Here is a 72,089-nt window from a genome sequence, read left to right on the forward strand (position 1 = left end):
ATTGGAGTGTCTGAAAGGGTGCTGCCCTCTTCATAAACAAGTAAAAGAGTCCATTTAATTTCCATTGGGGCGCATCAATAGGCGCTAGCTAGCGCAGTATCAGGAAAACCCTACTTTTAGGGTTCAGTTTAATATGCTATTTAATTAAGTACACTTTTGCCGTCTAGAAACGTAGCTTAGACAAGGACGTGGCGTCCCCAAAACACTACAACAAACTTTAGTTATTTCAACCCTCTTCTATCCAGGGTTTACTAAAATCTGTCAATATAATTTATAAATACAAATACAGTAGGCTATATTACTTCACTTTATTTCAAAAGTTATTTAATCCCTCAAAATAAGTTAAAATACCCTTGAAATAAATGTGAAAAAAAAAAAAAAAAAAAACACGTCAGTTTTTTCAGCCCACACCCCTTGATAAAAAATTTCAATTTTTTCAGCCATTGAAAAAAGCCCACAACAAAATTTTCATCCCTGGAAAAAGCCCAACAAAATTTAAAAATATAGCCCAAACGTAACCAACAAACACAGAGCCATTTTCACTCTTTCGCTGAAGCCTGAAACTGAGAGAGCATAGAAATCTCACAGAGCGCATGGAAATCTCATAGAGCTCGTCGATCATCGATTAGGTACGTAATCGCACAGCTCCGATTAGGTACGATCTCGGTTTTGTGACTCTTCCTCTCTCTTGGCGTTGTGTTTCTCAGCTCCGGTTAGGTACGAATCACAAACCCTAATTTCGTCTTTCATTTTTTTTTTTTTTTTTTGGTTTACCCACACTTTTTCATCGATTTCCCCATGATTTTCGTTTCACATTTCTCAGAAAATTGAGCTCATCATCGATTTCCCTATTTCTATTTCTAATTGATCATTCGCTTTAGAATCTCACTGTAACGTAATCGTTTTCCTCAGGTTGTAGCACAGAAGGAAGCTGAAATCACTGAGAAGGATTCGCTTCTTCTGGTAATCATCATCAAAATTCCGATTTTCTGTCTTTCAACTTCAATTATGGACAATCGCATTTGAATTTCTTTAGCAGAAATTTACATCTGAGCAAATTTTCCTTGTTTATGTGATCAGATTCAATTTTCTTTTAGAAAATCCATAGAATTATTTTTTGTTACTTCATACTCTGTTTCGAGTACTCCATGTAAAATTTGGTTAAAACAAATGGAAATTATTTCTCATTTAATTTTTTGCTAGATCTTAGAGATTTAAGATCGAGAAATTTATTGGTTGTGTTATGCTAATTGAAATTTGAAACAAACGAGGAATCTACTCCAAATTGCTATATTCAATATTAGTTACATCAGAGGCCTGTATATCAGAGAAATTTAGTAAGCTTCTTGTATTTTTCAGTTGTCATGTGTATGTGTGTGCAGTTTTTGTGTTTAATGTGTGGTGTGTGTGATTGTTGTAGTCGGTTGACTGAGGGTGAGGTTGGTTGGGTGTTGCCATGGGATTATGGGAATGTTAGGTTCATGGGTCTCAACTTTGGGTTGTGGAAATTGAGAGGGAGATTACTGATAGTGGAGGTTAGTGGTAAGGGGATGAACCTAGGGGGGTTTATTTGTCTTGGTTGGGTACATCCACAGCATGAATTGGGTTTATTTGTCTTTCAAAGTGAATTATTGGTTTGGTTTTATAAAATTTTGAGTGTGATTTGACTGTAATGGAAATTTGATGGTGGGTTTAGTTCTTTTTAAATTAAATGCATACCTAGCGCGAACCCTGTTCTCTGAGCTGATGTTGCAATTAGAGTGATGCTGCCTTCTAAAGTGATGTGGAAAGATTGTATAAATACTGTTAACTGCTACACGAAATGCAACTCACTTATAATAATTTCTCGAACAAAATGGATTTTTTTTAAATCTTCATGGGGCATCCTAGTATCCTACCCTTCTTTCTTTTATTGTTTTTTAGTTTTGTTCACTCTTTTGGCAGTTGACTAAATTCTATTATTTCTTCTTTTGCAGCTTACTTGGACCTGCTACAACTTCTATCAGTTAACACCAACAAAATTGGCCGGGGAGAATTATTTCTTTCATTCTGGGCAGGTGAGTTATCCCTATTCTTGTCATATACAATGTTTTTGTCTATGTGTGTATGTCTTACACTACATCCATAAATACCTGTTTTAGGACATGACTGTGGGCTTCTACATAAGTAAATGAATGCACTTTGGATGTTTGTTGTTAGAATCCCCTTGATCTCCCATTATTTGATATTTACTTATACTATTATGAATGCCTTAGTGGTTGGACAAACAAATTGTTTACTCTATTGCTTCAATTGTTGAATGATGCGCTTTCTAAAGTTATTGTAGAATTGCCAGATTCATTATATGAGGCAAAGAAGATGATTCGGGATTTGGGTCTTGATTATGTGAAGATAGATGCTTGTAGAAATAATTGTATGTTGTATTGGAAGGAAAATTCCAACAAAAGTGAGTGTCAAGTTTGTGGCCTCTCAAGATGGAAACCAAGTGAAGGGAGTTATTCGTGAAGATGTCCCCACTTGTGAAATTCATAGCATATCATTTCAACAATTGTGAATGATATGCTTTAGGCATTGAAATCAAATAATATTTGCTGGTATTGTCAAATTTCGAGTACTTTAGGCTTTGACACTAATTGCTAATTTGGGCCTTGGTTTGGAAGTGTGTTTTTTGTCCATTGCTTTGGAAGGTGAATCTCAAGCAGAAGCCTATGCTGAACAAAAGTGATTATATGAATCACTATCTAGAGTTTTTACTTTTTATGGTAGCCTTATATTACATTTCCTTCTAAATCATCAAGGACTATGACTTTGTCATGCAGGGTGGTTAGGATAAGTTGGATGTGTGAAGTAAATCTGGAAGCGGTTCTTCTTGCATTGTGCTCAAAGCAATACAGCCAAGCATAAGTGCCTATGTCTTGTTTGCAGCTTAATTTGGTTGCAAACTAGAGTAAAAGACTCTGGATATTCTGATTATTTTTAAATTTCATCACCAATGAAACAAGTTCTAACACTTTTCTTTTGTTTTCTATGAATCAGGGGTTTTTGAGAAAACCAGCAACTACTACAGAACATCTGCACCTGAGTTGAAAGAGAAAAGAGCAAAGCCATTGGAAGAGTGGATGAACATAGAAAGCAGTTTTGGTGAGCTTGATGATATTAGTTTAGTCCAAGCTAAGCTGCCAAAAAAGCTGAAAAAGAGGAGGCAGATGCTGTCTGAGATATAATTGTGTTCCATTACATTTTGTAAGCTTTCCTTGTTTGCCTTTGCTAACAAGTTTATATTGGCAGATATGAGAAATACATTGACTACATGTTCCCAGAGGAAACTCAGACGACTAATCTTAGAATATTGGAAGCTGCACATAGGTGGAAGAAGCAAAAGATTTCTGATAAAGACTAGCATGGTAACGTGCTTTTGTAGAATTGAAGCTTTTGGTGTAAATACATAATTGCTTTTTTAATGTTAATTGGGTGAAAATGAAGTAGCCTTGACAGTTAGTAGGGCAATAAGTTTTGCTAGAGAACTTTGCATTTCTAAGGTAGAGTTCGAAGGAGATAGTCAGAGAGTTGTCACAGCTATCAACAACCAGGCGCCATCAAAAACCATGGTTTGGTCATGTTATTGAAGAGATTTGGATGTTGTAAGAGATTTTTCATAAATATAGCTTCAAACATGTAAAAAGAGAGGGCAACCAGCTTGCTCATTCCCTTGGCTAGAACATTGATGGGCATTTTTTTTCTTCTTCTTTCTTTTATGCTCTTATGAGAATGATTTCTACCGAATTTTGAATATGCTATGAAATAATTGTATGTTCATAGCACATCATTTCAACAATTGTGAATTTTTGTGTATGTGTGTGTATATATATATATATATATATATATATTTGTGCATGATTGTGGTTTTTTTTTTTTAATAAAATAAAATCTTATTTTGAGGGTCAAGAGACCCCTTAAACTAGCGACCCATATAGAAGATATCTAGATACCCTTTCTATGCATTCGTATAGTCATAATATGCATGCATGGATGGAGGATAGTCCATCACTATTATTTGATTAAACACAAAATAATCCTAAGAAACTTTAAAAAAGAAATAAGAGAATAAGAGCTTTTCTATGAGAGAGAGAGAGAGAGAGAGAGAATAAGAGTTTTCAAGCAAAATGACTTTTATTCTTGATCTTCTGATGCATTTTTGGGTGTCCAATTGTCCATGCATGTGTCTCCTTGATTTATTTTTCTTCAAAATTTTGGTGGGATGTTTGTAAATCTAATGTACACTTAAAAAAATTGTTCATTATTTCTTTTTGAATGTTGTCAAATGGCTGGTAAAATTAAAAGATCAACAATCTAACAACTCGTTTATAGAATGGTTTTACTTGTACCTATACTTTTTTATTTCTATAACTATAACACCATGATGAGTCTTTTCAATCATAAGTATTTTCAAATATAGGTTTTGCAACAAAAAGAAATATGATTTTTTAAAGGACTATTGGTTTTTGTACATTGAAAAGGAAATTATTGTGAATTTACCATAAAATCAATCATTGATTATTTTCAAGATTTAAAAGCACACTAAATTATGTTTTGGTAAATGACTGGTTTAAAACGCATTGTGAAGTAACTATCTTGTGTCTTTTCTTTTGATTACACATGATACTAGTTTTATTTTAGTAGAATATTTAGTCTAGAATTTAAAAAAAAAAAAAAAAAAAATGGTTCATTTATTTCCCCTCAAAATTGAAATCCTAGTTCCATCTTTGATTAGGAAACCAAAAAAAAATACTAATATTGCAAGAATTAGATTATCATTACCAGATTGATTATGGGCATGAACCAGAAGAATATGTGGCAAACAGCCAAGGACTGGAGAGATGAAATGTTTGAACCTCCCCATGACTTTCCTTATTGGAACATAGCTGAGGACATGTTTCTGCCATCTTATATATACGTACTTATATATAGCCTTTATAGTTAAAATCATGGTTTTAAAAACTGGTACAGTGAAAGAATCAAAAAATGACCTAATTACTGGTTTTCTGGTCGGACCGTGGTCTGACCGATGGTCGAACCAGTGACGTAATAAATAATTTAATTATTATTTATTTAAATTATATAAAAAAATTAATAATTTTTTAATATACTAAAACTAACAAACCAATAGTAATAAATATGCTTCCTTCACAAACCTACACGTATATAACATTTTTTATAGAATTTAACATAATAACATTACAAAAAAAAAAATTAAACAAATATCAACTAAGTTTTAAGGTTCATTTGATAACGCAATACATGATGAAGCAGAGCACAGAGCACAGAAGATGGACCGAGAGGGTGAGACTGAGAAAAAAAAAACTAGATTTCAGAATTTCAGAATCAAGTAATCAAAAATCAAAAGCAAAGGAAAAAGGTGAAGTTCCATACCTAATGATTGATGAAGCCACTGAAGCAGAGAGGGCGAGACCGAGAGAAAGGAAGGAAAAAAAATCCAGAAGCAGATCGTGATCGTGAGGATGAGAAGCAAATCAGAGGCCGTGAGAAGGGAAATTTTTTTTTGAGAGATTCAGAGGCGTGGCCGCGTGACTGTGTGAGCTTGAGAGTTGAGTGAGGTGTGAGAGTCTCATCGTGAGAGTGAGACAAAGGCGTGAGATAGAGATTAGAGAGGCGTGAGAGTTTGAATAGGTGTTTAGGTTAGTTTTTAGGTTTCCTTTGTACAAAACAACGTAGTGTAGGCTAAGAATAAGTAAAAGACACGGTGTAGTTTAAGTGGACAACCCAACCGGCCCTTAACCAGTTCGACCCTAGCGGTTCTTGGTTTTCCAATTTAACCGGTCAGTTTTCAAATTTTTTCGGTTTTTGATGGATTTTCGGTTTTTACTCATAATCGAATTGGATTGAAGGCCGGTTCCTAGTTGAACCGGCCGAACCGACCGATCTGGTCTGGTTTTTAAAACCATGGTTAAAATAGAAAAGAATAGTTTAACTACATAGTCAGCTGTCTTTATTGGGTGGATTCTTTTGCAAATCCACAACTCATCAAATTAGAAAATATACAGACACAATCAATTTTATGCCACAAGTTTTACTACAGTTCTATTACGATGGACAATAAGTAGTAAAAAAATAATAATTATTATAAGTTCATGTGAAAATGATTATTTACCATCACAATCACATATATTATTTAATAGACACATGTCGTTGTCATGTGTTGTATATGCAGGATAATTAGAGTAAATATTTTTTTTTATGAAAAAAAAAATTATTTTAACTCTAAGTCAAAGCCATTCCAAATAAAAATAAATAAAACCTCCATGTCAATGACAAAAAAAGGTCACACAGTTTTTAACCCTACTGCACGTATTGAAATAGAGTAGTGCTTATTAGTTATTACACTCTATGTTGCACAAGAATTTACATACACGTAATAAACCAACTAAACTAATGACTTAAAATAATAATTTTCAATTTTAAAATTGTGACTTCCAACCATGATTTCAATTGGTATTAAATAGAGTAGTGCTTATTAGTTATTACACACCATGTTGCACACGAATTTACATACATGAAATAGACCAACTAAACTAATGACTTAAAATTATGATTTTCAACTTTAAAATTGTAACTTCACGCCGTGATTTCAATTGGTATTAAAGTGTGTGTAAATATGTGTGAGACAGATTATATATAATAGCTTTTTCATAAAATTGTCAATTAATAAATTTTTGCTACCGTCATCTAGAATCTAGACCCTTGAAATATTCCATACACTGCACAACCGTTAGTGTGTGACAGGGTGATGCTCTCTACAAAAACAATAATATTAATGTCAATCATGCATGGCGGGCGGTGGCGCGCAGCATGTTTTGCTAAATAAAATAATATTTAAAAAAAAAAAAAAAGCGCTGGTACGGCTCATTGTGCTGATAGTTTATCTCGGATATTCATAGGTAAATTCTTATAATAATTATCAAATCCGGCTTATTCACAAAAGTCTTATCAAATTGTTTGGCAGACTTGACATTCATTGCGCCATGTATTTGTAAGGATCCAGTTAATGTGTGTCCTTAGGGCACATATTAAGCTATTCATTTTTGAAAATAAATTTTCAAAAATTGAAAAAGTTGTTAATACTTTTTCAATTCCCAAGAAAAAATTTTCCAAAAATGAAAATTATTGTGTGCCCTTAGGGCACACATTAGAAAAATCCTATTTGTAAATGATATACTACAAAAAGGTATACTTTGACTCAATCAAAATGAAAAAAAAAAAAAAATTGTACATTTTCATTTTGTGTCAAGAAGTCCTAACAACACAATATATCTTTAATACGATGATCACTCTATAAGTATAAGTCTTTTTTTTTTAGAAACTACATCGCGAAACTTTTATTAACTGTGGCTATGAAAATCAGCCTAAAGTACATCTGCAATCTCTAGTGGTACATTTTCCATCCAGACTTGTAATGAAGAAAAAGAAATTGCTTGCCTCGCAAGCGAGTGAGCTACAGTATTACAATGTCTCCTTACATGAGAATAAGAAATAATGAAGAACTGAGAGGCCAAGTACTGTATATCTTTGACAATGTGACCAAAATGCGAAAGACAGTGAGAATTTGATTTTAGAGCATTCATGAGTATCAATGAGTCACCCTCCAACACTCCCTTGTTGAGGCCAGTTTCCAAAGCTAACTCCATTGCACGCCTTATTGCTAATGCCTCAACTTCGATGGCTATATTAGGCAGGGGATTCGCTGTGCCAAGGACACCATCACTCACCCCTCACTGTCACTAATTACCACCCCTATTCCAACCTGGTTCTCAGCCTTAAAAAGTGCCCCATCAAAGTTAATTTTGTACTGTTGGTGCGTTGAGGGCTGCCACTGGGTTGGAGGTCTTCCACCAGGTTTCACATCTGCAAAATTATGCAGCAAAAAATCATGTAACCTGCTGCGAGCTTGCTGCGCAAGGTTTGGGAGAGTTACGCCACTTTTTCCTACCCTCATGTCGTTTCTTCTCTTCCATACAGCCCACACTACCATGGCAAACAAGTCTGAGTCCCTATTCTCTACCAAAACACATCCCATGAGATCAACAAAACTCGTCGTTTGCCGTAGATTGCGCTAATTCCATGCATGTACTGAAGTCCAAACTTCCTCCAATTTCGGGTAGAGATAGAGAGCATGAAGGGTGTCTTCATGTTGCGTTTAACAGTGATCACAATGGTCCTCGTTTAGAACCTTTCTTTTGACGAAGTTCTGCTTTGTGGGGAGGGAGTTTTTTGAAGCTTGCCAAACTAAATTCTTCACTGTGCTTGGTACATTGAGACTCCATATCCCTTTCCACAGTGGCTTGAGCATCAAAGGTTCGGATTGACCCGGTTGTTGGTTATGGAACTCTGCTTGCAAAAAGCAGTAACCCGTCTTGACAATGTAGGCACCATTAGCACTGTGAGGCCAAATTAATTCATTGGATTACTCAGTAAGGCAGAGGGGAATGCTTTTCACCATCTCTGCTTCAAAGTCCAGCAATGTTTCATCAATTAAATCCATCCTCTAGCATCTTCCATCTTCATCTATCAACCTGTTGACTTTCGCTTCAGCCAGCTCGTGTACCTGTGGAGAAAAAACCAGTGGTGAATGCTTTTGGGGCAGCCACCTATCCCCCCAAATATGAATTGACTTCCCGTCTCCAATTCTCCAAATTGCTCCATGCTTAATCACATCTCTCCCCTTTATAATGCTCTTCCATTAATAGGATGCCGAGCTTGGACAAGTGGCTTCCATGATCGAACAATGTGGGAAAAATCTTGCTTTAAAAATCCGGTAAAATAGTGTGGATTTATCATGTAGGAGTTGCCAAGTATGTTTAGCGAGCAATGCATCATTGAAACGTAACAAATCCTTGAAACCCATCCCTCCTTGCTCCTTTGAATTACATAGCTCTTCCCACCTTACCCAATGCACCTTTCTACTATCTCCTCGCTGCGTCCAAAAGAATCTTCGAATGAGATCTTCAATGTCATGGCAAAGAGTAATCGGTAGCTTGAAACATGACATAGTGTATGTAGGTAGTGCTTAAGCCACTGCTTTAATTAAAATTTCTCTCCCGACTTGTGATAGGAGTTTGCCTTCTCATCCTTGAAACTTTTTCCACACTCTTTGCTTAATATTATCAAAACTCTCATTCTTTTTTCACCCTATGAAACTTGGTAATTTGAAATACTTCTCGTATTGTTTGACCACGGGTACTCCAAAGGCCTCCTGAATTGAAGCGTGCATCTGTTGGGAAGTGGACTTACAAAAACATAGAGTTATTTTATCTCTATTTATTTGTTGCCCAGATGCTTGCTCATAAGTGGCTAAGATCTCCAAAAGCTTCTCACACTCATTTAGTTTTGCCCTGCAAAAAATAAGGTTGTCATCTACAAAAAGAAGATGTGTTAGTTTTGGTGCACTTCGACAAATAGAAACACCCCTTATATCTCCATTCTCCTCTACTTTTCTCAATAAACCATGGAACCCTTCCGTGCATAATAAGAATAAATATGGAGAGAAAGGATCTCCTCGGGACAGTGCCCTCGTGGGTGTGATGTGACCATGTGGCTCCCAATTAATCAAGACAAAATAAGTAGCTTTTGAAATACATTGCATCATCAGATTTACCCAAGTGTCTCCAAAACCCATCTTCTTCATCAGTTTCTCCATATACAACCACTCCACCCTATCATTTGCCTTGCTCAAGTCTAATTTAAGTGCCATATACCCCGTCTCCCCCGAACTATGGTTTCTCATATAATGGAGGGTTTCGAAAGCCACCATAATATTATCAGAAATCAACTTGTCCTTCACAAAAGCACTTTGTTGTTCCGACACTAAGTGGGGTAGATCTTTCTTCAATCTGTTAGCCAACATTTTTGAAAAAATTCTATACAATACATTGCTGAGACAAATAGGGCGATATTGTGAAATATATTCAGGATTATTAACTTTAGGGATCAAAGTTATAAATGAATGACACAAAGATGGAGGGAGATTACCCAAATTTAGGAAATATAGAATATCATCAACCACATTGCTGCCTACCAAGGACCAATAATGTTGGTAAAAAATGGGTGGCATTCCATCCGATCCGGGTGATTTCAAAGGAGCCATCTTCTTAAGGGCGGTCTCTACTTCATCTGCTTTAAACTCAGCCAACAAATCATTGCTCATCTCAATTGTTACAACCCGAGGTATTTGTACCAAAATCTCATCAAAGTTCTTTGAGCTTTGGGAAGTAAAAAGAGCTTGATAAAACTCTAGAACTATGTCCTCCACTTGGCTAGGATTAGTGCACCATTGGCCATTATTATTATACAGCCCCTTAATGTAATTTTTCCTCCTTCTCTGTGAAGCTTTGCTATGAAAAAACCTCGTGTCCCTATCTCCAACTTTCATCCATTGCACCTTTGCCCACTACCCCCACATCTGTGATTCTTTATCGAGGAGTTTATTAATTTCTTTCTCCAACTTTTTCATCAAAGTCACCGACCCCCCACTGCATGCTAGCCTTTTGGCCTGGGCAAGTTTTTTTTTTCTTTTGTTCTAGCTCTCTTCTCACATTTCGGAAGCATGTCTAGCTCCACTTGGTCAAACTTTTCCCACACTTGTCAAAAAAAATTTTATCACTTTCTCACCTCTCAGATTAGCCCCTACCTACTGCCATACCGCTTCAATTGTTGCCCCACACCCTGGTTCACTCATCCACATCTGCTCAAACTGAAAAGGCCTCTGTTGCTTTCATTCCATCCCATCTGCATTAATTAACAAAGGCTTATGGTCCGAAGTAGTAACATCAATATGATGAACTTGTGTATCCGGAAACAAAGAAGACCACTCATTGGTTGCCATTGCCCTATCCAATCTCTCCCATACTGTGAAATTATCAAAATGCTTATGCCAAGTGAACTTTGATCCCACAAAACCAAGATCAATAAATCCACATTCATCCAAGATATCTCTAAATGCTTGCATCTGATTATGAGGTCGGGTTCTTCCACCCAATTTCTCCAATTGCTTTGTAACTTCATTAAAATCTCATGCACATAACCAAGGTGCTTGACTTCGTGTTCTCAAATTTCTCAACCATGCCCAAGCTTCATGTCTAAGTTGTGTATCCGGTTCTCCGTAAAAACCTATGAATCTCCACTCCCCTTCCTTGTTTTTGCAAATTGTGGCATCAATTTGGTTCTTCAAAAAAGTCTATATTGTTAAATCAAACTCCTCTTTCCAGTACATCACCAAACCCCCTGATTTGTTTCTCCTAGTTGCAATAAATCTATGCTTAAAGTTCAAACAATCTTGAATTAAAATTATCCTAGTTTCATCTACCCATGTCTCGGCTAAAAATACAACGAATGGTTCTTTTGCCCACACTAATTCTGTAAGCTGATTTTCTGTACGTTGGTTCCCAAGCCCCTGACAATTCCAACATAAAAGAATCATTGGTTCTAGCAAGGCTGGGAACCAGCCTCCGCCAATATCACATTATCACCTTTGCCAACTCGAGAAACAGTCTTCTTCTTTTTCTATAACTCCGGCTGACCCCCATAGGATGAGCACACCTTTTTGAACCCACTACATCTGCCATAATGACATCCATGCCTGTGATGGACCTAGCGTAACATTTCCAAGTAGCTTGAATCCTTGTGTCATGTTTGAAGTATCAGGTAGAACAGATAGTGGTACACGGGGACAACCATGTGATGTTACACGTGATTGAGTGGACTTCAGAAAAATCTCATTAATTGTCCTTGATTCCAAATTATTTTCCTTGCCCATGGGAGAGTCTGATTCTAAATGAAACTGTGTTGCCGCATCAAATCTCCTCAAATCTCGATTTATGTCCTCTAATTTCTCTTCGAACAGCTCAGCAAATAAACTTCCCATGTTCTGATCCGTATTAATAGCATTGACTTCCCCCAAAATGTTTTGATCCATGTGGAAAGGACTTGAGTCCATCGAATTTGCCTCCTAGAAATCAGGGAATTTAATTCCTTCCTAATTTGGCGTCTCACTACCCTGACCTGATCTGATAATCTCCGGCGCTGGACCTCCTCTTAGGATCACCACTTGCGATTTTGCAGGCGGCTTTGGGGTGGATGTTGTAGTTGGACCAGCAGATTTAGTTTTATAAAAACCAGGAATAGAAACTGAATTTCTTTTTTATCGCACAAAAGGTGCTACTCTGATCCATGCACCATATTGTTGAGCCTCAAATGGTAGCGTGCCACCATTCTCAATCCACAACTCACAGTCTCGGTTGTCATGTATGAGGCTATCACACCAATAACACAAGTTTGGCAGCTGCTCATATTTGAAAGAGACCCAAAGTTCCTTACCATTCTCCAAAGAAAGCACTCGGCCTCTGCATAAAGGTTTTGAAATGTCCACCTTAACCTATACATGAATAAAACCATCGCCCATAATTTCCCCCTCCTCTGTGTTCTTGTCCAACAAACCAGCAGCACCACAAATTTTTTCAACTATAGCCCTTGTTCAAAAGCGGACTGGTAATTTGTGTACCTGAATCCAAAAAGTAACCATATTAAAATCAATATCCAAAACATCAACCTCTTTATCATACCAATGTAAAACCATAAGGTGCTTATCAAAGCTCCATGGTTCTGTATTAAGGACTCACTCCATGTCATTTTGGTTATCAAAAGTAAAGAGCACCATATGATCACTCTCTTTAGTCACCCTAAATTTGTTTTTCATTCTCCATATGGGTGTGAAAGTTTTGGCAATAGCCTCCACATTCAAGGCCCTCTTAGTAAGAAACTTTGCAACAAGGACGAAATCTGAAACTGCTTCTTCCTCTGTAATGCTAACATGAGAACCTTCCATGTCTGAGAGAGTAAGACAACTCTAAGATTTTGCTAACTCCTCCATTAATCTGAAACTAGAAAAAACTGGAAAGAAAAACTAAAGAACAAAAAAATGTGTTTCCCCACCCTGTAAGAAAGGAAAAACCACAAAACCTTGAAGGTAAACTTGTTACCTCAAGGTACAAACACACCTTCACGAGAAGGGACGGCTATTCTATGACCTAGGAGAAGATGGAGAGGAGCCACCTTTCACTAGCGAAGAGAAACTACTCCATAAGTAAAAGTACTTGTGGGGTGTGGGGGGTAAAGGTCAGTGTTCAAGTTTTCAGGAGGGAGCTTCACACACATATACACTTAAATTAGACCAATGTATATTTTTTATCTTGTATAAAAAAATAAAAAATAAAAAAATTCTAACCTTGCATCTGTTTATTCTCATTAATATATTTACTCCACAAAACTTTTTGCCAACTAAGATTGCAAATTTTTTTTGTTGATTTACTGTAAAACCTAGTTTTATTTATTTATTTATTTATTTATTTTATATATTCAATTTTCAAAAGAACAAAGTTTAATTAAAAAATTGGTTATAGTCTAAAATTACAACCTTACTCAATATCTTTTTATTGGAAGTGAATTTTGATAAATTCACCATTAGATTATATCTTCTTTATAATTCCTCTATACTTGCAAAAATTTTATAAAATTAAAGATTAATAGCTATATCATCAATAAATTGTTTAAATTACAAGTTTTTGTAATTTAAAATTATGCATAAAGTATAAGCTTATAGATCATATAGTAAATAATATTCGATTGACACAAAATTTTATTAATGTATTAAGAGCGTAAAGAACATACGATTCAACGGTTATGTTTCAAAATATGTAGTAATATTTATTTTATTGAGTAAGATTGTAGTTTTAGGTTACAACTAATTTTGTAACTAAACTTTGTCCTTTCCAAAATACCTTATATCATATTATTTATTTTACACAACAATTCATTAAAAAATTAAATTTTCTTGGTTTCTTTAATTGTTTTTCTTTCTTCATATACGTAAAGTTGTAATTTACAACTATTTTATGTTGGCTTTAATTTTGTGCCAAATTTGATTGTAATTTCTTCAATCATATTTTCCCCGTATTAATGTGGTTTTAATTGTAAGGGATAAGTGTGAGAGAGTGTGAAAACTTAAGCTTAAAAGGATGAATAAGTGGATTTTGCGAGTGTCTCACAAGAAGCTTACCCGCGAAATAGCCACGTGTAAAGCACATGACTGGAAGGCGAAGAGTCATGCCAACCTGGAGGATTACGCAAGTGTCTCGTAGGTAAGGTTTTCCTGCAAAATACTTGCGAAACATTTTGTTTGGCAAAATTTCATGTTTTGTTTTACCAAGTCTTTACCCACACTATATATACCCTCATTACCCACATATTGTAAGGAGTGATTTTTAGAGAAAAAAACCCTAGAAAATACACTTGAGAGTTCGAGATTGTTAAACCCATAATCATCCATACATTTCCTTGTGGTTTTCCTCTACTTTTACCTCTCCATCTCTAAATCCTTGTGAGGTTGATAGCCCAAACACTTACCACACCCAATTTGAGCGTCAAGTGAGGTTTTGGTGCTGCTAGGAAGTATTGGAATGAGTCATTCATTGGCGGATGCAATCGGGCTGAATTGCGGGATTCGAGAAAGGTAGAGAAGACAAGGTTCCAAGAAGCCAGTTGGTAGCAGAAGCTTGGAGGGCTCAAGTACATTGGGTAGACTAGGCTTGGAGGGTCTTTTGTTATTCGTGTACTCCAACTTTATTCTCTAGTGGATCGATTACCGCTTGGAAGGCGGTGAAAAGGTTTTTCACTGAGTTCTTCTATTTCCTCTTTGATAACACGTCTCAGTGTTATCTTGTGTTTGCATCTTTCTTCCCTACTCTTAAGCTTTACTTTATATTGTTGATAATGGATAAATATGGCTTTGTGTAGTGTTATCGGTTGTTTGTGCTCATTTACCCTTATTCCCCACTTAGTCTAAGTTAGAGTAAAAACAATCTAACCGTAATTTTATTTTGGGGGTCTAAACAAATCCGAGCTTTCAATATATAACAACCACCTTCCACTCTCTTTCTTCATTCTTGAGATATGTAAAAAAAAGAATTAAAAAAATCAATACAAAATTAATAGTATCAGCATAAATTTCCACAATTTTTATAGCAAACTTGTAAAGGTACACAATTCTACATTCACTAATGTGAGTCATTTTTAGGTAATAATTGTAAAATCTATTACACACCCATTGATGTGAGTGCTCTAACATGACTAATTTGAAGTTTTCTTTTTAAGGTTAATTTGAAATTAGGAGTTTTGTAATTTAATAGCATTATTCAATTTTCTTACAAAGGAGAATTTGGATTCAAAACCCCCCACATTGTTATAAACTTGGGAAAAAATAGTACTACTTCTTTGATTTGTTAAAACTTAAAATTAATTTCACCAACAAGAGCAAGAATTGTTCCTTATAAAAAATAAAAAAATAAAAAACTAGAGTAGCCATACAAAACAATTGTACGAATTCTATAAATCAATTGTTTAAATTCAAGTTTTTGTAGTTTAAAATAATTCATAAAAGATGAGTTTATGGATTGCATGGTAAATAGCATTTGATTCACATGAAAATTGGCATGCAAGTTAAGAACATATAGAACATGTAATTCAACGGTTGGATTTTCAAAATATTAATTTAATAATAAGTTATTGGGTGGTATAACATTGCTTAGAGTTACACCAAGTGTAACTTGAACCCATCTTATATATATATATATATATATATATATGTTGGGTTGGGTTCAAGTTACAACTGGTGTAACTCTTTAAAGTTACACCTGATGTAACTCTTTAGTGTTACACATTTTCTAAACTATTAGATTTAAGTATATCCAACGGTTAAAAAAAGACGCATCAATACTGAGTTTAGGATCTCATTTATTATCCCTTATTTATGACATTTCATGCTTATCTCTAAACCCAAAAAAAAGGTATACGAATTTCTCTCTCTCATACATATTTGTGCAATCTTTTCTCCCTATATTGTTTTTGGTTTTTGACACAGTTAAGGACATAAAAATGGATTGGCGAAATATAAAACATAAAGGGTATAATAGAAGTTGAAGTAGTACCACCACCGCACACCCTTGGTGCGATGGTCACTTTACAAGTATAAGTGCTTATAAAGTGTGGGAGGCAAAAGCCAAGATTCAAGTAATCAAGAGGGAGTTTTACACACATATACACTTATGGTCTGTTTGGATGTTTAAAAAAGGAGGGGGAGAAGAGTAAAGGGAGGGAGAATAATTCAATTACCTTGTTTGGAAGTTTTTTCAGGAAGGAGGGGAGGCGTTTCAACTACCTCTAACCCCTCATTTTTAATTCCCCCAAATTGGAGAAATTTGGAGGGAGAGTAGAGTACATAAATTATTGACCAAATAAATTACCTAATTTACCCTTATTATAATAACAAAATTAAAATGTTTTGTAACGTAAAAAAAAAAAAAAAAAAAAAAAAAAAAAAAAAAAAAAAAAAAAAAAAAAAACTGTAACTCATAAATTTCTCTTAAGCTCTCTCAGCTCTGTAACCCACAAATTTTTTGTCCTCACACACACTCTGTCCCTTTGTTCACAAAATTGAACACACCGTATTCCTGATTCTTGTTTGTTTCTCTAGAAAATTTTTCTCTACCTCCTTCTTTTTCCACTTTGTATTGCATTCTATTTGATCTTTCGCTTCCAAGGTCTCTGTTTCACTCTGATCTAACAACTCTTGCTATAAGGAGGTAATTTTTCACACATATGATTTTATTTTATTTTTTTAAATTTCGTCTGAATATACACTTCCAAATTTAGTTTTCACCTAATTTTTTATTTCTTCATTGTTAATAACTCTCTACAGGTACGCGTTTGACTGTAATGTCGTTGAAGCTCTTTGGTCAAACTTCTCTTTGAATTTTCCCCCAAATTCTTAATTAATTTCTCTTAGAATAATATTTTGTTGATTTTTTCAGTAAACAAACAAACCAAACATTTTTTTCTTATTTTAATTATTATCAATTAAGGATGGTTTTTTTTAATATAATAAAAAAGCAGAAAAAATATTTAATCATAGATCAATATTGATTATTTAATTCACATTAGGAAAAAAAATATTGCATGCTATAGTCATAATTATTTAATCTAACAAATTAATCGTAGACCAATGTTGAAAGTCCATTTTCAAATAGGGGTAAATTTGTCTATTTAAATCATTTCCTCTCCTTTCTATCTTAATTTTTAAAACATCCAAACAAGGTGAAAGATAACCATTCCCCTCGACTCTCCTCCTCACTACTCTCGTCCCCTCTACTTCCCTCTACTCTCCTCCCTCTTTAAACTTCCAAACAGGCCATTTGATTAGGCTAAAGTAGAATTTCTATCTTATATAAAAAAATAATAATTAAAAAAAAAGTTGAAGTAGTACCGAGGAGAAGTAAACTTTAAAGAATTCCATGCCAAAAACCATAGCAATTCCTATTAAACTTTAAAGAATTCTCTATTCCAAATCCATCAAACTTATAGTTTAACTTTTACCATAAGTCACGTCAAACGGATGATATTTTTTGGTAGAATTGAACCTAATTCTCTCTATAAAAGAGAGCAGTCAAAATGATAAATCAAGATTAACCTAAATGTAAAAAATTTGAAACACAAATTTTAAAAATTCTAAAATATTATTTTAACTAAAGTGCAAAACTTAATTAGGTACTTACTGTAGCTTAGGTTCTTAAATTAAATAATTTCACATGCCATACACATCATCATCAAGGTAGTAAGGAAATGAAAGGAAGAAGTTCTATGAGAGTGAAAGGGAGGAGCTAGGTTGCCAGAAACCTTATCTCCAACTCTAGTGTCATCGTCAAGGTGCATGAGTACTATGCCAGCCATTCTCCAAAACTTGTCCCCCAACCTCGCAAACGCCACTATCCCTATCACTAGTGAAATATGGGCTTCGACCACATTCCACAATTGGTTAGGGTTAGGGAAGCAGCTGTTATGTGAGTTCTGACAATCTAAGCACCTTCTTTGAAGTATGACCGTATGAGGTTCCTTAAGAATCCAATGTGTACGTTTTTAGACCCCTTAAAACACAAGTTGTTTAACCTAGTTAGTTAGTCAAGTGATTACTTAGATAAATTATTCAGATCTAGGTTAACAAAATCAAATCATATCATGTAAGCAATGCAGAAATATAAATAACACACGATATGATAACCCAAAATAACCAAATCGGTAAAAAACCTAGGGAGGATTTAACCTAACTATCCTCAAGGTAAAACAGATACACTATGAAAGAATTAAAATTTGTATAGTAAGACTTGGACCACTAACATCCTATTGCTACCTCGAGCAGAAAACTTACTTCCACGACCATGTGACAGCTCCGAGTGCACGAACTACTTCTTTCTTTGATCCACTGCAACCACAAGTACTCTCACTTGTGACTTTGAGACCCCACTTGTAACTTTGAGACTCCACTCAAAGGTTTCAGATCTTTTTTAAATTCTTTATGCAACAACTAAAGCGATCACCAAGTTCTTGACATAATCTTGTTCTTGATAACCCTAAGTATGTATGAAGGCAAACACCTCTAGATCTTAAAAGAGATTTAACATACAGCACATCAACAATCTCTAAAACGTAGCTAGGGTTTTTCCTTTTATACTTGAAGTAAAATATAAAACTCTACATGTCAAGCTGGGCTTGGGCTAAGTTGGAAAAAATCTGCAGAAAATTAATCTGCACGAGGTTTGATCGATTGAGCCTAAAGCTGTGTTTGGTTGCTGTAAAACGTTTTCCGGAAAATACATATTTTCCGGAAATGCTAATTTCCAGAAAAGGAAAATGTATTCAGGCTGTTTGGCTGTCTCGGAAATCTTTTTACGGAAAATCAATTCCGGTGTTTGATTCGTCCAAATATTTTACGGAAATCCTTTTACGGAAAATTAATTCCGGTGTTTGGTTCGTCCAAACATTTTACGGAAAATACTTTACGGAAAATCAATTCCCATGTTTGGTTCGGTCAAACATTTTATGAAAAATAAAATTTGTTTTTTACGGAAAACCAATTCCGGTGTTTGTTTGTGGATCATTTTACGGAAAATGATCTACAATATGACACTGCTGAGCCATTTTGAGCAGAAGTCTTCGAGCTTCTTCTACTATGGTTTATAGATAAAATTCAAGAACCTGCATTTCCTATACATATCTATAAAAATACAAAAATTATGGTCATTTGGTTCAACATCAAACATAATCATTCGAATATACCCATAATATTTATATAAAAACAGCCACATCAATTGTTCACCATTGGCATTACACCTCAATGGGATACAAAAATGATACCTATTCGTGGTATTTGAACAATACAAATACATAATTTGGGCAATTGTATCGTCCCAATAATACAAAAGAGTATATATATAATACATTGATAGGTCAATACTAATACTACAACAAAAGTTAATTCCTAAATCTACCATCACAGTCAACATGAAATAAGCAAATCAAATTTGTGAGAAAAAATAACCATCTAACCACAGCTTCCTCAACCTAGCATTCTTGGCTAAAAATCCACGTGCCGTCTTCTCATTCTCACAAAGATGGTCGAAGGCAGTAGCGAGCATATCTTCGCTATATCCATCCGCCATCATAGCCATTACCTCATTATACAAAGTTGTGTAATCTACCAGGCCCCGATTGATTTCTTTAAGAGCGACAGCTATTTCCTTCAGCTGATCAGACAGATCAGTCAGCACACTATCATCAACATTAGAAGCTGCACGCCCTCTTTTGCGGGACTTGGAAATTCCCGACCCAATGGTGGATGATTCATTTGCGTTCTTCCCTTTTTCAACCACACATTCCTCCACATTATCTGCAACAAACTCCGCACTATCCCCATTATCCCCATTATCTGGCTCATTTTCGATATCCACATAGGACTTAGAAAAGCCACCTGTGGCTGTGTCCTTTCCCACAACAATCGCTAATTCATCGTAAAACTCAATTTTTTTGTTCAGATACTCTGCATGCTTTCGATGTGCCTGTAAGGGAGAAAAAAACGTATATAACAATGCAATAATAACTTCACTCATAAATTCAATATAAAAGACTATGCAATAACAATTAAAGCAAATACTCCATACTTTTTCCTACATTTTCTCAGTAATCAAACAAGTAATGTAAAAAAACTCTCAAATAACGATGAAACAAGTCAATACATTATGTTACTATTATGCACACTTCACTGCTAAGAGAGCCCAATTAAAAAAAAACAGAAAAAAAATTAGAACAGCAAGCACAAATCTTTTGGTTAAAAACTTTGTTTTCTTTCATTCACTTCTTCCTAGCAACCAAATAGAAAGATCAAAGAAAACAGTGGGTCCTTAATTTCCTATTATTCCCAAGTCATAGCTGAAAAAAACCCATTAAAAAAATCACCTTAAAAAGAAAGTATCAATCTTTTCTTTACTTTCCCAACATTTTATTAGCAACCAAACCGAGAACCAAAGAAAATTGTAGCTCAGACACATATACACATATAGATAGATGAAATCACATAGGTATGTATAGATATAATACATAGGTAAGGTGACATGAAAGTTATGTTTGGAAAACCTTATAAAAGCAATGGAATCCTAAAAAGAATGACACTATAAATTTCATACAAAAGGCAAAAACATATATTATTATCTATATTAAGAAAATATAGTTGGAAGCCATACCATAACTTCTTTTTGGTATGTTTTAGCGTCGCAAGTTATCATTTTCAGATTTTCGTCCCTACCGAATCCACTCTTCTTTCTAAGAGCTTGAATAGTTCCCCACATGGACCTTAGAGTTCGCATCCGGTTGTCAACATAGGACGGGTGGCACTCAACCCCGAATTGGGCCGTTATCTCCTTCGCTACAAGAGCAAAGGAGCCGGCCCTAAAAGTACTAGAGGGCTTATTGCCCTTTGCAGCCTCCTCTGTAAGCATCCTAAGCATCATCTCATGTATAGGTGGCAGCCACCTAAATTGCTTGTTGCCACTAACTTTTTCTTTGCCCTTTGACATTACTACATATGAAAATAGTATAGTGAGAGTAGCATTTAGTAATTACGCTCGGAACATGAATAACAAATCAAACACACATACAACCACGCTTATGAATGTGCACAACAGAATGTAACATGTTAACTATGGAAATGAGAATGTAATACCATCAAATAACAATGTAATGCTAAAAATACTTTTTCATTACATCACCAAAAGTCTATATTACATACATTGTCTTTACAAAAAAACAAAAAGAAAAAACACATTACAATCATAGAAATCTAAATAAAGTACTACTCTCCATTTCTGATATAATCAGACCACATGGCTTGGCATATCTCATCTCTCTTAGCATTCCATGATCTACTATCTTCGACGGACTCCTGACGTGATTGTGTTTCTTGTTGGTGGTCACTAAACTCTACTTGGTTCATTGCATCTTCCATAATATGGTCATTTGGTTCAACCCCTATAATGTGATTATGAACCACACAACACGCTAACACTACTTTCACTTGGGTTGGGAAAGACCAATATGGTTCTGCATCCAACACTCGAAAACCTTTTTTCACCACTCCAAACCCTTGCTCAAAGGTAGTTCTCAATGAAGAGTGTCGGAGGTTGAACAATTCTTGCGCATTCTCAGGAGGACGATCACTAAACTCTTTCAAGTGATATCGTACACTCCGATACGGTGACAATATTCCATTTTTTTTACCATACCCAGCATCACCAAGATAATATTTACCTACATATATTAAAAAATAAAACCAAATCACTACTATGTTTAGGAAAACACATAATATTTATTAAACTAATAAACCAAAAAGGTGAAGTAATCGTGTAATACCATCAGGAATTGAAAATCCCCCTGGCCTAGCAAATGCATCATTTAATACACGTGAATCATGTGCACTGCCTTCCCATCCAGCCAACACATAAGTGAACTTTAAGTCAAAACTAATGGCAGCTAACACATTTTGCATGGTTCCATCTTTGCAACCACGAAATCTTCCTTGTATTTCAGGTGGCACAGATGCACGAACATGTGTACCATCTATTGCTCCAACACAATCCTAATTTTCGACAGACATAATGGTTTAAAATTACATAAATCTTCACAATTTACAAAAATACACAAGTCGCAATATTTACCTTAAACTATGGGTAAAACCTTTTGCTATTCCTTATCTCTGGAGGTGTATCTTCGCTACGCAGTCTTATTAGAGCTCTATATAATTTCAGGACCCCCCTAAGGACGACCTTGAAGTATCTATGAACAGTCTCAGTTGATCTATAGATCCGACTACCCATTACATGAAACCTCACATTATGACCAATAATGTGCAAGAAAATGAACACTTGCTCCATAACAGACATGTGAATAGTCGGACGTACGTGCTCCCCCTCAGTGAGGATGTGACATAAGTGGTGGAAAGCTATAGGCTTCATCCTAAGTTGATTCACACAATGTCTCTCACTTCCATGCAAAACACTATTTATGTATTCCTCTCTCTCGGCGGCATGGTTAACATAAGGCGCCTTAGGTAGTTGTCTACGTCTACGTCGTAATTTCCTTAACAATGCAACCCCCACAAGGAGGACAGATGCAACTGAGGCAAGAATTGTGGCTTTGGTTTTTTTCTTCATCTAACAAAATCACAAACATTGTGGTCTAAGAGGTATGTAAACAAGTATGCTATTGATTACACCATAAATAAAATCAGCCACAAACATAAAACATCCAAACCATCACATTGCATTCTATTTACACTATAACAATACCATCACATTGATAATTGCACATTGATATAGCACAATACCATCACATTGCATTCTATTTATAATCACCTATATACCCAAAGCACCTTCAATTAAGGTTTAAACACACACATATTATACTGCAAGAACATAATAACACCAAGCATGGGTGAAGCTCCAAAATTTCTATACATAATCCAACTAGCCAAATTAAACAAAAAATCACAGCAAAAGTTCTACACATAACCCAACTAGCCAAATTCTAATAAAAATCACAGCAAAAACCAATCATGCATAACCAGTCAAGCCCCAAAATTCTATAAAAAAAAAAATCAGACCACAAACCAATCGGGAATAACCTGCAATCAGAAAAGCCCCAAAATTTCATATGCATCACCCATAAATACACAGTTTCATAAACAATGGATAATTAAAAAAATTGATAAATAACCTGCAATCAGAAAAGCCCCAAAATTTCATATGCATAATCCACAAATACACAGTTTAATCAACAATGGATAATTAAAAAAATTAATAAATAACCTGCAATCAGAAAAGCCCCAAAATTTCATATGCATTACCCACAAATACACAGTTTAATAAACAATGTATAATAAAAAAATTAATAAATAAAAACATGTAAATAATTATATAAATATTTATATAAATAAATATATAAATATTTATATAAATAAATAAATATATATATATATATATATTTCAGAGATCGGATCTGGAGGATGGGTTGGACCGGTGAGGTGAGTGGATCGGAGGTGAGTGAGTGTGTGGATCGGACGTGTGGGTCGGAGGTGAGGTGAGTGTGTGGCGGTCAATCGGTTCCGGAAAACTCACCGTGAGTCTGTGTTTGGCTCGGTGATCGGAGTGGCTGGACCGATGATCGACTGGCTGAGCTAGATCGGGTGCCTTGGTCTGGATCGGTGTGAGTTTGAGCTGTCACTCACCGTGGGTCTGCGGCGTTTGGCGCGGTGATCGTCTGGCTGAGCTCGGCGTGACCGGTGTGAGGTAGATCGGTGTCGGTTTGTGGATCGTTGGCTCTTGTTCTTTCTCTCGCTCGTTGGCCGGATCGGAGCTCTGGGTGGCTGGATCGATCGGAGCTCTCGCACTTGATCTCGCTCGTTGGCTTCGATCTCGTTCGTTGGCTTGATCTCGCTCGTTCTTTCAATCGCTCTCTCTGTGTTGTGTTCTTCGATTGTTTTTTTTTTTTGTTCTTTCTCTCGCTCTCGTGTTGTGTTTTCTGTTTTTTCTCTCCCTCTCTCTGCGTTTTGCAAGACCCGGAAGTGATTTGAAGTGAAAATGAGGGGAGAAATTCATTTCCGGGTCAAAGGTGAAATTAGTGGTCAACCGGAAGTCATTTTTCGAAAAATAGTATTTTCCGTGACAGCCAAACACATGGGTTTTACGGAAAATGATTTCTGAAAATGGTTTTCACCCAATTTAAACACAGCCTAATTTTCGATCGATCGATCCTTGTAGATTTAGCCAATAAATCCTGCAATTCACTCAATTCCAACTTTTCAAAAAACAGACTTTGAGCAGCCTAAATCTAGACTCTAAGTTTTGATCATAGTTTGCCAACATATTACACATTAAAGTTCTAATACATTTAGTTCCTAAAGTCTTAAAATCTAACACGATAGCACTCAATGATTTTTTGTGGGTCTTAACAGATCTTCACGGAGCTTCGATGTGTTAGTCAGTTGTCTTGTTACTTTGCTCTAGCATTTTTAACGGAGAACAAGATAGTACATGCATGTGTTTTGTTTTATTCTCCATAGCTCTAGCGAAGAAGGCAATACGTAGAATTGGGATTTGCTCTTTCCTCCCGCTGCTTTACTGAAGAAGGAGCAGGTCTTTCACAATCACAAAGTGACATAATCTCTCTCTCTCTTTTTTATTTTTTGCTGAAAAGTCATTAGCTTCAACAGTAGTGCTAGAATGTGTTTAATGGTTGTCAAGAACACTTTTTTTTTTTTTTTTTTTTTTTTTTTTTGAGATAGAAAATAACTTTATGAGTTAATACTTGTAACTCACTTGTATTTGTAGGCTAGAAGTCCAACCCATGTAGTAAAGAGAATATGGGCCAAAGGCCCAACTGGTGTAGTATAGTAATTGTAGGCCGAGTGCCCAATAATTAAAAAAAAAAAAAAAAACAAAAAGAATTAATACTTGCTTCGGTCCATTATTTATGCCCAATAATGTCTATTTTTCTAGCCCAATATTAAGTTTTTGCTTGACCGAATATTAAATTAGCCCTCAAAATCTATAATTCCTTTGGTTACTTTTTTGTCAGTTCTGAAATTGAAAAAATGGATTAATATACTTTGACAATGGCTTTCCTTTCACTATTCTCGCACCCAATTTGAATTCTAAAATTTCCAATATGCCAAAAAGTTAGAACATGAAAAATATAGATTGAATTTAATAATTTATAACCCCGAGTTTGGCATTCAAAGGAACAACACACATCACAAACAAATTGTTTATCAACACCATCATAGGTACAGGTTTTAACACAATAATGTGATTACACACATTTGCAATGACAAATGTTAAAAGAAAAGTAGGAAAAGAAGGAAAGCTGCAAGATTCAGTATGCCAATTTTAATCATCATTGGAACAACTTCAGAACTATCTTGCAAATGGATTGGTTAAAGTAGTCACATTGAGAGTGAAAATTTAACTTGATTCAGTTACACGCCGTCTTTCTTCCATTGAGCTAATTCTGTTGCCAAGCACTCCTTTGGGTCAGTGTTTGGCCTATTGGCGGAGCCTAGAATTATATATGTATGTAGATAAGAGACATTTGAATTTATCAGGATACAAATCATTTAAATTCAAATGGGAGTCATGAATGTGCGATTGAAACTTGTTTTATCCCAATTTATCTTTTAAGCATTTGGTAAAATACTTTTTGTCCATAATTCTTTTTTTAATTCTTAATTTGAATTGATCAATTACATTAATTTTGTGAATAATCAAAGTTGAACATGAGGTCAAGAACCTTGTAGCTAAAGACGAGCATGGTTTACTGATTGTACATAAACTTTCTCATTTGCAGGTGTTTAGTTATTGGAAGGATGCATATGTGTATGCAGTCATTAGTCATAGAAGCGTTGCGATTTTGTTTGGAGCTTAGTGTGTTTGACGTATTGCTTGAATGGGATGATCATGCTTCAGTTTAAAAAGCGCAAAAAGGACGAAACTCAGCTACTTCTGGCCATTTACTGGATGATATTATTAAGTTATTGTGTTCACAATTTTGAGATCAAGGGCCCTAGGCTTTGGTCACTTAGGCAATTGCCTAGGGCCCCTACTAGAGAGAGGCCCCCAAATTTTGGGGCAAAAATTGAGATATATATATATATATATATATTTTTTTTTTAAGATATAGGAAAAAAAATTAGTTTTACATTTTTCTTCCACTTTTAAGAGGTACCAAAGAATTGAGTAATGTTAGAGATATTACAATTTTAAATACATAGGGCTTACAAATATGTGTCACTAATTACAAGAAATAATTTATATACGAAAATACTATAAAAACTATAAATTTTACTTTAAAACTTTTATACAGATTGATGTGATAATTAATATGATTTGTAAATGTCAACAATCTATTAAATGCAATTTTAAATTACTTAGTGATACATCTTTATAAGCATCATGTTGTAAAATTTATAATATCTCTAACATCATTCATTCAAATATTTGTTTATTATCTTCTTGAAATGTCATTAATCACATTCATTGCTACAACATTTGTACTTTTTTTTTTTTAAAGTAAAATTTGTCATAGCTTTAGCATTTCTTCAAAAAGAAAAAAAAAATTACAAGATAAAAAGAATGCATTTTTGTTATATAAAAATTATGATATTGAAAACTAGTTAAATATTATTTAATTAATAATGAAAAGGCCCCATTTAAATATATCTCCTTAGGCCTCAAAGTTTGTTGGGCCGCCCCTGCTAAGATCTTAGGGCTTGGTTTGGAGGACCTTCCTTTTAAATTTTGGTGCATGCTGCTTTGGTAGTTAGATGTAATCTCTTGAAGTTTATCGATAAAAATCAAGTTATGTTTTATACTGTATTTTCCATACATGAGTTTATGGTTTAATTTTAGTTTTTTAGGAATTTACAAGTTAATTTTTTCATGATACTGTTGTTTATTGTTGCAACTTGTAAATAGTAGATTATGACTAAATTGTATCCATACATGTGTTTATGGTTTGATTTTAGTGTTTCAAGAATTTACAGGCTAATTTTTTCATGATATTGTTGTTTATTATTGCAACTTGTAAATAGTAGATTATGATTGAATTGTAGTAGGGCAATTCATGTGTATGTATGTTATGTCACGAATTGACAAAGAGGGAGATTGTTAGATTCTAAATATTTAGAATTGTAGAATTGAATGTTTAGGTTCTAATTTTATGTATGTTTGCAAACCGAGTATAAAAACATGTCTAGTATAAAATATTAATGTCTTAGAACAGTTTTAGACATTGTTCAAGTTGATTCAAGTCAAGATTTAAGAACACTCAAGCTGTAGAAAGAAGAATTTAGAATCTGTCTTCCTCGCCCGATCAAGATAAAATTTTTGCAAATTTTAAAGAAGGTGCGAAAGCCCACGAAACGTTTAGGGTTTGAGTTCAACATTGTTAGGTATAAAAGCAAAACCCTAATACATGTTTTCCAAGACTTGTGAGTTACTCCTATAAGATTTGAGAGGTTCTGTAACCTTCTGACTCAACAAATATCTACTGGAGATTAGATTGATATTGCATGTACTAGTGGAGATGATTTGCTGCAACAAGATTAACTACTACTGATGATCTAAATCTTTGAGTGGGATTTCAAAGTCACAAACTGGAGTATTTGTATGCAACAAATTCAAATAGAAGAGCCCGTAGATTCGAAGCTACATATGGTCACGTGAGTAAATACTGCAAGAGGTAGTATTAGATTTAGAAAAAAATCTATTGTAAACACTTCCATTCAATTTACTGAATTTGTTGCTCTATGGATTTTTTAGGTTAAATCCTCCCTAGATTTTTTACGTTGAAAATGGACGGTTTTATTAGTTTTCTTGGGTCACCATATCGTTTGTTTTCTTTACTTTTCCGCTATTGTGATATGATTGTCATTTGTTTAACCTAGATTTGCATAACAAATCTAAGTAACAACTTGGTTAATAAATTAGGTTAAACAATCTGAGTGTTCAGGTAGCTTAAATAACAAACATGATTGACTTTAGCTAATTTGTTAATTTGTTAATTTTCCTATTCTCTTAATAGAGAAAAGATAATTTTATCAAACTTTATGCACTTACTATAAATTATAATTATTGTTATTTGCAAGGATGGACCCAAGTGGGGTCCAAGGGGGCCCAAGGGAGCCCGACCCCCCCCTGGTTTTTTACCTTGAAGCTAGACTATTTCATTAGTTTTCCTAGGTCATCATATCGCTTGTTTTCTTTACTTTTCCGCTATTGTGATATGATTGTCATTTGTTTAACCTAGATTTGCATAACAAACCTAAGTAACAACTTGGTTCATAAATTAGATTAAACAATCTGAGTGTTCAGGGAGCCTAAATAACAAACATGATTGACTTTAGCTAATTTGTTAATTTTCCTATTCTCTTAATAGAGAAAAGATAATTTTATCAAACTTTATGCACTTACTGTAAATTATCATTATTGTTATTTGCAAGGATGGACCCAAGTGGGGTCCAAGGAGGCCCAAGGGAGCCCAACACCCCCCCCCCCCCGGTTTTTTACCATAAAACTAGACAATTTCATTAGTTTTCCTAGGTCATCATATCGCTTGTTTTCTTTACTTTTCAGCTATTGTGATATGGTTGTTATTTGTTTAACCTAGATTTGCATAACAAACCTAAGTAACAACTTGGTTAATAAATTAGGTTAAACAATCTGAGTGTTCAGGGGCCTAAATAACAAACATGATTGACTTTAGCTAATTTGTTAATTTGTTAATTTTCCTATTCTCTTAATAGATAAAAAATAATCTTATCAAACTTTATGCACTTACTGTAAATTATCGTTATTGTTATTTGTAGGGACAGACCCAAGAGGGGGCCCGGCCCCCCTATGTCCAATTATATATATAGTTATTATATATTTTATTTTTGTAATTGGGTCCCCCTTTCAAAATCTTAGATCCCTTCTCCTTAATAAGTCTAATTAGCATCATCCAAAATAGCAACTATCCAACCAAAAAACTTAACATATATAATAAAAACATTCACAATTGTAATTGTATTTAAAAAATAAATAAATAAACTATTTTACCACCAAAGAGCCAAAAAATCATGTGTTATTAAAGAAACTAAAACTAAATTTTTTACAACTACAATAAACTAGTATAAATACCAATTAATTGTAGTGAGTTGTTAAAAGTAAAATACAATATTTTATTAATATTATATCTCTTCCTTCAACTAAAAAACTCAAATTCTCTCTTTTCCTTTATTATTTTAATAAGTTGTTTATATTATTTTAAATGAAGTGATAAAAAAAAAAAAAAAAAGAACATTTGATATTGGGTGTATTGTAAAGTGAGATTATAAAATAGATAAAGTAGCTGTTTGAGGTGTGAAAAGCTAAAATTTTTAGCATCACCACTGTGAATGCTTTAACTTCAACAATAAATAAATAAAAATCCTTGCCAACCTAGTATTGAAAAGAAACATTATTTTGTTTTTGTTTTTGGCTTTGTCGGTAAATGATTGCATCTTAGCGTATTTAGAAACAACAATTTTGTGTATTTTTAATTTTTCAATACTATATGGATGCATATTTGGAATTTTTTTTTTTTTTTTTTTACTTTGGCCCCCGCTAGCTTAAAATCTTGAGTCTATCCCTGGTTATTTGTTACCAAGTCATATCTCATATTGTTCATTAAAGAAAAGAAGAAGTCAATTCTGATATCATTTATTTTGTCACAAGATTTAGTTTTTAGACCGTCATGTCTCAAAATTAACTCTTCTACCTTTTTTTTTTTAGAAAGAAGACTTTAAAATTTATATTAAGAAATAGGCAAATCTGCCTCATAAACAATGACAACATGTCCATCAAATAATCCATTAAACATTAGAATCTCATTTATTAGAGACAGATAATTAAATATCCAAGGATATGTAATTGTCTCACATCTTCCCACTAAATTTGATTGAAAAAAAAAATGTAGGTTTATTTCTTATTGTTAGGACATATGTGATTTACTTGTTAGGAACATATGTCACTATTTTATGTAATTGACTAATCCTTTGACAAAATGCACTTTACTTGTATTTTGGTAGATTTAGGATGTGTATAATACTTTAAGAAACCTCGTTTTAAGTTCAAATGTTAAAGCCATGTAATTCTGTCCAAGATTCAAGTGTGAAACGTACTGTTTATTAAAACTCGACAGCTAGCATATATCGAGACCTGTAAAGCTGTTTTAGCCTGTGGCTCGACAACAACTCGACAGATAGGTATCTGTCGAGGTTTATGAAGTTCAGTTTTTCAGGACTGTTTTTCATTCAATCCGGGATTATGTGTTTGGGTTTTCTTTTCTCACAACCCCAAACATATAAAAAGATTATTTTAAGAGCCTTCAAAGGTGGAACAAGTTGCACAAGTGTTGAGCAAAATTTGTTCAAGAAAATTGTGACAAATCTGTTGTGTTTGTGCACCGTAGGGTTTTGTAACCAAGGAGCTTCTCGATCTTCATCATGTGATGAACTGAAGAACTTTGTAGCCAACAACCTTCTCTAGTTGGTGATTGAAGTCGCGTACTGGATTCACACAATTGGTTAGTCACGTACTAAGAGCCGTGCATTACAAAGAGAGGTTGTCACTATAGAACAAGTCCAACTGGGTATTGGGGTAAGGGTTCAACTGTAAGTTGGTATAAGGTACTGAGATTCCTTTACTTGTAACCGCTTGTTGTGATAATAATGGATTCTCGGGAGTGGTGACCTTAAAATCACCCAATGGGGTTTTTTCCGTGTTGGTTTTTCCCATTCGTAAACAAATCACTATGTCAATTTATTTTCCGCTGCATACTTAGTTTAATTAGTGATTTATTTGTGCTACCACGCACTTTGCATGTTAATTTGATTAATTAATAAACTTTGCTAATTAATCAATTAATTTATCACAATGGGTCAATTCGTTTTTGGCCTATCACTTATTCTATTTATATCTTAAAAAAAAGAACTAAAATAAGTGGCGCCTTCAATAATTTCCCCAAAAAAAAAAAAAAAAAAAAAACTTGAATCAAGACGTCAAATGATAGTGCCCATAGACAATAGTAGTAATTTTTATTAGGAGGATTATAATATTAATGGGTATTAACAGCAGTTTGATGTGCCTAATTGGAAATACAATATGCATTAACAGAAAGTTACCAAAAGCAGAATAGGTTCGATCAAGATCCAAAACACCAATTTCGATTTTTAGAAACGTTTTACCTTGCTAAAGGATTGAGTTCAGTATCGAGATCCATATTGATCATATCAAATGAATCTTTGAGTTCAACCCCATAGCCCTCCATCTTTTGAGATAATTCGGTTGTCAAACTTTCCTTTAGTTCTGTGAGTACCTGATTCATCGTTGGCCTTCTACTGGAAGTTGGAGATACACAAACCACTGCTACTTCAACAGCTTTCCAGACCGAGTTAACATCGAAATCTCCACCCAACCTTGGATCAACAATATTTTGAATGTCCCCTTTAGCAAGCATGAAACTCACCCACTGGCTTATGTGAGTCCTATCTTGGGATCTTCCTATCACAGGTCGATTTGTGATAATCTTTAATAGAACAACTCCAAAGCTGTATACATCACTTTTTTCATTTAACCAGTTCGACTTGTAGTACCTGCAAGTCAACTCATGTTATATTTTCATATTTTTTGCAACATTATTCTTGGGAGTAGGGAAAGTTTGTAATACTACTCTTTTTTCTTTTTTTTGGAGAAAGTTGTAATACTACTCTTGATATTGTTTGTTGTGTAATGTTTTGATATTCATTGAATAAACCTAGTTGAATTATTACACACATATATATATTGAAGACTATTGACTTTTGATTGATCAATCTCTTTATATATGTCGCAATAGCTCTAGAGGTCTTACAATTTACATGTCATTATTCTCATTTATGTTTTTAGTAGATTTTAATTTCTATTTTGTATTTAAACCATCCATTAATATCTTGCCATTCCATATTTTCTATCAAAAGTAGAATATAAAATCCTATACAAACTAAATTATAACAAATACCTATTAATGGTTACCATAATGTGGCTCTACTACTGATTTCATGATGATTGCCTTTTATGATAAAAAAACTTTACCAACACAGCTAACTAGAACTTACAACTAAATAACAAAAATACTCACTCAGGGTCCAGGTATCCAGGGGTGCCAACAACATTTGTTGACACATGTGTTCCGCTATCAGTTTGGAAAATCTTTGATAGACCAAAATCACCTAGTTTGGCATTGAACTTTTCATTCAACAAAATGTTTGTGGTCTTCACATCCCTATGGATTATGGGTGGCTTACAACCATGATGCAAATACTCCAAACCTGTTTTACAATGCGTTATTCATTATAGAAAAATAATGAAAAGATTAAACATTTTAAAAATATTTATACAAATCATCGTATTGCTAACCTTCAGCTGCATCAATTGCTATTTGAAGTCTTGCTTGCCAACTCAAGATATTTGTATTATGACCTGCATCCGTAAATAATCGCCTTAACCTAGTTGTGTAGTTCAAATAAATTAACCTTGATCGCGTTGTTTAAGAAAATTTTTTGAGGGGAAATTATGTTTATGTTGCTTCAAAATAAAATTTGGCTTAAATTAATAACTTGACCCTTCAACTATTGGCCAAATTCAATTGTTCCCTATACTATTAGTTGAGTCAATTTAGCCTTCCAGTTTTCAAAAATCAAATCAATATGATTGTTGGGTCTCCATGATATCATTATAAGCTAGTTTTAATTGTGACCAAACCTGACAATTGTGCTTCTAAGTCTCTGTTGGCCATGTACTCATAAACGAGCCCCATGTTGGTTCCTTCGTAGCAATACCCGACAAGGGTAGTCAAGTTTTTATGATGAACTCTCACAAGAAGTTTTACCTGCAACTCAAATCATCCTAACTAATTTAGTATAATAATCGATGTATGGAAAGGTGTGTATCGGAGATCAAGAATTCTATGTTATAGTGGCTTGCCTCTGCTTGAAATTGTTGATACCCTTGAACTGATGATGGAGAAAACACCTTTACTGCTACACGAATTCCATCCATGCAGCCATAGTAAACTGTTCCAAATCCACCCTTGCCAAGAATCCTCTCAAAGTTGTTGGTGATTCTTTGGAGATCAGAATATGTCACTTGTCGTTGCATTGACTCCAGTGGCCGATTCTGGACGTTTGGTTCAGTATCAACTAGCGCAACTGCTAAGACCATCAAAAGTATATTAGGCACATATCTTAGGAGAATTGAAGTTTTCTTTGTTTCCAAGAATGTGTATCTTATATTAATTTAATGTCCTAACCTCTAGTCTTATCTTGTTTTTTCCTCCTTGTGAGCCCACAAAAGATAGCCGCTATAGTCAATGACAGGATGAGCAAACCAACAACTGATGCCAGTATTAAAACGACAATATTGTTCTTCGACTTTTTCCTCTCACATGAATTTGATGCACAAAGGTTTGAATTTTCTCCCACACTACCAACAATGAGGTTAATAGCAACAATTGGAAGTGATTAGCAAGGAATATTGTCGTCATATACTTACTCATTCCGTCTTAATTTGTCTCTCATCTATTCCATTTTAAGATGTCCCAAAATATTGTCCTGTTTCTAAAATTAAAAACAATTAATTTACCAATGTTGCTATTATATCCCTACTTTATTTCCAAAATCATTTTTTATAAATTTATAAATTTTTACACTACAAGCAAGACAATAAATGATGTTTTGTTAAAAAAAAATGACAAACAAATTGAGACAGAGAAAGTATAATTTTAGTATATGATAACATTAACCTATACTTTACGTTTTTGTTGAGAAACTATGTACAGACTTAATTTATTTTTGAAAATCAGGGCAAAATAAAATTATGATATTACAGGGTTCATCACTTTTGACAAAAATCATACCTTAACAATAGTGAACCACTCTTCGATCTTTTTATGAGTTCAGCTGGAATAGAACCACTGAGCTGATTTCGTTCTAAGTTTCTGCAAGGGTAAAGTGAATATGATTTTCCCCCGTTTTAACATTGAATAGTATCAGGAGGCAGGGTAACACATCGTAATGGGTGCAATACTGCAATTACACCCACCGAAATTTGGAAAAAAAAAAATGTAAAAGTTTTTGTACTTTTTTATAATCACACATTTACACCCACTGAAAAAAAAAAAAGTTATATGGTCAATTATGAGAACCCTTCTGAAAAATTAGGTAGTACTGTAAAAATATACCATTCTAGATATAATCCTAATTCCTAAATCAAATATTATTTTACAAAGTGATCTCAAAAGATAAAACCTATTACTCAACTTTTCTCCTTTCCCATGCAACGCTACAATTTGTCAATTTGGCCAAACAAAAATATGAAAGGGGAAAAAAAGAAAAGAAAAGAGAAGAATAAGAAGAAGATGAAGAAAGGAAAAAAAAATGATAGAGATGAAAAACGAAAGAAAAGAAAAGGAAACTAGCGTAAGGAAACTAGTGTAAGGCAGAATATATATTGACTTTAATTTTTGTTTTTTACTAGATATTTTATACTTTATGAATCCTTACTACTCACTCCGTCCCACTTTGTTTGTCCATTATTTCATTTTAGAATGTCCTAAAATATTTTCCTGTTTCTAAAAATAAAAGTCATTAATTTACTAATGTTCCTACTATACTCCTATTTTATTAATAATTCAATTTTTTGATAAATTTATTTAAGGGTAGTTTTGGAAACTTATATATTTTTAAAAGGTAGACAAGACAATAAATGATATTCCCTTAAAAAATTTGACTTTTCAAACAGGACAAACAAAGTGGGACGGAATGAGTAATTTTCTAGAATATGAAGTTATTCTTTAAGTTTTGAAATAGTTTAATTAAAATTGAATCCTTATATAGTAGGATATTTCCTAATACTTGTTTAAGAATAAAATTATTCAGAGAAAAATTATGTTAAAGTTCACTTCAAAATTCTTACTGCAAATTCTAAATTATATGATAAAAGAGCTAGCTTTTTAATTTAATTGGCACTTCCATTGACATGAAGTGTTTGAAGTTTAAGAGGAGGAGCGGTCCGAGCTATAAGGTTAACACATATTAATGTATGTTTGTTTCTCAAATAATAATAATAATAATAATAATAATAGAATTTTGTGTTACTATCCAAATGAAGAATATAAAGTTAGGGGAGCAAATCTACAAAAGGAGAAGGGATCTCATATACCATGCACATGAGACATTTGTCTCATTGACAAAGGGTGTATGTACCTGGCGCATACAAAAGTTTTGCCTACAAAAGGATACCCGTTAACCTCATTACCACTACTTTCCAAAAAAATTAAAATTGAAGTTTTTCACGTCAATTCAATTATGCTTATTTTAATGAGTATGAAATTGGTTGGTTCATAGTATAAAAATAATAAAACAATATAAAACCCATATATTTATTTATTTATCTATTTTAAGAGTTTGTACTCAGTTCAAAACAACTCCTAGGTCTGCCACTTATACCATCAATTAAAGTAACTTACAAGACCCTCAAATACTTTAACTGAGAAAAAGAATATAGTAATGATCCTGTTAAGCTGTTGTCTGATAGATCCCTGAAATAGGAAAATCAGTTACACTTATTATTAGTTATCAACAAGTTCGGTTGAAATTGAACCACAGAGTTGGCTTCGTTTTAAATTTCTGCAAGGATAGTGAATGTGATTTTTCTAATTTTTAACCAAGAAACTTGTAGAATTAGAGTAAAAATCCAAATAACTTACAAGACCTCCAAATATTGCAATTGTGACAAAAATTCAGGCACTAATCCGGTTAAGCTATTGTTTGATAAATCCCTGAAATAAGAAAATAATTTATAATTAAGATTGGATGTCCTAAATAACTGCGACCTGATTTGGCAATAATACTTACAAATATTGTAACATTACGAGAGTTGATATGTCAGCAGAAATTGCTCCAGTCAATTCACTTGAGGACAAATTCCTAATTACAAATACATTTTACAATAAGCTAGTTAGAAGATACTTCAAAGCATGTTTGAAAGCCAAAAATCTTATCTGAAGGCCTTAACTTACAAGGATATTACTCTTGGGGCATTATAACCATCATAGCTACAATTTAGACCTTCCCACAAGTATGCTTGTGGGGCGCACGGATCTCCTTGCCAGTTTCTCTTTACTCCATAAGTTGACTTGATCTTTGTTATAGCACCAACTAATATTTTCAAATTGATGATCCAAGTAAGTAAAATTCTATAGCAATTTTGCAAACAAGGATAATGAAATGCATAGTGATATACATACCATCTTCTTGGTCAGTTTCTGATTGCAAGAGATTTTTCACTGAATATACCTCAATTGCATTGATGATGGGTGGAAGTGTTGAATTTTCAGTTTTCACGAGTGAAAAAAAATATTTTCCTCCAGTACTAATCAATGCATCCGTGCTATACATAATGAATGTCCACAAATACTCTGGAACATAAGGTCCATACCAGTGCTTCCCATTTAGTGTAACGTTGAATGATCTGGACTGGTTGGCTTTTAGCTTTACAACTTCGGCAAAGTGCATGTAGATATAATATTTTGAAGTTGCATCCTCTGGCTCCCAGTAAAAGTTCAAGGAAGCACTATCATTAATTGGTGTGGCAGCAGTACTCATGACAACAGATGGTGGCCGAGAAGGATTGGAACTTCGGGATTCAATGGTAAGCGAGGTACTAAGACCTGTCCACTCTTCGTAATTATAGGGCCACCAAATGCGATCATAAACATCGTATTTATACCTAAGTAAAACAATATATTGAGCATACTCCAGGAACTAATTGAATTTATATTCTGTTCAAAGAGATGTAAACTTTGCGAGTAGCTTGAGATCTATAGAAGTAATTATTGAATATTAAATGGAAAATATATAAAAATATGAGAGGAGAAAAACAAAGGACGGAAAAGAATCAATGGGCTTGAGAGCCTATGATGTAATTCAGAACTCGAAACATTGATTTCTAAAATGACTCGTACCATTTTTCTTTTTCCTTTTTTTTTTTTTTTTTGGTCACCGGTGTAGGATCTTTTGGAATTCAGCACTAAATTGGATTTCTTGATGAGATCTTGGAGGGTTTTATAGAAGGTTTAAAGTTTAAGGATTTTGGTAATAAAAAATTGAATCTTGAATATGTTTGAAGGTTGTTTGGAATTAAAATAATGAATAAAATATAAAATTAGGGTCTATTTAGATATCGCTTATTTGATGAAAATTGAAAACTTATTGCTGAAAACACTGTAGCAAAATAATTTTTAAAAGTCTGAATAGTGCTGTAAGACCCAAAAATATATCAGTATGTACGTTTTGCTAAGTTTGGTGGTTCTATGAACAGTGCATTTGGAGCCCAAAAAAAACGCCAAACACAGTTGAAATATAATTTCAACTATTGGCAAACGCACACTTAAAGAAAAAAGAAAAAGAAAAAGATAAAACATTAGGCAATTATACTTAGCTTATCCTAACAATCACAGTTAGGTTGATGAAGACAATCATACCCTCAGGTTAAAATAAATGTCATGAATTTTGTTAAATTAATCTCATTATTATTGGCCGATATATAGGCTATTAGGAAATCCTTTCGTAGAAAGACTAAATTCCTAAATAATCATCCCTAAGGAAATTAGGAATACTAAAGAACCACTAAACCAAAGAGGAATAAGACTGAAAGCACAAAATATGAGTCATGGGCGTTTAGTAAAACTAAGAACAGCCCATTCTTGAAATTATGAAATTCCAAATTGTCCCTATTATGGTAAAAGTCTATTAAAATTGATCCTGCAGCCAAAAAAAAAATTATATATATATATATACACAGACAATAAAATAAGACTCAATTTTACTTTAAACTGACTGATCAGGATCTCTCCATCATCCAAAACATCTCACATTAATAATTGAGCACTAGAAACACTGCTTCTTATAAATCTTTAAAGGGGGCTACTCATTACATTCCCCATCATCTCACCACTGCTTCGAAAATCTCAACACTAGAAAGAAAGAAGAGTGATGGCGCTCATGAACCTCATAATTGATATGTTGAAACTCATCAACCGTTCAAGAAGGAAAATTCTAGTATCACATAATTGTACACAATTTTGGTCATAACTCGCCATATGGCTAGTTGTGAGACACCTCTACTACTCACAACTCGTCATGTGGCGAGTTGTGGCCAAAATTATGTACAATTATGCGGTCCTAGCATTGCTCGTTCAATAATAGTGCCCACCACCTCTTGCTAAAGCAATTTGATTATAAAATACATCTTCAATTTCTTCCTTTATGTTATGGTTTGATGGCAATCAAAGAATAGATTATATCGTGTGTTTTAGTTACCTCAAACTTGTAAAGTTTCTGATAGTTGAATAAGAAATCTAAGATTTAATCTTTGCCTACATACAAAACCGATTGGTGTCTTGATCTAATGATAAAGAGTACAATTATCAGAAGCAGACACTATAAATTGAAACTCTATAAATAATTTTTGACATTAAGAGCAACTGCATCAGTAAGTGTAAAAATTTCCTTCTATTTTATACTAAAAGCCTACTTTTTCTATTTTACACAATCAATTTGTAAAAACACCCGCATTAGATTATCTATAATACACCATCCTTTATTAAAATAATACTTTTTCACTTTTTTTTTTAATTATTTCCCTTACACATACACGGCCCCACCGCCTTATCAAACACCACTTCTTTGAACACTCTCTCTCTTTCCTTTTCTCCTTCTTCTTTCTACTTTCTTCTTTCTTCTTCTCCTTCTTTCTTCTTCTACGGTTTTTCTTCTTTAGCATCTTCTTTTTTTCTTCTTTCTTCTTTTGCTATTCTTTCTTTCTTTCTTATTCTTCTTCTTCATTTCTAAAAAAAAAAAAAAAAAAAATTCTCTTTCTCCCCCTCTCTTTCTCTATCAAATTGGTGCTCTCTTCAAATCTAAAAAAAATCTCTCTACCAAGCCTCCATGGCTCAATACACTCACACACACTCTCTCTCTCATGGCGGTGGCAAGCTTGGATATTAAGTTGATTTGTATTTTGCCAAATGGGCTTTCTATTGTGTTTTATTTTGAGTTGATTTTTCTTTGAGTTGATTGTAAGTTGGGTTTGTGATGATTTTCATTAATTTTGGGTTGATTGTGTTTTGATTAAATTGATGTTGTAATGGGTTGGTTGTGGTGGTGGTGGTGGTTGTTGGTTATTTGTGATGATGGATGGATGTTGGTGTTCGGCTTCGACTTCTTCTTCTTCTTCTTCTTTTTCTTGGCATTGAAGAGTGGGTGAGAGAGCGTCTGACAAGGCAAAGGAGAGGAGAGAGAAAAAATAATCATATACAAAGCTACAGTAACCGTGCATATATGCATGGTTATTGTAGCAATTTTGCATATAAACAGTGTTTTAGACAGACTGATGTGGGTAGTTTTTGAAAAAAAATGTGTAAAATTTGCAACTTTTTCTATTTTGCACGGATTGGTGCTATTACTCTAACCATGTCACTAATGCCTATGTCTGATGGTACATAAGCATTCGCACTTATTGATGTAGTACAACTAGAAAAATTAACAATGAAAAAGTAAAGGACAAGACATTGGAGTCAGTACCTAGACTTGCTTAAAGTCAGCACCGAGGGAAAGAAAATGACTAGGATTTGGCACCTATAATTGGCTAGATTTGTCACCTATGGTTGATTGGAGTACAACATTTAGCTTTTATAGGAATACTAAATTAAACAGTCTAAACTCTAATTCTAAGTGGCATAGAAAACTAGAATTGCCTTGTTAAAAATATACTTTAGATAAAATATTAAAAACCATAATTAAATACTAGGGCTTACAATTGACTTGCAAAATTAATTAAAATAAATATTGTTTTGACTTTCTTACCTTTGTTATTTTCTTCACAATCTTGTATGAACCGACATTATGTGTGTAAATTTCAAGTTTAAATTATGCATAAAAGATAAGTTTATATATGTAAAATCAATAGCTAGGTCATTAATTAAATGTTTAAATTTCAAATTTTTATAGTCTAAAGTTATTCATAAAATAATTAAGTTTATGGATCGAATAATAAATAACATCTGATTGACACCAAATTTGACATGTGTGTAAAAAAACATAAATAACATGCAATCTAATAATTAAATTTTCAAAATAAATCCAATTGTTAAATTTTTAATTAGAGTTGTAGCCATTAACTACAACCAAGTTTGTAGTCAAGCTGTGTCCCTTTTTATTTTTTCCTCAAATGGTCGTAATATAAGATTCAATTTTTGGTGTTTATTATATTTCTTATTTAATTTTTAGAATATGATTTAATTTTTCTATTTTTAGAGTTTTTTTTTTTTTTTTTTTTTTTTTTTTTTGAGAAGAAGAGATTTTTTTTCTAAGATTATGTGGGTAAATATTGAGTTTTTATATTATAAGGTATAAACTATGATCTACTTAAGAATATTTTTTTGATGTTTTTTTTTTTTTTTTTGAGTTTTTAATCCAAATTAGGATTTCTCTATTTTTTCCGTGTTCACTTAAGATTTCTTTCAGGTTTTTCTAAATAAATTGAAAGTGGTAATCCGCTAGGCATCAAGTTATTTCATTGATAAAATTTTAAATATTTTTCTTCTTTTCTGTGATTCAAGATGTGTCTTTTGTTTTATGAGAGAAATCAAGTTTTCCACGAAGTGAAATTTTGAGGTGATTTAGTTTAGATAAAGTTTTCCACGAATAAATTTAAAAATAAACACATTTTTATCATAAAAATATACATAATTAATTGAACTATTAAAAAAAATAAACGTAATTAGATACCTGTTAAAATTTTTGTCTAAGTTTAATACAACTTATGACCATTTTTATTATATTTTTTAATAAAACAGAATATGTGAAAACTTTGAATTAGCCCACAATGACTAACCTGTATGGTGAATTGCTTTCGGAACCAACATCCACGCGCCAAAAGCGTTCTAGTGATCCATCTGTTGTCACATACGACGAATTGGGCAGTGGCCTTAACTCTATTGCAGATATAAACGGTGTCCCACGTTGCGTGTTTACAAGACAAAGTTGTATATAATTTAGAGGTGGTACATGTATCAGCTCCTTAACGAAAGCATTGGATACATTCGTTATTTTGATGGTATTCCACATATTTGCTCCTAGATGAACATCAAATTCTGGTAACTTACTTTCTCCGTCATAATTTCCATAGAAGAAAGTTGCTCGGATCAGATACTTGGTGCCTTGCGTAATCCTTATGCTGTAACAGTTTCGGATTCCTTCAGGAAAGCTTCTGAGACTCCATACTTGTCGTTGAAGATCAACTTTAAATTCAGTTGATATCTGCCTATTTATGCCAGAGTCTATGAATCCCGCGTCAGAAATGTAATCTACGCCTGTGCTCCACTCTGTATAGCTCGAATTTTCTGGCAACCCACAATCTATGCTTATGAAGTCTGTGACAGAGAAATAACAATATCTTAGCCATAGCCATAACCTAAACCAATAAAATTGCAAGGTTTAGATTATCATACCTGATTGATCCTGAGCATGAACCAGAAGAATAAGAGCCAATCCACCAAACAATTCAGAGATGAAACGTTTGAACCTCCCCATCACCATCTAAATTCCTTGTTAGCTATTCCAATAAAGCCATGTTTTCTGCCATCTTATACTATGCATAAGTCTAGTCTTCCAGTCATTGAGAAAAAAAGTAACACGCATAGGTTAAGGTCCAAGAAAATACTGAAGTTTGAATTCTTGACTATAGACGGGAAAATAAGAATCCTTACACCAATGGGAGAAGAAGTAAATATCTCCCTTTGAGAACTAGTGAAAGTGACAAATGATGTTTTAACCCAAAAAAAAATTGACAAATGTGAATTGTGAATTGTCAAGGCAAAAAAATTCGTGTAGAGTGTCATGCTCATTAATTATGTATGTGAATATTTTGTAGTAGTGCTATATGTTTTAGTTCATTTTATTTTGCACTACATGTTGCATACTTGTTAATTTTTATAATTATTCGTTCACGTTAATTGAAAATTTTGTTCCTTTCAAAACCCTTCCCCATTTTTCTTTTCTACAAGAATGTTTATCAATTTAAATATGTTAAAGATAATAAATTTTATTAGTTTATTATGTAATAGAACAAAAAGTCCAATTACATTTTCAGTTCACGTAGGGTTAATACTAGTCTCTATAGCCTCTATTTATGCTATGTTATAAGTTCATTGTATATAGTACTTGATCATACACTAAAGGTGTAACCTCTAAGGCTTTATAACTTAAACAGTTAGATATCAGCAATTAATCATTTTGAGCCACATAATTCTTGGTCTTCATTTTCCCTTTCTCTTTTATTCTCAACAAAATAAATCTCATTTTAGTGAAGATAGTGGTTGAGGGGGTGGCTGGGGGCAATGTCCCGGCCCCTAGATTTTCAAAAATTCCTCTCTCATCTCTTTTTTTTTTCCCCTTAAAAAAGTAAAAATTTATATATAAAATTTAATTAATAACCACCTCTAGATTTTATAAAATTTATACTACATTTTCATTGAATCTTACATCCCCCCTTTTAAATTTTTATTTAGTATTTAAAAATTAAATAAACTCCATAGGTTGCACATTCGCCTAAAAAGATTTTGAATACACTTTGATTAAATGAATTACTTATGACATATGAGTAATTAGAGGGAAAAATAAATAAATTTATATAATTGATTAATGTATCATTTGTTCCTCTTATTACTCTTATATAATACGCAGCTCATTCAACTAACGTATACTAAGTATATATTTTCCTAGAAATAGAAAAATAAATCTCTTTAATAGAATTAATTCATCTTTTTTCTTTTCAAAAACAAATTTTCAACCAAACAAACCAATAAAAATAAGCTTCCTTCAAGGTACAATTTGGCTAGTTGTCTTGATATCTTTTTCATCCATATCGATAAACATCCTCCGTAGATCCTTTTACACTGTATATATAATATTTAACATTTGAAATTTATTTTAAAATCGTTCTTATTATTATACTTTTAAATTTTTGAAAAATATGTTAGAATTATAGTTAAATAATTAAATTCATAATTTCCTAAAGGTTTAAATTTTGGACAATCGGTAATTTATTGTAGTAATCCCTGTCCCTACTCTACCTCTTATTTAAAAATGTTGAAATTTTCTTCCATTATATAGTGATAAAATATTTTGAAAAGATAGAAACTAAACTAACACATTTTAAGATATAAGGAAAAACTGTGCAATTTAACAAAATATATCTAATAATTGCATCACAAAAACTATTTTGTATGCTAAAGTTTTTTGAAGACCAAAATATTAGGAATTTAAAAACGAAGTTCTAGTGAAAATAATCCTATAAATTTTGATTGATACTAATATTAATAAATCACAATTCTTAAGTCCCTTATATTAAGATTCGAATTACTGTTTGTATGGTAAATTTAGTAATTATATAGTCACCAATAGTTATGGAGTTAGAAATGTTTTTCAGGGTTCAAGTTAAGTATTTTCTTTCCTTAATTTATTGTGTAATTAGTATTTAAATTATGTTAATCACACTTAATATTCTTTAAAAATTTTACACCAGGCATTTTATATTAAATAAATTAAACATAACACATTAGCGTATAATAACTGTTCTTCTCAAAAAAAAAAAAAAAAAAAAAGGTATGATAATAGTTTTAGAAAAAAAATCTTTATACATATCAATTAACTTTGGATCAATTAAAGAATAAACACTTTTATTTTTCTTAACATATAAAATGTATTTCAAAAGGAATATTTTAATATCAATGCTCAATTAAAATAGTTTTTTTTAATACAAAACAGAACATGTCCTAGACTTTTAATCATAAAAATCATGGTATCTTTTCATGTAATGGAAAAATAAAAAGAAATTGTTTTTGGAAGAGGAAAAAGTTTTTACTAAAGAGATTTACTTGTATATACTTTAAACATAATCTTTAAATGCTCTTAGAGTTAATGAACTTTATATGACAAGAAAATTATATATTAAAAGAAATCAATATTTAAAATAAACGTTAATACAATTTCTAAAAAAAAATTGAAGGAAGCAGTCAAGTAAAATTTCTTCAACAAGTTAAAACTTTCCTTATTAAAATGGTGGGGGAGTGGAAAGTTTTGAAAACGTGAGAGCGGGGTTAGTATGCCAGAATAAACTAAGAAAATTATATTGCATAATTCGCATGTACTTTTTCCTCCTCTCTCACTATCAATCCCAACAATACTTTACCGAATTCAATCTAGCCAAGGGCCAAGGCTGTGAAATTTCAAAATCCAACAAACCCAAGCATTCCCATTTACCAAAAAATTACACTTTCAAGATAACATCTTACTATGGGACCATACTAACTTACGTACAATGGGTAGATGCGCCCTGTCAAACCACATGTCACACAACCAACAACTCTTTTTATCTAGTAAATCTTTTATCTAGCGACACGCTCTTTCATAAATCAGTGTTAGCCATCATCCCCAATCGTTGTTGATGCCCACCTAGCATTTCACGTTGAGCAAAGTGTTCTTCACATTCTAAAGCCTCCTTCAGTTTGAGAAGGATGTTAAGGGACTGTTTAGATTTATTGTTTCTATCGCTCATAACTCTGTTTTCATTACCTATAACTCAAAAATAGTAGAACTCGTAATTGCGAAATCTGTTTAGTTTTTGTTTCTATCACTCAATTCTCTATTTTTTAGTGATGAGTTATGGAAACTGAAAACACATTTTAAGTATTTTCAATTTTCAAAACTCAGTTTTCAATGGCATTTTCGTAATTAAACACATACGGAGGGACCTATTGTCAAAACAACAGCCGCAACTTTAGACCTTTTTTTTTTTGTTATTCACTGGGTTTGGTGAGTTTTCCTTTCACACTGGTCTTCTTCATCACACTGGTCTTTTTCTTCTTTTCTTTCCCCTTTCACACTGGGTTTGCCGTGGGTCTTCTTCATCTTCTTTTTTTCTTTTTCTTTTTCTTTTTTTATTTTCCCTTTCACATTGGTTTTCTTCTTCTTCTTCTTTTCTTTTCCCTTTCACACTGGTCTTCTTTTTTTTTTTTCTTTTCCCTTTCACGCTGGGTCTACCATGGGTCTTCTTCATCTTTTTTTTTTTTTTTTTTTTCCCTTCTTTTCTTTCCTTTTCACATTGGGTTTTTGGATTTGGTTGCATTTTTTTTCTTTTTTTTCCATTCCTTTTCACTAGGTTTCTGGGTTCTCTTCTTTTTTCTTTTCGTTTTTTCTTTGTTTTCACCTTTCTCATCTCAAACCCATAAAAAAAAATCAAAAATTAGGGCAACGAATTGGTTGTTGTGGGTTTGTGAATTTTCTAGGTGCAAGGATGCTAATGAATTTTTTGGGTTTGTGCTTCAAGCTCATAACCGAAGTGGTCGATGTGGGTATTGGGGGTTGAAGGAAAAAAAAAAAAAAAAAGAATGCTTGGGTTGAAGTCTCTGGTTTTGGGAGAGTATTGGGGGTTGAATTGAAAAGGAAATGAACAATGAGTGATATGAAACGATGAAATGGTGTAAGGCGGGTAGGCTAACAAGAATGCTTGATATGGTGCTCAGGTATGGTCCCACAAAAAGTAGAAAAAATTGAGTGACGAGAAGCTGAAAACATGTGCCAAACGGGTGGGTTGGGGAAATTGGCGTATTTTAAGTGATGAGTGATGAGTGATAAGTGATGAGTGATGGAAAAAAAAAAAAAAAAAAAAAAAAAACAAACAAACAGGGCCTAAGATACTATGACCCAGGTATTGAACCTCAAAATTCATTGTAGGTCCATGCACCCATGTACTTGTTTCCCAATGAACTGAGTCTTGATCCTATTTGTAGGGTCTATTTAGGATCCGCTTATTTTACTGAAACTGAAATTTTTTGTTGTTGAAATTACTGTAGATAAAAATAAAAGTTAGCTGAAATAGTACAGTAGAACTCATAAATAATACCAAAAAGTACAGTAGGGCCCATGAATATAGTAACAAAAATAAACTAAATGGTAAAATAAGTTGGCAAAAATAATTTTTGCTAAACACACACGTAGTGTAATAACTAAAACCCTAGGGTTATTCTAGGATTAGTGGCTACATATATCCTGCATGTTAGGTTCCGAATAGTATTACCAACAATATTATCAATTTAAAATAGCAATCACATACAAGACACAAATATTTACGCGGAAAACCCTTTTCTCTTTGAAGAGAAAAACTAACAAACTCCAAATAATTTCACTATTATCAAATTAATTACAATAATTCTTGTGTATGTCTTACAACTAAAGAAAAATCTCTCTAGTTTTCCTTTGCACTCACACATACTAATTATCTCCCTCAAAGATGGCAACACTTTGCTCTCTCCTCCCTATTTTTCTTCTCCATGCACAGCTCTTTCTCTTGGCTATCTACTTTCTCTAAGTGGCTCCCTCTTGGCTGCTCCTTCAATTCTCTTTGTGTGGCTCACCTTTTTCTCTGTTTTCTTCAACATGCGGCGCACTCTTTCTTATTCTTCCGAAATACACGCACACCTCCTACAACTTCTAATCCTTATTAAACAAGGATTCTCACAAGTAATAATTATTGAACACAACTCCTACTCAAACACGAATTGGAACTCATGTCAGTCATGTGGTCTCTTGCCACAAAATCGGGCCGGACCCACAACAATCCTGTCCCGCCATTAGGTTCTATTTTAATGCAAAATTCTTATAGTAAAAATGTAGCAGTTGAGGGCTTTTCAATATGAATGATGATCTTAGTACGAATAACATATAGGAATTAAATTTTTGGAAAAAATTAATTTGGAAAATTTTTGTTATGTGATTTTCTATGAATGTTACCCAATAAGATCAAGTATTTACTCAAATTGAGTGTTTGGAATTTCATACATGGATGCTGAAGAAGATCAATCCCAATGAAGCAAAAACATAAATTCTTTTTTTTTTTTCTTATTAATCCTGTAACATTATTATTGCTAAATTATTAATTATTCTCTAAAAAGTTCAAAATATTAGGAATTGGTGAATTTAATTATTTAACTAAAATTTTAAAAAGTATGTATGTATAATGATGATATCATATGATTACCCAATATTCCTTTGGTTTATATTTATTTTTTCCTATTGTCATTTCTACTCAAATTTTGTATCATGTGTCAAATTAGAAATTTTAAACCTAGTCTAATTTATGTAAAGTGTTTCTCTATCAAAATTAAAACTACCTCCATGTCAAAGCCATTTGAACTACATTAAAAAATTCTTTAAGAATTTCGAAACTCATGACTCAAGTACAAATCTTCATTAAATATTTTATTGATAATAATATGTTTTTTAAGAAACAAATTGTGTTTTAATAATTGGATCTAAAATAATATTAACAAATGTCAAAAATTATCAAATTTAATGATTAAACACAAAAATTAAATAATTTCAAATACTATTAAAAAAATACTTAATAGTTATGTAGTAATAATATTTGTAAATATATATATATGATGAGTGATTACAGATTGAATATTTCTCTTCAACACACTAACACGTATGCACATATTACAATCATGTAATAATAATGCTTCTAATTTTTGTTATGATTTCTCAAGTCATCTCTTACTTTATTTTGTGTCGAGAAATGCTAGGGACACACACTATTGCATAACTTTGTAAACATCAATTTTGTGTCAAGGTATACATAATTTATTGCAAGTTTTTGTCCGAAAGAGTGCTTGTAGAGTTTAACTGATCTGAAATTATTAATTATATATCTATTATGGATCAAGCTATACATAATTTGTGCCTTATTCTATTAATGTGGGGACAGCTAGTGTTCTTATTTGAAATCATCCAAGTGCACATTGGCTGTGTCTTTGAATGTTATTCATTTATCTATAAACAGCTGTGTCTTTGAATCATTTGAATGTGATAAAAAGGCACTTCCTGCAATGTTATTATACCCTTTAAACCAGGTCTATTTTCCCCATTTGGTCATTTTCTCTTGGAAGTTTCTAATCTTTTGCTGGGTCTTCGTTCCTGGTCAGTTGCTCATGTGATCAAGGATGGAATAATTAGCCAGAGCAATTGCTGACAATGTAAAGGATTTCATAGATAGATACTGTAATTTGGCTTGAAGTGTTACCTTTGTTTTCCTTTCCCTTACTGACAAATGATGTCTTACAGTATAAATCAATAATACTATAAATCAATAACCATGTATTTCGTGCCAAATTTGATTGTAAATTTCTTCAGTCATTTTTCCCTATATATATGTGGTTTCTAATTGTAAGAGATGAGTGTGAGATAGTGTGAAGACTCAAGCTTCAAAGGATGAATAAGTGGTTTTCGCGAGTGCCTCGCGAGAAGCTTACCTGCAAAAGAGCCACATGCAGAGCAGATGACTAGAAGATGAAGAGTTATGCCAGGCTGGAGATTTTTACGAGTGTCTTATGGGTAAGGCCAACCTGCGAAGGACTTGCAAAACTCCCTGTTTGGAGAAAAGTGAGATTTTGCTTTACCAAGTCTTTATCCACACTATATATACCCTCATTACCCACAAATTGTAAGAAGTATTTTTCAAAAAGAAAACCCTAGAAAATACACTTGAGAGTTAGAGATTGTTATACCCACAATCATCTACACATTTCCTTGTGGTTTCCTCAACTCCTACCTTTCCAACTCTACATCCTTGAGAGGTTGATAGCCCAAACACTTACCACACTCATTCTGAGTGTAAAGTGAGATTTTGGTACTATTGGGAAGCATTGGAAGGAGCTATTCGTTGGCAGATGCAATCGGGCAGAATTGCGGGATCCGGAAAGTTAGAGAAGACAAGACTCCGAGAAGTTAGTTGGTAGCAGGAGTTTGGAGGGCTCAAGTACATGGGGTAGTCTAGGCTTAGAGTGTCTTTTGTTATTCATGTACTCCAACTTTATTCTGTAGTGGATCAATTTCGACTTAAAGGGTTGCGAAGAGGTTTTTTGCCGAGTTCTTCGATTTCCACTTCAATAACACGTCTCAGTGTTATCTTGTGTTTGCATCTCTCTTCCCTACTCTTAAGCTTTTCTTTTATTGTTGATAATGGATGAATATGGCTTAGGGTAGTGATAATAGTTCTTTGCGCTTCTTTACTCTTGTTCCACACTTAATATAAGTTAGAGTAAAAGCTATCTAGTTGTAATTTGAATTTGGGGGTCTAAACAAGCTCTTATGTATTAACACAAATCCGAGCTTTCAATTAGTATTAGAGCGGCTTCACTTATTGGATTTCATTATCCTAGTGTGATCCTAGACCCAAGTGAGATGTATAGATCTCAATCCCTCAATACTCCTCCATTCTTTGATGGGAGTAACTATGATTTTTGGAAAGTACGTATGCGTGCTTTTCATTGTGCCATTGATGAGACGGTGTGGGATTCAGTTGAGAATGAATATGTAAGACCTACTACAACCAAATCCAAATGGGATAAGGCTGCTCTTGCTTTGGTAAACGCTAATAGCAAAGCTATTACTGCTATTTTCTGTAGTGTTTCTACTGATAAATTTCACAGGATTTCGCATGTAAAGACCGCCAAAGAGGCGTGGATCATTCTTGAGACAACCTATGAAGGTTCCAAGAAAGTTAAGGACACTAAGCTTCAAATGCTCACTATTCGGTTTGAAGAAGTAAAGATGAGCAACGATGAGTCGTTTGATTCTTTTTATGGAAGACTCAATGAGATAGTGGTTGCTAAGCTCAATCTTGGGGAGAAGACAGAAGATACCAAGGTGGTGAGGAAGATCTTGCGATCCTTACCCGAAAGCTTCCGGGCTAAGTTTACAACCATAGAGGAGAATAAAAATTTGGATGAGATAAAGATTCAAGAACTTATTAGATCTCCCCAAACCTATGAGCTCAGACTCCCTTCTCACAAGTCCAGCAAATCACTTGCTCTTAAAACTATAAATGAGAGAATTGGTGATTCCTTCGAAGAAGACAATGTAGAAAAGGAGGTGGCGTTTCTTGCAAAGAACTTCCACAAATTTCTCAAGATGAAGAATAGTGGGAAGTCATTTGGCAAAGGAAAATTCTCATCCCCAAAAATTGACAAGGAGTACAAGAAGAAGGATGTGAAAAACATGTCATCAACTCAAGGAATCGTGTGCTATGAATGTAATGGGCATGGACATCTCAAGAAAGAATGTCCAAACTATTTGTGAGGAAAGGAGAAAGTGTTTACTACCACCCTTAGTGATTTGGAAAGTTCAAATTCCAACGCGGGAGGAGAATGTGATAGTGAGGGAAATTATTCAGCTTTTATGGCAATTACATCGGTTGACTCTAGAGATGAGTTGAGCGACTTGGTTGATGAGCTTGGTATACATTCTAAAGATGAAGAAGCTGAAGATTCGGAAGATGAAGGATGTGTGTCTCAACAAAGGTGAGAGGAACCTTCAAGAAGTGTATGATGTGTTGCTTGAAGATTGTGACAAATATGCCAAGGTTGCAAACAACGCCATTAAGAAGATGAAGAAAGTTGAAGAAGAGTATAAGTACACACTTGTGCAACTTAAGGAGGCAAAGTGTAAAGTTGAAGGGCTGAAGGAAGTATTGGTGAATGCCTACTCGAAAATCTAGTTCCTTGAACTTGAAATCATTCAAGCAAATGCTAAAGTGGAGCGCATTTCCACCAAGAAACATGGCAGCATGCTCTCTTCTAAAAAATCTTCAAATGACAAGGTCGGTCTAGGTTATACCAGTGAAGGAAGCTCAAGCAGCGAACCCAAGAAGGAAGTGAGGTTCTTATTGGCCAAAAATGTAGAGAAATCTAAAGTGGAGAAGCTCGAGATTGAGACCCTTGTTGTTGCAAAGAGAACCAATCGGTACAAAACCAAAGGAAAAAGGGAAGTCATTACGCAAAATTTAAAAGGGACCTCAAGTGAAGCATTTTTGTCATCATTGTGGCATACGAGGGCACACAAAGCCAAATTGCTTCAAGCTTAAGGCACTCAAGAGGACTGATTCTTTGCGTGGCCAAGACAACTCAAGAAGAATGCCAAAGGGAATTCAAGCTAAAGGAGAAAATGAGGGACAACTCATTGGAGATGTTATGGAGATGTTGAAGAACATTTCATCATTCCTTGCTAGCTTCACCCCAAGGTTTGAGAGTTATGTCGGTCATACCCCTCCATCCAAGGATCTCACCCAAAACACTCGTACAGTGTGGGTGAAGAAGGGTACTCATGCATGATCATTTATTATGCTCATCCATTAATACTTCCAACGTATTAAGGTTATAATTTAATGCATTATGACATATGCAATCTTCTTGTGTCATTGCTTCCGTTTTTAGCATGTTTCTTTTCCAAGTCTTTGTTTGTTGTTTTTGTTGATATTACTTTGTTTGTTCTGTTTTTGAATGTATTGAAAAATTCAAAAACCCTTAAAAAGTGAAAAATCTCAAGAAGTTTGATCGCTTGTATTGTGTATATCACATGGGAGTTTGGCCTAGTACCTCCGTACTAATGGCGTAGTGCATTTACGAGCTTAGTTTGTTATGTGTGCACATTTTCTAAGTGTGAGCGACATCTAGAAATCTATGTTTGATTATTGTAAATAGATCTTCAAGCTTGTCATGAGTGATTGTTCAATAGTTTTGTTTGATCTTGATACATTAGTAGACTTGTGCCTATATATCTCCTCACATTTTTTTTCTTTTTCAAAAGAGCTCTTCAAATGTCAATCTCCAAAAGGAAAAAGAGTTAAAAAAGCCTTACTTTGAAAACTAGTTTGACTAGGAAAATGTGGAGCAAATTTGTATTAAAATGTATGGTGTCAAAGCCAAAGGCTTAGTTGTCAAAAATACATCAAAAAGTTCATGGCATCGCTCCCCAAAAATTTGAGCTGTATTTGATCAAAAGTATGAAAAATGGAAGTCAAATAAAAAGCTTTCAATCAAATGTAAACACATTGGTGAGGGGTCATATATTTTCATTTTTACAAGTGAGATAGGTCACTTGACTTCATACTTGTTGTGTATGACTTGATTGAATTTATCATTGAAGTTTCGTATTAGACTATGAATTAGTTCATACTTGATCCACACACACAACACACAAGTCTAATGTTCAATGAATACTTATTCCATTTGTGTGAATTTACATGTTCAAATGTGATGTGTATACTCAATTGCTTGTTGATCAAACCCAAAAATATTTTTGAGTATTTTATATGTTTTTGAAAGTGTTTTATGAATTTTGTGTGTTTATAGTTTTGTTCAAATAGTCTATTTCATTTTTATTGAAAACCTCTTTTAGAGGCATTTTTGCAAGTAAGTCACAACTAAGTCCTACGTGCGAAAATGAGGAAGGCAAATTTCAGAAAACTCTGAAATTCAAACAGAGAGTTTCGGGACTAGCTTGCGAGTAAAAGCTACCCGCGAAAATTGTGAATGTGCTTTAGTGGCCATTTCGCAAGTAACTTTATAAAAAACTTACCCACGAAATGAGCGGTTTTGCAGTTTTTAAAGCCAAATAGTAACAATTTTTTCAAACACTCTCATTTTGCCTTATCTGTGCCTTTCTCAACCCAAAACACATTTTCTCTCAAAATCTCACCCAAAACTCAAAACCAATCCCTCCTAAGACTCATCCAAGGTATGTGTTAACACTTTCTAGGGTTGGGTTACTTTTGAAAGGGTTAGGAAAATTTGTCTTTCTTGCATTTTTTTTTTTTTCCTGGATTGAGATGTGTCTCATTGTATTCGTTTGTGTTTGTGTTGACCCCAAATGGCATTTTAACATGTTTTAGGCAAGATTTCAACATGTTCATGTATTATTTTACATGTTAGTGGTTTGCATGCAGCAGTTTAGATGATTTAAATTATTAGCACCATAACCGATGAAAGAAATAGGCACCAATACAGTCCTTGTTAAGAAAGGATCATCCCCTTTCTAATGAAATGCAGTGTGAGTTTTTAGACCCCTTAAAACACAATTGAATTAACCTAGTTAATTAGCCAAGTTATTACTTAGTCCAAATTCCGGATCTAGGTTATCACAATCAAATAATCATATCATGCATAGTAGCGAAAATATAAATAACACAACGATATGATAACCCAAGAAAACCAAACTGGTAAAAACCTGGGGAGGATTTAACCTAGCTATCCTCAAGGTAAACTTGAATCCACTATGAAAGAATCAAAGTTTTACAATAGGACTTAGACCACTAACATCCTATTGCTACCCACCAGTAGAAACTTACTGACACGACCACGTTCAAGCTCCGAGACCATGAACTCTTTCTTTCTTGGATTCTCCAGCAAGTACAAGCACACCTTCTTGAGTTTTTTTAAGTTCTTATGGTAGCAACTTAATGATCATCAAGTTCTTGAACGAATCTCCTCTTGATAATCCTAAGCTTGTGTAAAGGAAAACTCCTCACAGATCTCACAAGAGATTTACACAAACAGCAATATGAGCAACACTAAAACGTGGCTAGAGTTTGCCTTATATACCTAGGGCAAAAACACAAAACCTAAACGTTTTAAATGAACTAGGGCTGAGTTGGAATTCTGTAGAAAAATGCATTATGCTCGATTTTCGATTGATCGAGCCTAAGTTTCGATCGATCAAACCAGGCTGAATTGCTCTAATAAATCTGCATCAACTTGAATCCAACTTTACATAAAATACACAACTTTGGGCAAGTCTAAACAAGACTAAACAACTTGTTTTGATCATGATTTGCCAACAATATATATTAGAGTTCTAAATACATAAGTTCTTAAGTCTTTAGAACCTAACAAACTCCCTTTTTGGCAATCTGTGACAAAACACAACTAAAAGCTCAAAGTTTACAAATAAAAACCCTTTACAAAAAAATGCTCATTATAACAAATCCAATCATAACTACTATTCATCAGTTGCAAGTGTAGACATCAGCTCAATTGAATAAACTTATATATTTCTTGAAACATTAAACAAAATGCATAACCACATGTGTGGAAAATACAAGTAATCAAAATAAGTTCTTGATTTCACTCAACACAAAATAAAGACATATATCAATGAATAACTCATAAATATAAATCAATAAGCAGTGAAACAAGAAACATATGAAACAATAAATGTATCTCCCCCTAACATGAATAGCCCAACAAAAATATAACAAGAGCTAAAAAGGAAAATACAAAGTGAAGAACCTAGATACAATCTAATCTCCACAAGCTCCACCAAACAAAAAACTCTCCCCCTAAAAACAAAAACTCTACAAGTGTTCTAAATGTACTCCCCTTTTTTGTGACAGAATGCCAAAGGGCAATCAAAATCCATCATCAAAAGGAGGTGGCGGTGAGGATCGTCGAAACTATGCCAACTCTACACGCAAAGCACGTATCTCATCGAGCATGTCCACCAAAATCTGTCCATGAGCCGCCTGAATGGTCAAGACATGATCCAACATACGTCGAATGTCTGAATCATCTGAAGTAGTTGGTGGAGGAACATCAGCATCAGCAGCAGCAACACCAGACGCCTTAGCCGTATCAGCACCCATAGAAAAGGGAGGAGGGGGAACAACACCAGATGACTCACCTCTAGGACGCGTAAAGCCAACTCTTAAGTGAGCAGCCCTCTGCTTAAGGAAGGTGGCACCTATGGGAGCTATGACATGAACGGGCTCACCGGCAGGGAAATTAGCTAAACCGAGAAACAACAAAATCCTATAAATGAAAATAGGATGGATAAGAGCATGAGCAACGGCAGAACTCCTATGAACTTCATTCAAAGAACAAAGAAACAGATGAGGAAAGCTGATAGACGCATTGGAAACAAAGGCGTACAAAAACATACATCGCTCAAGAGGGATGGTGTAGAGATGAGAAATAGGCCACAAAGAATGACACGCTATCCTAAAGAAAAGATATGTAGTCTCAGTAAGCTCAGCAGACGTGATCCGAGGATCAAAACTCTACTCGATAGAAGACCCAGTAATGTATGACATAACATCATCAAGTTTGGCATTTAGCCTTTCCATTACTGATGCTCTTAGGGTCTCACTTTTTCCGTGGTCGATACTTCGTGGAAAATTCAGTCTTCAACTGTGCTTACACTTACACCTTCTAGTTATTTTCCATGCCCAACAGTACCTTCTCAAATCCTTTTTCTATTTATTATTATATCAAATCCCATTCAACTTTAAGAATTTTATTCCAAATCCATTCAACTTTAGTTTGAAAATTTAAACCTTCTCCAAACCTATCTATTTATAATCATACCATAAGTCGGTCAAGCAAATAATTTTTTTTATTTATTTTTATTTTATTTTAACAAATTGTTATGACAAATGGAGGAAGGGAATTTTACCCTATTTCTCTTCATAAATAGGACTAGTCAATATCACTGAGATTCAAGACTCTTAATAGCTTGATAAATTAATATTAACCTAAATTTAAAATTTTGAAATACACTTTAAAAAAAATGAAATATTGTTTAACTAAAGTTTAGCATTAATAAGCCTTTTAGAGTAAATTTAAGTGGTTAGTTAATATCTCGGATTTACCCTTTAAGGATTACTTCTCTAAAATTACTAAGTGTGTGGGATAGTTGAGTTATACACACCAAACGAGTAAATTCTGTACCGTACCAACTGATATGGTTGGTATTTGTGTTTTTGATACTTAGGCCGGTACAAAAACATTGTCATATCATGTTGATTTAAATATTGGCCATACCAAGATTGTTTCGACCATATCAAAGTGAACAAAGTAAATACCAGATTTTAGCTGATAAATTTGAATTGAACTAGAAATTAGAAAAGAAGAAAAAATCAGCCACTGTGTGCCATTATGTCCCTTGATTGTTGTCACATTGCTAATTGCACCCTCCTCAGCCTGAGGATTGAGATCCGATGCAATTTCTATATGCAATTGCACCATGCAATTAACCCCCCCTCTTCCCTCTCACAATAACTTTCTACTATTCTTACTTTTCTTTTCTTTTCTTTTTTACTTTTTCTCTCTTTTTTTTTTTTTTTTTTTTTTTAATTTAATTTTTTTTTTTTTTTTTTTTTTTTTTTTTTTTTTTTTTTTTTTTTTTTTTTTTTTAATTCAATGGTCGAGATTTAAAGTTGTTTTTTACAGCTTTAAATCTTGGTCACTTATAGCAATTACATTGTACAATACCTAATCTCAATTCCCATCTTCATGTCCGTGTTTTTTTTTTTCCTGCTACTGCTCCCACGTGAATGATTGATAGACGAACAGAATTTGGAAAATATGAAAAGTTTGAATCAATTTTTAAAACTATTCAAAACTTTATCTTTATCAAATCTGGCCAAGTCTTCAAGGCTTTAAGCCTTATTATGATTACTATTATTATTATTGGATTGAATGGATTAAGATTTGATATATTAGGTGAGATATAGATTTATAATTTAAAAGACTCTTAAATATTTAGATATAAATATATATAATTATTAATGGTAACTCTAAAATGCCACACAGTTTTTTTTTTTTTTTTTTTTTTTTTGATGAAAGGTATGATATATATATATATATATATATATTTGAAATAGTTTCAATCTATGGCATCCGCTTCTGATTATAATTCTTTATTATCATACCAAGACACCAATCAATTTTTAGTGTAGGTTGGGATTGAATTCAAGATCTCTTATACAACCATCAGAAACTTTAGTAGTTGAGCTAACTGTAACCCATTTTAGTACTAATTTTCTTTGAAATATAGGACATGTTAATAGATGTCTTTAAAACAATTGTTAATAAACCATAATAGAAAACGTTTTACACCATTTTTATGGGAAATATAAAAAGTTGTCAACAACATTTATTGTTTTATCATTCTGCTAATAAAATGATTCTAAAAACGGTTCCCTAGAGCATTGGTTAACATTTCCTTTGAAATATTTGATTTCTTAAGTTAAACAGAAACTACTTTAGTTATGTATTGATTACTTTTGAAAAGAGTATCTTCATTGAGTGGGATGTGGGCATTCAAGAGGAAGTATTTGAATGTCATTCAAAAATCGTGTCTAATGCCGTAAACAATATAGGTAAGCCTCTGATTACTATAGCCAAAATTATCTTGGGAATTCGGCAAAAGATGCAAAAGTACATAATGGTACAAGTATGTCATGTAAAGCAATAAGGGAATTGACTTGCACATGTATTGGCACGATATGCCAAGGGTGTTGCTAGCTATGTAACATGGATAGAGGAAAATCCTAGTATGATTGAGTCTGCTTTGGCTCATGATGTATTAAATTTCTCTTCTTCAGTATTCTTATTAAAAATAAAAAAGATACAATTTAACTAAAAATATCTAATAAGTGCATTACAGATAAAGAAGAAAACATCATATTAAGATTTAGGAATTTCAAATAAGTTCGAGTAAATGCTCCTATAAACTTGATTTATTTTAATTGTAAGAAGTCACAAATGTTCAAAATAATTACCTTATATTAAGGGTTTTTTTTTTTTTTTTTTCCTTAGGGCCTTATATTAAGATTCTAATTAATAAAAGTCTAATTTTTTTCATCTACAATATCAACTTTAGATTCCATAATGATTTATCTCTCAAAAAATAAATCTATAGAAAAACGTGAAATAGGGAATGGTTAATTGATTGATGAAAAGAGAAACTAAATGTAGGGACAACTTATAGTGGAAGCACTTTAGCTGATTTTAATTATTAGCTCCATAACCAATGAAAGAAATAGGCACCAATATATGCCAAGGGTGCTGCTGGCTATGTAATATGGATGGAGGAAAATTTTAGTACAATTGAATCCGCTTTGGCTCATTATGTATTGAATTTCTCTTCTTCTTTGTTGGAAAATTTAGACATCGGTTGATAGAATTAAAAATTTTTAATCCCAAGTTGTTAATTAGATTTATTATGAATAAACTTTATTAAAAAAAGAAAAAAAGAAAAAAAAAACATATATATCATGTCAGTGTCATGCATGTCGGAATAATAAATAAGACAAGATATGATGACCCAAGAAAACCAATAAAACAAACTAGTTTCACAGTTAAAAACCTAGGGGAAAACCTTCCCGAAAAGCAAATCATTATAGTAAAGAGAAGTTTCAGATCTAGTACAAAACTTTTGTCCCTAAACTCTACAATCCTCGTAGATGAACTTACAATGGAAACCTTCTACCGCTTAAGAACCTCTGAACTCTTCAATATATGAACACTACTCTTTTGCACGGATTCCAGTACGTGACTAACTCCTTTGCACGGATCTCAGTACGTGACTAACTCCTTTGCACAAATCCCAATACGTGACTAACACACCAACTTAAGGAAGATGTTGTTGGCTGCAAAGTTCTTTACTTCATCAACAATGAAAATCAAGAAGCACTTGGTTACAAAACCCTAAGGTGTAAAAGACGCAGTAACTTCCTACAGAGAGAATAAGGCACTAGATCACTTTTTGCTTGTATTCTCCTTGTATATTCACTCAATGCCCACATGACGACCTTTAAAATAAGCCTTATATATGTTTAAGGTTATGAGAAAAAAAACCCTATACAAATATTTTCAACATGGGCCAAAAATTAGATCTGGAAATTCTGATTTCATAAGTCTTGATAGATATGATTCTATCAAGATATCTGTCGAGCTTTAATGAATCAGTTTTTCTTCACTTGTTTCTTGGTCAGATTTTCATGGTTTTAACACTTGACTTGAACAACATGCATGTTTCTTGAAGTCTTAAACCCGTTCTAGATCTACCCAATTACAAGTAAAATGCATTTTGTCAAAAGATTAGCCAATTACATAAAATATGTCCTTAATATTCTTAATGAAAGTTATAGTATTCTTATTAAAAAAAAATACATTTTAACTAAAAATATCTAATAGGTGCATTACAAAATAAGAAGAAAACATCATATTAAGATTTAGGAATTTCAAATAAGTTCATGTAAATGCTCTTGCAAAATTGATTTATTTTAATTGTAAGAAGTCACAAATGTTCAAAATAATTACCTTATATTACGGTTTATTTATTTTTATTTTTATTTTTATTTTTTACCCTAGGGCCTTATATTAAGATTCTAATTAGTAAAAGTCTATGTTTTTTTTCCGTCTACAATATCAACTTTAAATTTTATAATGATTTATCTCTAAAAGAAAAAATCTATAGAAGAACGTTAGAGAGTGGATAGTTTTTTTTTTTGATGTGTTAAACAGTGGATAGTTGATTGATTGATGAAAAGAGAGAGTAATGTAGGGACAACTTATAGAGACATCTTATAGTGGAAGTGCTTTAGCTGATTTCAATTATTAGCACCATAAAAGATGAAAGATATAGGAACCAATACGGTCCTTGTTCAGAAAGGAACATCCCCTTTCTAATGAAATGCAGGATATCCAAATTGTATTGTTGTTATCAACTTTATTTTTTTTCCTTTCTAATCCACATGACTCACATGTAGGCACATATTACAAGCTTGTAATAATAATGCTTCTACTTTTTGTAATAGGAAAATATTATCCAATACCCTTCAGACATTGGTTTAGGAATCAGCTTTTGAAATATTTTATTGAAAAAATGATAAAACAATAAAAATTGTTAATAGTTTTTTATGTTTTTCATGGAAATAGTGTCAAAACTTTCCTATTATGGTTTATTAACAATTGCTCTAAGAGTATCATTAACAAGACCCTTTGTAATATTACACAAGTCCTCTTACCATAGGACATATTGAAGGTATACATAATTTATTTCAAGTTTTTGTCTTAGAGAGAGTACTTGTAGATGTACTGACCATTTGTGTTACCCTTTTTTATATTTCTAAATTTTATGATCAATTAGCATTGCAAAATGTCATTACCAAAAAAAAAACAAACAAACAAACAAACAAACAAAACAAAAGACAAAACTTAGGTATTGTATCTTAGGTGCTGTTCCTTAGATTCCCCTTTTAAGATTCAGCCATGTACCTACTTAACTAAAAAATACACTTCTATCCAATGAGAAAAAATCTGCATGGTTAAATCTTAAGAGAGGAATCTAAGGAACAGCACCTAGGTACTATACCTAAATTTTGCCTAATTAGGACAAAACTTAGGTATAGTACCTTATGTTCCCTTCTTAAAATTCAGCTATGTGTCTACTTAACTAAAAAATACACTTCCATCTCATGAGCAAAAACCCACATGTTGGAATTTTAAAAGGGAAATCTAAGGAACAACATCTAAGTATTGTATCTAAATCTTACCCTTATTTTATCAAATCCCATTAAACTTTAGGAATTTTATTCCAAATCTATCCAACTTTAGTTTGAAAATTAAACCTTCTCCAAATCTATCTATTTATCATACTATAAGTCGGTCAAGCAGATAATTTTTTTTTTTTTTTTTAACAAATTGTTATAACAAATGGAGGAAGGGAATTTACACCCTATTTCTCTTTATAAATGAGACTAGTCAATACTTCCCCCCCCCCCCCCCCCTCCCCCAAAAAAAAGATTAGTCAATACCACTAAGATTTAAGACTCTTAATAGCTTGATAAATTAAGAAATACACTTAAAAAAATTGAAATACTGTTTAACTAAAGTTTAGCATTAATAAGCCTTTTAGAGTAACTTTAAGTGGTTAGCATGGTTTTAAAAATCAAACCGAGGGCAAAACTAGATTTGCCTCTGGTTCCTAGTTGAACTGGTCAAACTAGTCGATCTGGTCCGATTTTTAAAACACAAGACTAGTTAGTCAATATATCGGATCTACTCTTAATAATTACTTCTCTAAAATTACTCTATGTGTGATATTTGAATTATACATACCGAACAAGTTAATTCCATACCGTACCAACTGATATGATTGATATTTGTGGTTTTGATACTTAGGCCGGTACATAAACATTGTTATATCATGTTGATTTTGATATTGGCTATACAAAGATTGTTTCAACTATATCAAAGTGAAAAAGTAAATACCATATTTCAGCCAACAAATTTGAATTGAATTGGAAAATAGTAAAGAAGACAAAATCTACCACTGTGTGTCATCACATCCCCTGATTGTTGTCACATTGCTAATTGCACCCTCCTCAGCTTCAGGATTGAGATCCAGTGCAATAAACCCCCCTCCCTCTTATAATAATTTTCTAATATTCTTACTTTTTTACTTTTTCTCATTTTTTTTTTTAATTCAATGGTTGAGATTTAAAGTTACTTTTTGCAACTTTAAATCTCAAACATCCATAACAATTACATAATATGCAATGCCTAATATCAATCTTCAAATTCATGTTCCATATTTTTCTTTTACCCATTCTTTTTTTTTTTTTTTTTTTTTTGTCCTGCCACTGCTCCCACATGAATGATTGACAGACGGACAGATTTTTTATTTTTTGCTGAGTAGACGGATAGAATTTGGAAAATATGAAAAGTTTGAATCAATTTTTATAACTATTCAAAACTTTATCTTTATGGCCAAGTATTCAAGATTTAGGATATGTTTGGTAACTGTTTTTCTCCCTTATTTTCTGTTTTTAAAAACAGTTTTTTATTTTTGAGATTAAAAAACTTGTTTGATAATCCAAAATACACTAAAAAAGAAAAAGAAAAAAAAACTATTTTCAAAAATGAATTTGTAAAAGAAATTGAAAACATGCAAAATGCTGTTTTTAATTTCTAGTTTTCAAAAGTCAATAAAAACACGCATTTAATTTAATGAATATGTCTCATTTAATTAGTTAGTATTAGAGTTCAAATTCTAGTGATAACATATTTTATTATTTTCTATTTTTTTCTTAAAAAAACTATTTTTTTTTTAATTTAAACTAACCAAACATGTTTTTGATTTCAAAAATACAAGAAAATAGTTTTTTCTTTATATTCTCAAAAATAGGTTTTTGAAAATAGAAAACAAAAACATAACCTTAGTTTTTAGACAATCATGTCTCAAAATTAACTCTTCTACTTGTTTCAATTGTTGTAGTAAATTTGTGTAACGACAGCATGTCCATTAAATAATCCATTAAACATTGAAATCTCCCTTATTAGAGATAGATAAATATCTGAGCATATTTAAATGTCTCACACCTTCCTTTTAGATTTGATTGAAAAAAAAAGAGAGGGCTATATCTATTTTATTCCTCTCTTAAAAAAAAAAAAGATGGCGCCTTCAATAACTACCCAAAAACCAAAAAAACAAAAACAAAATAGCCGGATCAAGACGACAAATGGCAGTGCCATGCCGAATTGAAAATACAATGTGCCTAATTTTTCGAAACGTTTTACCATATTGAGTCATTAAAAAATAAAAAAAATAATAGGCAAACATCAGTCATTAAAATAATAGACAAATGGCAGCTAAAGGATTGAGTTCGGTACTAAGATCCATATTGATCATTTCTAATGATTTTTTCAATTCAACCCCATAGGCCATAGCCCTCCATCCTTTGAGATAATTCGGTTTTCAGACTTTCCTTTAGTTGTATGACTACCTGACTCATAGTTGGCCTTCTACTGGAAGCTGGAGATACACAAACCACTGCTATTTCAACAGCTTTCCAAACCGAGTTAACAGTGAAATCTCCACGCAACCTTGGATCAACAATATTTTGAATATTCCCTTTAGCAAGCATGAAACTCACCCATTGGTTTATGTGAGTCCTTCCATGAGATCTTTTGATCACAGGTCGATTTGTAATAATCTTTAATAGAATCTATATATCTATTTATTTATTTTAAGAGTTTGAACCAATTTAAAATAAATCCTAGTTTTGCAAGACCCTCAAATATTTCAATTGAGACAAAGAATATGGTATTGATCTAGTTAAGTTGTTGTCTGATAGATACCTGAGATAGAAAAATCAGTTACACATAATATTAGTTATCAAAAAACATTGTGGCCTAATTTTGTTTTTCTTGTTATTATCATGTTTCAAAATTTTTTGATAATATGAATTATTGATATATATATATATATACACACTTAAAAATATTGTAACATTACGATATTTGATATGTCTGCACATATCTCTCCAATCAATCCACATGATGACAAGTCCCTGATTCCATTTACATTTTCAATTAATTAAGCTAAAATATAATTAAGAGATACGTCTAAATAAGTCGGAAAGTCATGTGGTAAGGCATAAACTTACAAGGAAATAATTCTTGCCCCAAGCCTGAGACAGATAGCACAAGAAAGTATATAATTTCTGCAATCTAATATTTATACTGCTTAGTATAGGAATTGTCAACATAGTCGTAGGCAACTGTCCTCTCTACTAGAAGAAATCTATATTTCTATCACTTTTATTATAATTACCAATCATAAACAGCTTCCGTGTTAAAATTTGTGATAAAAATTATTTAAATTGTGTCATGCTTATTTTTGTCAACTTATTTTACTATCTTGTTGGTCCATTTGGTAAATATTATTTTTGTCAACTTATTTTATTATTTAACTTATTTTTGCTACCATTTATGAGTTTTATCATACTTTTTAATACTATTCATAGATCACATTATACTATTTTAACTAATTTTTATTTTTATTTAATAGTTTTAATAAAAAATTTTCAATTCCAATAAAATCAACCAATACTAAAGCCAACCTTTCCTACGTTCAAACAACCCAGTAAGACTATGCTACTTTGTCCGTAATACCAATTGGTGTGTAAAAACGTGTTGCTTATTTTCGTCGCTTACTTGACTTTAAGCTTTTTCCTAGCATGCACAGAGGGTTGGAATGAAACGGTAGACCTGAGTCACCTGACTTTTTCAAACGCCGTAGCATAAACAGTAATAATTTCAATCAATCAAATTTTCCAAGCAACAGCAGTAAAGTGGATAGGATACATCCTATCAATCACAAGTCCTAGAAAGTAGTGCTTCGAAAGAGTCGGCACGTTTTTTATGACTAAAGAAAAAATTGGCACGTAAGTGGTCGTAAGATTTAAGATCACAACATTCATCAAAAAAAAAAAAAAAAGATCACAACCATCTGCACGTTTAGGGTTGTTTGGGATAGGAATTTAAGTTATGTGGATAGGGTATTTTTGATATATAATTAGGTGAAAAAATATATAAAAATATGTGTAATATTGTTTAAAATGTGAAAAAAATTGCTAGAACTTATCTCCCAAACAAGGCTTATTATCCCAACTATAAATGTGATTTGCTGCATGTTATTTTTAAATACACAAATAATTCAAAATCAACCACATAGTTTTGAAATAGATATATAATTGATTGCAGTCTTAAAATTTTTCATTTGATAAAGAAAAAAAACAAAACTATAACAAAGATTTCAATAATAGCCAAAGCGGTATAAATTTCTGAAAATTAATTGACAAAAGTTTGATCTCCAAATAGAAGGATGGATAGTTGCACACAATGATGCCATGTGTCTTTCTTTCTCTAGCATATACTATTAATTGCTAAAAACATTCTTCTAAAAAATGGCCATTATATGTTTTTTTTCACTTTCCTTAAACCTTATCTCCCTATATCTCTCTATCTTCTTCTCCATTAGTAGCACATAAGGTTAATTTCTCAACAAAAAAAACATATATATTTTTTCCTTTCCAAACTCTCTCTCTCTCTCTATCTCTCTCTCTCTCCTTTTTAATTAGCATATGAGTCTGACAATTGTTTTTTCACTCAAATCTTTCTATGTTGATAATGATTTATGAACGCAAAAAAAACGTAAAAGACAATCTACTCTTCTACCACCACTCCATTTCCTCAACACAACATACAAAATCTCAAATCTTTATATTTTTGAAATTTGCATACAACAAATTCATTTCTTACCAAAAAAATAAAAAAAAAATAACCATTTATATTTTTCCTCTCTCCCTCTCCATTAATTGCTAAAAAATTACCTTATTTATTTATTTATTTATTTATTTATTTATTTATTTATTTATTTATTTATTTTTACTTTCCTTAAACCTTTTGTCTTTATATATCTCTTTCTCTTCTTCTAGATTAGTAGCATATAGCATTAATTTCTCAAAAAAAAAAAAAAAAAAGACTATTTACAAGTTTTTCCTTTCCATCTCTCTCTCTTTTTTAACTAGCATATGATATAAGTGAACAATATATTATTTTTTCTCTCCAACCTTTCATACGTTGAAATGACCATTATGAAAACGTAAAAGATTTCAACTCTTCTACAATCATTCACCTCCCTCGACAAAACATGCAAAGTCTCAACTCTTTATATGTCTCAGATTTACATTGTCTCTCAATCTCTTTTTAGCCATCCTATAAACGTAGAAAAATGTAGGCAAATATTGGAAATTTTTTTTTCTAATCTGGATTTCTAATTTTTTATGATTATGTTATTTTGGATGACTATTTTTAAAATTTTTTTTTTTTCTATCATCGCTTCAATCTTTTTCCTATAATTTATGTTTTAGGTAGTGGTTCTTGTTATCTTGGAATTTAATTATTTGATAATTCTTAGAAATCTGAAATATTTTATTTCACTTTATAGTTTTTAATTGTGAGTGATTTGCTTTATTTACTTCAATTGGTGACTAAGACAATCATTGGTATTGGGAGCTTTGCAAGGAATATTAAGGAAATAAAGGAGATGCTTTCGTTCTATAAAGAGGAGGGCTTTAGTCCCATGATTGAAGTTGTTAAGATGGATTTTGCTAACAGGGCCTTCAAGGTTCAAAAGGATGTAAAATACTGAACTTAAATACAAATTCCTAGTGAATGTTGCTAGAAGTAATCACGACCAGTGAAAACAAATACAACTAAATGAATACAAAGATTACATAATAAGAAGTTGAAGTGATATTTTCTTAAAAATTGATTTGATGTTTGTGTTATGAATTCTTAAATTATAACGAAATATGATCTTATCCAAACAACTATATTGAAATGTGGGGGGGCCGATTTTTGATGATGATGATTATCATCGTTGTATAGACAGTCTATATATTTAGGTTGATATGGACTTTTTTTGAGATAAACTCAACAGATTTCATCTTGCTTGTTTATAGAAAATTTACATATTTTTTAATGTGATCCTGGATCACGATCTATCTCTTTAGATTGAATTCTTGAATATTTGGAGGGGTGTTCATCAAGCATTGAAGTATCAACATTTATTTCTACAGCCACATTTGTTTCTACAATCACAAGTGTCCTAAATTTTGAATTGCTAACATCTTTTTTCTTTAAGAATGCATCAATTTTTTTTCGTTTGCTCATAATTCTTTTAGCTTTAAGAATATGACTCAAAAATTAACCTGAAAAGAACTTAAAAAAAAAAAAAAAAAAAAATCTTAATTAGAAATTTTTGCTTAATTATATGGATGTTATTCATACTCAAGAAAAAAAATAAAATTTCCACTATAATTTAAACAGTCAACCCATCATCATTCCTATTATTCAAATTTTCCTGTATTTTTTTTTTATTAAGAATAACCCCTCAAACAAAAGAAAAAAAAATTAAACACACAAGCACACAACATAAATCCAACAATTTAACAACGCCCACTGCCACATGATATCTAACTAATCAAAAATAGGTAATAAAAAAAAAAAACTTACCTTAGAAACTTTATCTTCACAAAGTGCAAATTTTATCTTCCTTTCAAGACTCATCACAAACAACCTCCCCATGCCCACGCCTTCAACCATATATTTCTCTAAAAATCTACGAAAAATTAAAGAGCATGTGAATATTTAAGTGTAGATAGTTGAGGAAAAAAAAAAAAAAAAAAAAAGAGATGAAGCGGAAACTGAAAACTCACCCTCTGGCTATACGCCCCTACTCTAAATGATCCATTTTAAGAAAGCAAGAAGAAAGAAAATAATGGTCATTATTTTTTTTGGGATCGTGAGGACTGAGTTTGAGAGGAGGGCTGAGCTAAGCTGAAGGTTTTTTTTTGGTTTGAGGGCTACTGTAACCAGTGGAGTGGGCGGTGGCGTGTACACAGTAGACAAGAAGAGAGTAAAAAGAGAAACAAAAGAAATGGTTTTGAATCTTCTAATTTTGAGTTGGAGAATGGGTGATAAAGTGTTGTTTTGTTGAGTAGTACTTTGGGTATTTAAATATAAGTGGGCTGTGCGCCATGTTTTGTTTTATTAGAGTATAAAAAGGCCTACAACTAAAACTAGAGCCTGTGAGTGAATTGAAGTATTGAACAGAAATAGGAGGGGGGGTTGGATGTACATCATTGTGGGGCCCAATTAAAATTAGTATATATGCTGGTGGACATTTTTTCTTTTTGCAGGGGCCACAGCCCCCCCAAGGGGGCAACGTGGCTCCGCCCCTTATTTGTGAATGATGTCCAATATGGTTGTTCAGTTCAATATTTGTATATTTTGATTAGAAAATAGTTTTATACAAATCAGTTTATTTTACTACCATTTTGAGTATCTTCCATATTTTAATTTGTATGGCATGTGGTAGTAAATAAGGTTTTTGTTATAATTTTTTTCTTACGGGGTATGCCTAGGGCCCTATGATGCCGTATTGATAAAAGCTTGGGAAAATTAGGATGAGAAGCATGGTTTAGAAAATTATCACTCTAAATTACCATAGAAACAGGTTGCTTATTTTCTCTGTGGTTTTTGCTCTTACAAATTGTGTAAATTACCTCTACTTCTTATGCACATGAGACACACCGAAACACTCAAACAGATGTACTTTAATTTCGTGTTATATAATAATTTTTTCATGTCACTGATTTTTTTTTTTTTTTTAATGATTTGCATGTAAAGTATTATTCTTATTTTTCGCATGTGTTATGCATATTTATATTCCACATTTATTATCTTCAACTTGATATTTTACTAACTTAGTACTCTTTTTGTCTCAAATTGTTTGGCCTGTATTCCATTTTGGGATGTCCAAAATTATGTTCTGTTTGAAAAATCAAACACCATTAATTTATTATCATTCCCTTTATGCCCTTAATTTATTTGTGGGAGCATTTTTTTAACTAAAAAAAATTAAAAACCTAAATTTTGAAATCCACTATAAACGCCATCTTTATTTAAATTATAAAAAATAAAATAAAATGAACTTCAACAAAGAAAAACAAAAGCTAAACGTCTTAATCCCTTTACACACCATTCTTATTCAGATTTTTTTTTTTCTCAAAAACAAAAAACCTTCAACAAAGAGCCATCTACAGAGGATGCAAGAAATACGTACAAGAGCAAAGAAATTGGGAAAAAAAGAGTAAAATAGAAGTTGCTAAAAATGAATGAAAACCATCTACTAGAGGTGAAGGATGGCTTTTTCCACAATATCGCGATCACATCCAAGTTGAAGGGGAAGAGGACCAAACTTCTCCAATTTTTCTTTACCCATATGTGTCAACTTGTAATTGTTTCCCCTAAAATATTTTATCACCTCAATCATGCATTGTTGCAAAGTTAAGAAAACGTGATTTAGGCTTTGTGATGGCAAATCGTGAAAAGCTTTTTCTATTGCATTGACGAAATCATCAACTTTTGAAGGTGCTTCTAAATGCTGCAGTGATTGAATAGCTCTAAAAAATCCAAGATACAAAACATTCATGTCTGGACTATTAGGCAGTTGACAGGATATATTTATATTAAATCCATCACTTGATGCAACTTCAAGAAATTCAGGGTCATTCGGCTCAATGTGAGGCTTAGCATTGTCTTGTTGAATGAATATGACATTCTTCGTATCATGTGGACATTTAGCTCGAATTGCTAGAAAAACTTCAAGAACTTCCTCAATTAAGCATGATCTTATCACATCTTTGGTCACTGATGATACCAGCTTTGTCTCTACTGTACCAGCTACACTATTCTTACTGGTGCGTTTGGCAAGCTCCTTGTATGTGAATGGAAAAATTGGAATTTTTCCATTAAATTCTTGATTTCCAGATGAATCAAATCTTGGTTGAGCTACTGCATCAAGAACCACTACGTTGGTAATAAACCGTTTGCTTTTACGAGCATGTAAAGGCTCTTGTTCTCGAGGGAGAAGATAATACTTTTTTGATTCCTTGGACATGTAAAACCACTTTTCATCGACATGGACATAATTGAACATACTTTTAAAAATTGATTGTTGTTGAGACTATTGGGTTCAAGCATGGATAAGCAAAATTGAAGTCTCGCTTTCTTGTTCTCCATCGAAAGATATGGCTTCAAAGCATTTGAGTGTGGCCTAATAGCACCTTCTTTAATACGTCTATGGAGTGTTGATTTAGCCACATTCATAACATCAGCCATTGATCGAATATTGGTTCGTCGACGAAAAGGAATTTTTGAAACTTCGTTGAAATCTATTTGGATTCGTTTTCGTCCAACACGTTTTGGAAATTTACAATTCACATCAGCAACAAAATTCTCAAGTTGAGAAGCTTTACCTTGTTGCCAAATTCTTCGAATTGTTTTGGGGCTGGTAGACACTCTAGTGGCAATCTGACTTATGCAGCCTCTTCTCAACTTTCCATTCTCACTTTGCTTGAGCGATTCTTCAAAGATTGCTTGACGTTCTGCATTGCTAATTATTTATTTGGGCTGTAAAAAATTTGTTTCTAACAGGTCATTAATTTTTTATTGGAAAGGTAATAATTGAAAAGAAGAGAGGATAAGTGGATAACAACTAAGTAGTTGAGGCAAGGTAGGGATAGAATTTTATGTTGGCAAAGAAAACCTAGAAGTAGCAAGATAGTAGAAGTACTAAAGTTTGATAGAATTCTAATCTACCGTATAGTTTCAAAGTTTACTAAGTACTCGTAAAATTGATTTAAAGATACTTGTGGGGTTTCTTTGAAAACTTTGTTATCCACTTAACCTCTGGACATAATTCTAATCTAAGCTTGATTTACTTAGTAAGAGTAAAATTGATTTACTTTTAAAGATACGGAGTAGTAGATAGTAGCAAGATAGAATTCTAATCTACCATATTAAAATTTGATTTAAAGATAAAGATTGAATTTGGATTAGGCTTGGTGGCTATAGAATTTGGATTTGAATATAGGTTTGCAAATTGTAAGAGTAGTACACTAATAGAATTTGAAATTGACAATAACTTTGAAAGTTGCTTGGCAGTTGGTGCCAATACTAGAAATGTTATTTTTTCTTAAATAATTTTTTTATAAATTTGTTTAAGGTTAATTTAAGAAATTTTTAACTTCTTTTAAAGACATGAAGTAGTTAATGGCGTTTCCCTAAATAATTGGATTTTTCTAACTAGGCTAAACAATTTGGGACGTAGGGAGTAAATCATATTGAAATTAAATTGAGGAACAATATAGCTTAGAGTACAAGTATTGCAAACATCTAATTTTTGGGCTTTGCAATATTAGACTAATGGTTTGTTTGAATGGAGGGGAGTAGAGTAGAGTTGGCTAAAAATAAGCTAATTTTGCACTAAATCTATTCTACTCTACTTTACTCTCCCTCCCTCTCCCTTAATCCAAACGGACCATAAGAGTAAAGGATACAAGAGTTGAATTTGTAGTGAAGACACATGCTCATGTGTTTTTAAAAGAAAAAAAAAAAGAATCATTAGGATTAATTTTATTAAAAACTAAATTTTGTGTTTTTTTTTTTTTTTTTTTTTTTTTGGTGTGTGTGTGTGTGCGTTTGGGCTTTTTTGTTTGTTTGTTTTGGGTGATTGTTCACACTTCAATGTTGTTATTATTGTTATTGTTATTTTTATTATTGCTATTGTTATTGTTATTATATATGTTTTGGGCAATTACTAATTTTTTTTTTCCTTTTTACCAATATTGTTGGATATAGATAATATATAAAGAAATGATGATACGGTTATTTGAAAATATACATTTTGATAATTTAATTTTTAAAGATCGGAGGCTATGTAATTATAAAACTTATGCTCTTAAATATTTTTTGTGGGGCCAAAAGACTTACGATCCGGCCCACTTTCCACTAAGGCCCAGGGCCTGTGCCGAGGGGGGTAGTTGCCGAGGACGAGTAAGGAAAGGCCAAATAGCCTAGAGACACAGTCGAGGATGACCCTGTCCTCGGCATCCCAAGACTTCAAAGGGGAGAGCGACATCTCGTCGAAGGCTGCCTCCAAAATGCCCCAAGAAGAAGAGGCGAGTAGAATGGGACCTACATGGGAGTACAGAGTGGGGGTGGTTCAAGGTAAATACGTCACCTCTGCATTGAATGCGCCCACAAACATCCTAGCCATATTAATGAGAAAAGACGCCTGAACAGTGTGGTTTCGGTTAGTGCAACTAACAAAAAGCAGGGGGAGGCGGCTGATGGGACAGGTATTCGACTAGGAACCTGCCTGATAAACAGGTGGAGCGTCAGGATCAACCGAGAAGGGCTATATAATGTAAAGACTTGTGCGCCAAAAAGGGGGGCTTCGAGACCAGGGAGTTCTAAAAAATGGAGAATAATAAGGACATGAAACTCCTTGGACGAGGTCAAAGGACCGGAGACATTCATGGCGTACTGGAATAGATTATTATTAAACAAGCCAGGTTCATCCTTGTGCAAATCGCTGTGGAAACCCTGATTAACTACCGTCCGATGACCAAGGCCTAGCCTTTCAAGCCCACGCTCTACAAATTATATTGTTTGGGCCTTTTAACGTACGAACTCAATATCGTTTTGGGGTCATTACGAACTGAGTCCTTACAATTGACGCCGTCTGTGGGGAAGGCTTGTGTGTTGGCACAGGCGGTGGGTCGAGAAAGTCCCCCCGTCACTTCCAATGGCCCGTTGTAGTGCTCTAACACAAAGTTCCATTCAGGGCTACGCTTTTCCATTAGGGGCTACTCTTCGAAGCGTCAATAGCGCGTATGGTTCCAGGGGCTTGGCCGAGGGGCTAATCCCCCCAAACCAATGTCCCATGGCTTGGCCGAGGGGCTAATCCCCCCCCCCTCCCCACTTAAAGAAAATATCTAAGTTTTGGACAGAACCAAGGTATTGCATGGTCATCGGACTCAAACCTATTGGGAAACCAACTATTTAAGGAAAATATCTAAGTTTTGGAC

The 72,089-nt window shown here is 33.0% G+C and overlaps 2 protein-coding genes and 1 long non-coding RNA gene across 5 annotated transcripts; 1 reads left to right on the forward strand and 2 right to left on the reverse strand.

Annotated features, from left to right (window-relative positions):
* Positions 1-514: 514 nt before the first annotated feature.
* On the forward strand, positions 515-3,712 carry LOC115992715. Of its 3 annotated transcripts, none has more exons than XR_004092627.1 (5): positions 515-717; positions 913-963; positions 1,977-2,057; positions 2,820-2,947; positions 3,037-3,712. It is a non-coding gene; the product is annotated as an uncharacterized LOC115992715 (long non-coding RNA). The 3 variants fall into 3 exon arrangements; XR_004092629.1 differs by having other exon boundaries at positions 2,820-2,934; XR_004092628.1 differs by lacking the exon at positions 2,820-2,947 and having other exon boundaries at positions 516-717.
* A 27,551-nt stretch (positions 3,713-31,263) lies between these two features.
* Positions 31,264-41,719, reverse strand: LOC115989155 (LRR receptor-like serine/threonine-protein kinase IOS1). The gene is made up of 13 exons (XM_031112815.1): positions 41,632-41,719; positions 41,016-41,553; positions 36,367-36,848; positions 36,139-36,277; positions 35,975-36,046; positions 35,827-35,898; positions 33,976-34,056; positions 33,370-33,542; positions 33,045-33,268; positions 32,823-32,949; positions 32,478-32,540; positions 32,200-32,389; positions 31,264-31,675 (listed from the first exon to the last, which is right to left on the reverse strand). The coding sequence occupies exons 1-13, from the start codon at positions 41,717-41,719 to the stop codon at positions 31,264-31,266; spliced, it is 2,661 nt and encodes an 886-aa protein (XP_030968675.1).
* Positions 41,720-68,344: 26,625 nt separating this feature from the next.
* Positions 68,345-69,154, reverse strand: LOC115990103. The gene has a single exon (XM_031113965.1). It carries the CDS (start codon positions 69,152-69,154, stop codon positions 68,345-68,347), a length of 810 nt encoding a protein of 269 aa, XP_030969825.1.
* Between the last annotated feature and the right edge of the window lie 2,935 nt (positions 69,155-72,089).

The sequence above is a fragment of the Quercus lobata genome, chromosome 5, assembly GCF_001633185.2.
Source record: "Quercus lobata isolate SW786 chromosome 5, ValleyOak3.0 Primary Assembly, whole genome shotgun sequence".
Classification (NCBI taxonomy): Eukaryota; Viridiplantae; Streptophyta; class Magnoliopsida; order Fagales; family Fagaceae; genus Quercus; species Quercus lobata.

Coding starts and splice junctions, on each gene's coding strand:
- LOC115989155 (XM_031112815.1), bottom strand. CDS start 41,719: ATGGTGATGGGGAGGTTCAAACGTTTCATCTCTGAATTGTTTGGTGGA. Junction 36,047..36,138: donor GCCCCAAGAGTAATATCCTT/GTAAGTTAAGGC, acceptor ATTTGTAATTAG/GAATTTGTCCTCAAGTGAAT. Junction 32,541..32,822: donor CTTAGAAGCACAATTGTCAG/GTTTGGTCACAA, acceptor TTACGGATGCAG/GTCATAATACAAATATCTTG.
- LOC115990103 (XM_031113965.1), bottom strand. CDS start 69,154: ATGTTCAATTATGTCCATGTCGATGAAAAGTGGTTTTACATGTCCAAG.